The 66487-nt window shown below is 42.2% G+C and overlaps 2 protein-coding genes across 2 annotated transcripts; both read left to right on the top strand.

Moving 5' to 3' along the window:
• Nucleotides 1–17119: 17119 nt before the first annotated feature.
• On the top strand, nucleotides 17120–22345 carry sfrp2 (secreted frizzled-related protein 2; the record flags this gene model as incomplete). The annotated part of the gene is made up of 4 exons (XM_080722751.1): nucleotides 17120–17260; nucleotides 17892–18270; nucleotides 21400–21480; nucleotides 22038–22345. The coding sequence occupies 4 exons, from the start codon at nucleotides 17120–17122 to the stop codon at nucleotides 22343–22345; spliced, it is 909 nt and encodes a 302-aa protein (XP_080578877.1).
• Nucleotides 22346–30118: 7773 nt separating this feature from the next.
• Nucleotides 30119–42419, top strand: tnip2 (TNFAIP3 interacting protein 2; the record flags this gene model as incomplete). The annotated part of the gene is made up of 6 exons (XM_080722752.1): nucleotides 30119–30544; nucleotides 32553–32864; nucleotides 34702–34788; nucleotides 35538–35828; nucleotides 37274–37390; nucleotides 39848–42419. 6 exons carry the CDS (start codon nucleotides 30119–30121, stop codon nucleotides 40208–40210), a joined length of 1596 nt encoding a protein of 531 aa, XP_080578878.1. The 3' UTR covers nucleotides 40211–42419.
• Nucleotides 42420–66487: the final 24068 nt, after the last annotated feature.

Genomic DNA, 66487 nt, shown 5'->3' on the forward strand with positions numbered 1-66487 from the left:
CCGTGTGTCTCTTTACTCAAAAGGTAATCTCGCCTACCAGGCAGGGTGAAGTAGTCCGTTTCTCCGGAATGCCTGAACGCACAGGAACCAGGGACCCCTCTAAAGATAGCTCTCGGCGTTGTGGAGGCAGACGCGGGGGTGTGAAGGTACGAAAAACGGGCGAAAGACGCGAACGCGACCGCGGTTTGCTATAGGGCTACTGACCACTAGTTGAGCATCTTACACAGTATAGCTTTAAGACCTGCCTCGCGGAAACGCGAGAACTTCTAGGAGTGGCTGAAATCCTTGCCGGGGATAAAGTCAAACCTAGTAAAGTCATGAAGACAATCTTAAAACTTGTACTGAGAAAAGCCTGCATTTGCACAATGCACAGCTATTAATTTGTCACTACAGTGCTCAAAATAAACTGTGCTAAACAAAAAACCTGAAACTTACTTTGTACTGTGCTTAAAAAAGGGAAACTTTGTAAGTTTGCAAACGAGAAAAAGGTACTGACAAAGCTATTAATGTGTCACTACTGTGCTCAAAATAAAAACTCTTACTGATTATCAGTTAAATAGTTATAGTTTGGATATGGCTTTGGGCGTATTACGCTGCATGTATTATTGTAATGGATCGGTAGGTACAGTATTACTTTGCACTAAGAGCACTAACGTTCATATATGCACTTTCATACTTAAGATTATTGAGAGGGGCGTTTCCACGAGGTGGGTCTTAACTCAAGCCTGGTGGGTTTAGGAAACACGCCCTCAGAACAGTGATTCCTCAAACATTATTATTGTTTTTTTTTTTTGTTATCCCCAAATTAATATGGTTTCTGTTGGGCATAAACCTCTCATCACCATTATCTCTGCTGTCGGGCCGAAACCTCCAAAATGTTCATTGTCGGGGAAAATGAGCTCAAGTAGTGGAGTTTTGACCGAAAGGGCTTTTTTCTACTTTTCATTGGTTCAATATTATTTTAACCAACACACAGACGTAAAGGGTGTTCAATAATAGCACATATCTGTGAAAAAAGAGAGGGCCAATCGGGTGGAGTTAGCTGGTTTGGCATAAAGTGTGGAGTTAGGAGGTTTTGTCCCAAGCACTTTTTTACTACTTTCCATTGGTTCAATATTATTTTAACCAACACTCAGATGTAAAGGGTGTTCAATAGCCCTGATTTACTCCAAAAATTGAGTAAGAGGTTTTGGCCAGACAGTGACGATATTCTATTTTTTTATGTTTTTGCTTATATCGTTGCCATGCGGGCAGAAATCTCTTATCAACATCAAACATATAACATAACATATAAGAAAGTATCTCTATAGCCATAAAAAGAAATGGGTATTTCTTACATTGATGCTCCTACATATTATCATGCAAGCACCAGTTAAAGTTACTTTCCATCCCTCATATACTGTGTGCACATTGCACTCCCCATAACCCACACACTGCACATCATTTCGGAGCTCATATCTTTGAACGGGTAAGGGCTAGTATTCTAAGTTTTTGTCAAACATAGTGTGAGCTTGTACAGATTCGCTATGTTGGAACGGTTTCTCACTTTTCTATCATAGTAGGGACCCCCTGGAAACCCCCTCGGGGACCCCCGGGAACCTGAAAACCAGCGTCTTTATCCATTTATACGTTGGCTAACAGCAGATCTACGATTGGAACATTGGAACATTTTGAATCCTTTTGGGGGAGAAGAATCACTACAAAAATCTTAAATAAATAAATCTTCTCTTCTGGGGGTCCCTAGTGGCACAAAACCATTTTCAGATGGGGGTCCGCGGCCAAAATAATGTCAATTCGGTGGTCCCTGGCACAAAAACGCTACAGCTGTTGGGAAGTCATTCACAGCACGTATTTTACAATCTCAGGGTAAAAAAAAATAACGATTAACAATTTTATCATCACCCACCCAATGAGGTGTTATTACCTTCTGAAACGCCCTTAGATAAATTGTCGAGGCGGTTTTGACGTTAAACTGCAGCGTCACACGCAGCTGTCAATACCAGGTCTATAATTCCACCGTGATTAAATGCATGAGTCAGCGAGAGGAATGCCCAATCCGTCATGAAGAGAGAGCGTTTTTTTTTTTTTTTTTTTAAGGATAAACGGGGCATTCTCCCCCTCGCCAGTGAAACAATCTAGCACCTAATTTACGGGAGCAGTAAATTACCTATGAAACACTGTTTATTCATGCCAAGTCCTCCTCGCCGTTTATAAAAGTCCTGTCTTGTTTTACTGTGGAAAGAAACCAGTGGTGGAAAGCAACTAAGTTACATGTCGTCGTTGTCGGGTGGAAACCTTGTATGTCCAAAACCGTTCGTTTTGTATTTATCGGTTTGAAAAGGATCTAAACTAGTGAAAAAAGCAGATCTACAAGCACACAACGCCTCGCGGTGCGAGGCGTTGTGTGCTTGTAGATCTGCTATTTTCACTACTTTTGTGCGACGGCCTTGTATTGTATGATGAAGCAGGACTTTACTTTACGGAAAAACGTACAAATTTGAAACTTGGAGATACAAGGTTTCTGCCCAACGATATTTTACTTTATGTGACTGTATATCCATCTTTTTTGGTAATACTTTGTACTTCGTGCTCCACTATCGCAAATTGTACTTGTGACTCCACTACGACTAGGTTATTTGTAGATTTGGATTGTTAATACAAAACATGGATTAACCCCATTGAGCCTTATTTTATAAGCCTACTTCAGCTGTCCGAAAAGATCTACAACACGCATTGCATCACAAAGTTTGACACATTTTAGAAAACTTGAGTAGGTTTAGTTTGGCACTGTAGGTAGGCTATATATTTTGATGGCAATACTTTTGTACTTTTACTCAAATACATTTTGAATACAAGCCTTTTCATGGTATTGCTACTTTAACTTAAGTAAAAACTTGGGAGAAATTCTTCCACCACTGCATGGGGAAAGGAACAGGAATGAATCGAGGGGCCCGCTTGCCAACTTTATCCTCTTTATCCTTCACTGCGAACACTTTGAGGCCATAAACTTTAATGGCAGGTTTAATTGAGACACAATAAAGTACAACAGTGTTTTCAATTGAAACAGTTTCAGCACTAAACTAAACTATTCTGACTTGTATCAACTTCTCAGACGTGAGAAGGTTGCAAGGAGTCGCGGAGGCCTGTGATGTCTCGCTTGCAAAAGAAAATCGTTTGCATTTCCTGCACCTGATAACAGATTTTGGCGTTGAATTATAGTCCTCAAAGTGGGGTCCCGGGCCGGGCAGGGACCCCCTGGAACTACCTGAGCTGAGGAACGCTGGGGGGTCCCTGGAGTGGACCCCACAAGCAAAATGAGTTAAAACTGCAACAAAATGTGTTTAACAAACCCTATATAAACATCAGCTATTTGAGAATAGCCGATCTACATTGGGGTTGACACTATACTGTAGGTCTCAGAGGCACTTGCCCCGTCCGGCAATCTACACTTGTACAGGCTGTTGTTCTACTTGCCCAAAGGTCATGTCCACTTGCCTGGAAAAGCAAAGAATCCATTATAGAATGTAAGGTAAAATTACATACACCATTTAATACTTTAATACTTCTACTTGCTTTAAACTTGCATCAAAGACGTCACACATTCAGTTTCCACATTAGAATGAAGCACTTCTAGAGCAACATTAAATCCAATCGATGACTGCTTGGTGGACTTGGAAACAGAATGAGAGCAACTTATTTTTTTTTATTTTTTTGTAACCCATTTTCACCCAGTGCCAATTGCCTATGTAATCCTGGGCTCTGCTCTCCCTCTGCCGCGCCTGGGGAGAGCAACGGACTGACCTCATGCTTCCTTCTATGCATGAGTAGTCCAAGTTGCTTCTTTTCACCTGACAGGGGGGATTTCCCCGGTTTGGACGTAGCGCGTGGAAGGAACACGTTATTCCAACCAGTTCCTTTCCCCTCCATCAGGCGCCTCGGCTGGCCAGGGGGAGGCACTATAGAGACCAGGATTACTGCATGTTTTTGTGAGGGTACCTACCCTATAGGAGACACGGGGAGAACATGCAAACTCCACACAGAATGAGAGCAACTTCTACTTGTAAAAAGTTAAAGCATTGTTCCAATGAATATTTCCAATAATATTTCCCCACTCAAACGCACTTGCCCTTCGGTCAACCTGAAAGCAAACTCCACTTGCCCGAACGTTTCATTTACCGCTACTTGCCGCGGGCAATCGGGCAGCCGTTATAGTTTCGACCCCTGTACAATCTAACCACGTGTCACGATGAAATAAATGTGGAATATCAGGAAGGCTGTTTTGTTGAACAGTGACAGCGCAGCCAAGCAGAAGGCCCTGATGTCTCCCCCCACGGTGCAAACGATCCATGCCAAATAAAGAGAATAAATCTGCACACCAAACGGTATATAACTGCCATTTGCAGAATTTATCTATTTTGTGAGTAACGTTTTAGTGCCACAACACACTCTCCCTCAGACTTCTGGGAAGTGGAAATGTTATAACGCACAAACAAATAAATCCTGCTAACGGGAGTTTAACGTCTGCTGTGCGGATTTATCCTCTCTTTTATTTGACGTGCTCAAGTTGTTTTTGATCCAGCAGCCCTGCCTAATAGCTCTGGGATGTGTGCGTGACTTTTGCACTTTTTCTCCAATGTTCCGTGGCTCCGTATTGTTCATCAATTCAGAATTCAAGTCAAAAGGTCGCTGCCAAATTCACCATTCAGAGTTGCTTCATCCTGCACAGGGGCGTCACAAGGGGGGGGGGGGGGGGAAGTGGGACTGAGTTACTAGGGCCCAAGGTGGAGGGGCCTTAATTATTTTATACTTTAGCTATTGAAAAATAGCTATTGAAAAAAAGCTCACAGCGCGGCACCGAGTGCCGCGCTGCAAGCTTGTAGATCTGCTATTTTTGAAAAGTTGTGAAAATCTTATATGTATTTTTTAATTTTGCTTCTGGGGGGGTCCCTGGAACGAATTGTTGAGATGGGGGTCCGTGGCCAAATACATATCATTTTGGGGGTCCTTCACATGAAAAGGTTTGAGCATCACTGACATAGAAACATAGTTTTTTTATCACAGAGCTTGTATATCTGCTATTTTTCAATAGTTAAAGCACAAAATAACGTGTAATGATGCGTTCCCAGTCTAAATGGGTTAAAATCCCTCCCCCCTATGAAGAACATTCATGGGGGGCCCGCGGTGAGTCCTTGTACCCAGGGCCCAGAGTTTGGTGTGACGCCCCTGATCGTGAGGACAGTAAATGGAATGGTATGAAGTTGGTCAATAATCTGGAACATGGGGGTAATGCAGGCCAGCTTGGCTTTGTTGTGCTTATAAATGTCCTGCTCTATGAGAAGCAGGGGACGGAAAGTAACCAAGTCGCTGGCTGCTTTCGGGCAGAAACCTCTTATCTCCATATTTGGTGTGTTAGATCAGTGGTTCTCAACCTTTTCAGGCTGTGACCCCCAAATAATCATATTTCAACTGGGGACCCCCCACCCTGACGGACACTGAGAGTTGAGGCATTATTACAACATGGTTCTATTGTGAAAATAGCCAATCTACATGCTCACCATGCCTCGCGCTGCGAGGTGTTGTGAGCATGTAGATGTGCTATTTTCACAGTTTCTGCCTCTAATATTTGAAAATTTGGCCAATGTTTAATTTGTCATTTGGTATTAAAAAGTCCTTAAATTGTCACTTTAGAAATGTGCAGATACCGTCTATACACTTAAACTTTATGTTTGTTTGTTTACTGTTGAGTGCACTCTGAGCTAACGCGAACAGTTTGTGTAGGCAGATGGGCGGGCGCGGCGAATCTCTCCGCAAGTCTCTGGCCAATAGCATGTGTTCTCCTCCCCCCACCCCCCTCTGCTCCTCTGCTCAGCGCAGAGAACGCTGCTGCGTCATGACGTCAACACATTCTGCACTCTGATTGGTTAGGGAAATTCTACACTTCCTACAACAGTGATCATAACGCGATCGCCCAGGCTTCTTTTTCTTTTCCGATCACCAAAAGAATTAAGCCTGGGTTTCCGAGGCTAGTTGAGTGAGAAAACAATGTTGCACATCAAGTTAATCATCTGGGGACCCCCCAAACTTATTTGGGGACCCACCTGGGGGTCCTGACCCACAGGTTGAGAACCACTGTGTTAAATGAATGTCTTACTTGATCATACTCCAGCGTCACACGTAAGCATCAAAAGTACCAGATCTGCAAGCACGAAACGCTGCGCGAAGCCACCTGTTTTGAGCTTGTGGATCTGCTGCTTTTGCTGCTTCGCGATTTGAATCCTGAAAGGTTTACAGTGTTGGACATAATGGTGTGTTTCCACCTCCATTTGTCACTACTGTAAACCTTAGATTATAAGCATATCACAAAACAAACAAAACTCCCTAATCGGGAGATAAGCGACCGTCAGGTCGCATACACAAACTTTAGAAGGCAATCGTTGCCAATCAGGAGGGAATATGGGAAATGGGAGAGATCCATGTTGATGACATGACTTTAGCCTTTTGGCAGTGTCCAAAAATGTGTTTTGCTAAAATCGGCCTGATGGTGGCGCTAGAAGAGGGGCATGTGATTAGTGGAGGTTGTGGTTTGCCAGCCAACAAGGAGTGTGTGTGTGCAAAGTTTGGCATGGATAGGGGCAACGGTGCCGGAGATAAGAGTAGGGCAAAAGTGTGACATGACATGACGTGACGTGACGTGACTGACGGACAGCCAGTGGAGCTTTTCATAGTAACTGCGACCTGACAGTGACAATTAAAGAGGTGGTGCCATAGTTTTGTACTTTTTCTGTTTTGTATGTGTCTATGGAGTTAACATTACTCTAACAGACCCCAGGGTGTGGTTATAATGTGCACATTTGTCTTCCCTGTGTATTGTTGTTTACTTCCTGAAAGCTGAAAGCCTCTGAGTCAAAAAGGCCCAACTGAAAAACATCATGACATCATAAAATCAACCCCTCCCCCTTTACCATACACCCAACACTGTGGGTGTGGCTAACTTCAGCTGGGTCACCACTGGTGGGTGTGGCCACATAAAAACATAATTTTAACACTTTCTGTACACTTTTTTTGGAAAAAGAATCTTCCTCCTCCACGGACCACATCTCAATAATTCGTTCCAGGGACCGCCCAGAAGCAAAATTAAGAGTTACAAATGTTCGCTTAAAAATACATATATTCAAAGATTTTCACAGCTTTTCAAAAATAGCAGATCTACAAGCTCGCAGCGCGGCATTCGGTGCCGCGCTGTGAGCTTGTATATCGGCTATTTTTCAATAGCTAAAGTATAAAAACTTTTACCCAAGTAAAAACTCTGCAAACATCTTGTCCTGCTCTAGCTGTGCAGAAAAGCAAGTCAACATTATTGCATTATTGCTAAAGCTCCACGCAGCTCCAGTGTCATCATGACGAACCAAATCCAATGATTTCATGGCAGCGAAGTCACACGAGGACGCAGGGGAAAAGGATCGTTTGGAAAAACGGTCCCCGATAACGTGATTTCATCCTCCATTAAACGTCAGCCTTTGAGAATGTCAAGCTGATCTGTGCTGCAGACGACGGGCACTGCAGCGAAGGCAGCAGGAGCACCGTGTGGCAGCGGGGGTCTTCACGGGTTTACTAGAGCAACGTTTTCAGGCCAAGGACCCCTTAGTTGAGAGAGAGATGAAGCAGGGACCCCCACAGGGACATGCTGAACCCCTGATTCAGCCCGGGAAAAAGAGTCGTAGAGGCCCTCATTGCGCGCTATAGAGAGAGATCTCTCTATAACGCTGCTGCTACTCAAGGATTTGCCATTTCAGATCATGACAAGTGACAAGCCAGTGGGCCAATTGCATGAGTTATATTTCGTCATTGTCGGGTGGAAACCTTGTACGTCCAAAACCGTTTGTTTTGTATTTAAAGGACAACTTTGGTTTTTTACAACAAGGGTTCATATTTTAGATTGTAATTAGAGAAAAGAAAAAGTGAGTGTTAAAATGTTTTCATTTGCTTCGTTCTATTGTTTTATCACGTGTTACCGTGCTAAAATGTGGGGCATGCGTACGCATGGGGGCATGCGTACAAGTGGCTTAATATGTATTTTTAGACACAATAAGCCAGCAGTTTCTTAATTGCTATTTACAGTAACACTTCTAGCCCCCATAAGTCACATCCAACCATGAAAGGTTGCGTTGTATCTTGGGAATGGGCTTATTCTGTATAAAATGACATATTTAGCCACTTGTACGCATGCCCCCAACCACTGAAATAAGAATCTCTAAAACAATAGAAAGAAGTAAATGAAATCATTTTAACACTCATCTTTTATATTCTTTAATTACAATCTAAAATATGAACCCTTGTTGTAAAAAACTAAAGTTGTCCTTTAAACTAGTGAAAACGGCAGATCTACAAGCACACGCCTCGCACCGCGAGGCGTTGTGTGCTTGTAGATCGGCTGTTTTCACTACTGTTGTGCAACGGCCTTGTATGATGAAGCAGGGCTTTGCTTTGCGAAAAAGATTATACATTTGAAACTTGGAGATACAAGGTTCCTGCCCGACAGTGACGATTTACTTTGTTGGCCGCCCAGCCCCCAAAATGGAACGAAGGCCGACATTTTATTTTACATTTTTTCCCAATGGCCAGCACGTCCCTGAGGGTCTTCAACGTTTTCAGGCCAAGGACCCCCTAGTTAGAGAGATGAAGCAGGGACCCCCACAACTTTTTCATAGATTCCATATAGTTTCATTGTTTGACAGCACGATCATCAGTGTATTTTGGATTCATGTCAATTTGTGTTTCCAGATATTGAACCACTTGAACCGTCAATACCTAATAAACTTGACCTTTCACTCTGTACTTGGTCTGCTCTTTTCCCCCTCTACACCAAAGCTCTTTGCCGAAAATAGCCGATCTACAAGCTCACAACGCCTCACGCTGTGACGCGTTGTGAGCTTGTAGATCTGCTATTTTGGGTGAACCTTCCCCCAGAGATGCTGGGGTTCAAGTGGTTAAACATCAAGTATAAAGTTGTTTTCAGTCTGTTCTGATGGAAACTGATATTTCTCCGTGACATAACGTATCTCAGGTGATAAGATGTGCATTTTTATGCAGCGTAATATGATATAAGATTCTAAAAAAGACAAACAGTGTAATTCAAGAAGTGCTGTGGATGAAAAGGTTATTTAAAGGTGTATTCAGTATTAATGAAAGTGGCCGGTGGTCATCTTGTCCCTTACTGGCCTTACAGCATTGAAATGTTTCGTTTTTTGTAGATTTTATACACCATTATAACGTTTTGATTATTAGACCCAATCGCTGAATATCGGTAGGCCTACGTGTCTCCAGCTTCAGGATATGTATGATACTGATTTACTACGAGACTGTGGCATTTTATGAGTTCAGTAGTTTACAATTTAGCAGACGTTCTTGATTCAGAGCGACTGTGGTTCTCAAAACTTTTATTTTGACCATCATAACTAAACATCATAACATAACTACGGCCATACTCTACCCTGATTGGTTGAGGACTGGCTGGCCACCTCTGAAAAACAAATCTAGCTATGCTCGTAACACGGGCCATGGTGGAAGTCTTTATATGGTCAGCACACATTCTATTGAGGAGAATGAATGGAAAATGTACCAATTATATTTTTATTTGAATGAAATACAATCACTGAATATACCTTTAAGAAAACAAAGCAAAGAATCTACTTCCTTCGCCGTTTAAGATCATTTGGTGCTAGTAGACAGATTCTTCTTATGTTTTTCACTTCTGTCATTATGAGTGTTCTTCAGTACTGTAGTACCACCTGGTATGGATGCTTGTCTGCAGTCCTAAAGTCACAACTGCTGCAACAACTGAACATTTGTTCAAAGATAGTCGGACAACCACTTCAGAGGCTATATACGACTACGTATGATAACAGCATTCTAAGGTTGGCAAGAAATATTACCTCTAATAGTAGCCAATAGCCATGTGTTGCATAGAGAATATATAGGTTGCTGCCTTCAGGAAGGAGATACGGTGTTCCAGAATACAATAAGGTCAGACTAAAAAGGTCCTTTGTCCATCAGTCGACTTTAAGGCTTAATCAGGAGTTTGGCCATAGGTAGGCTTAGTGGTGGACATTGCTCTTGTCCATATTATCCTTATGTATGTAAACCTGTCTTGTTTTTGTTCCCTTGTGTCAAATGTTTGTATATATGTTTCGCATACATGGCTGCTGTGTCGCAAGACAAATTTCAGTGTGAACTGATAATAAAGTACTATATCATATCATATCATATCATATCATAAAGGGGTGCCCCGAGTCAAAAAGGTTTGCAAACCCCTGCTATAATAGTAGACCTGTCCACGGAGGTATTTCCCCACGGCTGAAAACGCCATGGCGCTTGGCTAAGAAGAAAAAAAATAAGCTTCCAACGCTTCCAATCGCCCCAGTTGAAAATATTTCAGCTTTCAGCAAGCAGATGAAAACTCCACGCGTTGTGAACCCGCAAAAATAAACCCTCATCGCCTCGTCAAGCTGCATGGGGTTTCCAAAATATGTGGTGCGATCGCATTGTAACCGATTCAAAACAGACGCTGCATGCGCTCAGGAAACGGACAGTTATTGTTCACTGTGGTGACCATAACCAAAAACAAGATACGTGGAAACACAAGTAAATCCTCCATACCTCCATACTGTCCAGGTGCCCTTTAGCAAGGCTGCTCCCAGGCTGCTCCCAGGCTGGTGGTGTTGTGCTGAGAGGTCAACATCTGACTCCATGCTGGAAAATTGGAAAGATTTTGACACATTTTGAAAACGTTCGGCATAATGAATACTTTTACTTTTGATAATTGTATACAAGACCTTTACTTGTAAGTTAACTCATTTAGTGCCCCTGAAATTAACGGATTATAAAGTCCACGATGCCACCTTCAGGCTGGCATCACCACCGTTATCTTATTTTGAAGGCCAGAAGTCCACAGCGCAATCACTTCCGGTCTGACGTCATCGGGTCCTGCGCCGGAACCGATCCTTGTCCACGTGGAGTTGTGTAATGGCGGACCGGGAGCTTTTATAACTGTGTAACATAAGCGAGCATCTGCCTCCATCCTAGCTTCTAAAGTGTAGTTTTGAGATAATGGACATTAAAGATGAGATCCCCCGTCCACCTCAATGTTATGGATGGGACTATTTTGTGCTCGTGGAGCCGTGATGATGCGAAATCAGCGACGGATTTCGTCTCCGGACCTCCGGTCATTGTTCTCGGTAATGTATCCGCCGTTACAGTAATATATATATTTTTTTTTAATATATATACTTTTCACGAGTATACTCGGGATTGGCACCATGTGATACTCGAGTATTTTTCACGAGTCTTCTCGGGATTGGCACTATATGAGTTAACAGAGCATTTCTATATTGTGGTATTGTTCATTTAACTTACCTGAGGCCGATGCTAAAAAGGACTTCTAAATCCAGACCTACTGTAAGTTTTCTGAACAGCTGTATGTTGCTATATACAAAGTATATAATAGTAGTACATAGCAACAACTACCCTTAAAGGTATAGTTAGTTACGTATAGGGGTTCCAAGAAAAAAAGAAAAAAAAAAAAAAAAAAGAAGAAGAAAATAAATCAGTGTACTTCTTCCACCACTGCATTTAACAGATGGTACTCTGCTAGTGTAATCACAGCTTAAATGCTGCACCAGCCTCTGTCTGTGTGGGAACTGAACTACCAGTCATGTGTGGCAGAACCCAGAAGCCCTAATATCTCCCCTGGCTAAGGGTGGAGCGGAGGGCTGGGGTTCCCTTTTGGGTGAGTGATATTTATATAGGGTTTGGATCCGGAACCGGAGGAACCAAAGGAACCTGGGGAACCAGAGCCCCTGGTTGTGGCAGGTACGATTCCAGGCCAGGCCGGCAATGTGTGGAAGTGTCCCTGAGGAAGACACCTTAAGCCCGTATCAGAGTGTACGGTGGAGAGCTATCCACCGCAAATTTGAGGTGGAAAGCTTTCCACCTCAAGTCAGAAAATAAGTGCAGGCCATCATAGTACGCCACGGTGGAGACCTATTCACCGTGACTGACTAGTCTAGATTGACCAATCAGTGAACGGGATGTAGAGCCTGTCTGTCTGATAGTAAAAACAGAGAGATGTGTTGGGACTCACGGTGTAAAGCTCTCCACCGCGAGGAATGATGTAATGTTGTAGTTTCATGACTCAAAAAGACTCGAAAAGACTACACCGCGGTGTAAAGCCTTCCACCGCCCAGGCGACTATGATGCCGGCTTTTAACCCCCTCCGCCCTCCCGCACTCAGTTGATGGGTTAAGCTGAAAACTGAAGTTCCCCCTTCAGGATAAGCTGTGTAAATCCAACAGTGAGGAACCAGGAAACGGATCCATCACATTTGGAACCGTTTCCGGAACCGCTTTTGTCTACACTGTTTGAGCGTTTATGTGGATTTCATGTCTGATATACAATTACAATACCAGTGGTTCTCAAACCTTTTAATTGTAGGGACCACCATAACTCTAAGAGGGTGCAAATGTACTCTCTCAGTGTTACAGTATGGAACAATTTGGAACCCCCACTGATAGGAATTGTTAAAGGGAACTGTTATGGAATCTGACCGTTTAGATGGAATAATTAAAATCCTAAAGGATACCTGGCATCCAGACAGTGTTGCTCCTGACTTGCCTATACGTAAGTGAAATAGGAGTCAAACAGGACCCTGGCCAGACTGAGTAGTGAGTGAGGGAAAAGGAATCGTACTGAAGCAGTCTGGATCCCAGGCTAAAGGCTATTTCTACCTGTCATATAGTTCGACTAATGGTTAGGGTTAGGTTTTAGGGTTAGGTTTAGGCATAGTTTTATCGAGGTTAGGGTTTGGGTTAGGTTTAGGCATAGTGGTTAACATTCACTAGGTTAGCATTCACCAGAGTCGACAGGTTAGCATTTCACCAGGTTAACATTAAGTGGTTATCCTGGGTTTGGAATTGAATCCAGGCACTTGCTTACAGCCACTCTCTGACTGAACGGCAAAGTATATAAATATGCGAATATGAGCTTAGAACTGATTTGGCCTAATTTTCCTTCATTGGGGAGGCCATTAGGGGTTCTGATTCTCTGTCTGGTTCCAACCTTCCTTAAATACATTCTTGAACAGCCCTGCGGGCTAACATTACACGCCAAGGAAAATTAATTACACAAACATTAAGCCACATCAACGTGAGATTGAAATATCCACTCATATTTTCTCTCTGAGGGAAGGGCATAACCTCAGCGCTGAGAGAAACCATTTGGCTGTCTGTCCACCAGACGTGTGTGTGTGTGTGTGTGTGTGTGTGTGTGTGTGTGTGTGTGTGTGTGTGTGTGTGTGTGTGTGTGTGTGTGTGTGTGTGTGTGTGCGCGCGCGTGCGCATGTGCGTGCGTGCGCATGTGCGTGCGTGTGGCGTGTGCGTGTGTGCTCTTGTATTACTATACTTGTGAGTGCCAGATGTCCCCAAACGTATTATAGAATTTGAGAAATGACGACTAGGATTAGACTTTTGGAGGTCAGTTTCAGGGGCTGGGTTCATGCCTGGTTTATACATAGTATAGCCTATAAACACACCATGTTGTGCACTGAACATTGATGATCTACAAGCACACGACGCGACGCAGCGGGATCGTGTTGTGAGCTTGTAGATCTGCAACTTTCGGTGCATGTATACGACGCTGGCACGCAACTATAACTCAGACTTTATGGTTTGGGTTAAAAACGTCCTGTTGATGTCCTCACAATGTGTATAGAAATATGACGACTATCGGGCGTATAAACCTTGTGTTTTCATACTAGCTCATACTTTTCAGGATTCAAATAAAAAAATATATTAAAAATAGCAGACGCACAAGCTAAAAATGCGGCGTGAATTCGACCTTGCAGATCTGCTACTTTTGATGCTTTATGATCAAGTAGGGCGTTAATTTACGACACGAAAAAGTTCTAACACAAAAAGTATATCGTCGTTGTCGGGTGGAAACCTTGTATGTCCAAAACCTTTTTTTTTTGTATTTATCATTTTTTAAGATATTTAGACTAGTGAAAACAGGCGATCTACAAGCTTGTAGATCAGCTGTTTTCACTACTTGTGTGCTGCTGTGGCCTTGTATGATGAAGCAGTGATTTGCGAAAAAAAAATCAAATTTGAAACTTGGAGATACAAGGTTTCTGCCCGTCAGTGACGATATAAAGAATATGGAAATAGGAGGTTTATGTCCGACAACAGCGAGCATCACACGCGTGTGTACGTGTGTGTGTGCATGCATGCATGCATGTATGCGTGCGTGAGCGTGCGTGGAGCTCGGAGATAGGATCCAGGGCTTGCAATGCTAGATTTAGTTTCAGCCCATGGGTCCTGTGAATGGAGGCCTGCTCCGCCCCCCCAGGGACCCGCCGTATTTCACCATGTGCTCCATGAACCTGCGAGAGCAACCCGGTGCTTTTCACTTCCCCTAATGATGATAAATTGATGCACGAATGAATTGAGTGAATGCCCTCTTTTCAGAGCGCTTTCAAAACTACTTAACCGGGCCGCCGGAGTCTCCAAAAGAATAACTTGTAGGTGGGGGTGGGGGGGTTCATTTTCATTGATATATGTCTGTTGTTTTGGGCGCGCGGCAGTCAAAACGAGCCCAGGAGATCAATTATATATCAGGAAGACGGCGAGCGAGAGAGACGAGAGACCGAAGAAAAATGCTAAGCCGTTTTGTTATGGTTTCCATAAGCACCGGTGCAGCGATGAGTGGTATAGACCAGAGAAAAATGGAGCATTGTTTCACTAATTTTTTTTTAGTTCCAAAAATATAACTTTAATAATATTTTTATTTTTTATGGGGGAAAGTTCAGAAGAATAAAAAGTGTTTTTCTTCCAATAAGTTTGACCTACAGGCTCTAGAAGAGGTCCGGACTCTATAAGAAATATAGTAAGGCTGGGCAATACATCGAAAGATTATCAATATCGAGGTATCAACATGCGAGGTATACATATCAACGAAGACGGCTTGAAATGAAGTATTGGTGTATGTGTCAAATTAATTAACAGACACACTGTGCATGCACGTAGCACATGCAAAAAAGAAGTCCATCTGTAACCAGGTGTGGTTATTTCAATAAAACCATGCATTGTTGTGAAATGGAAATAAGGCATCTGGTTTAGGCAGGCAGTGGACCTAAAGCAGAAAAACATTAAAAAACTAATATAATGCAATTGTTTTTACTAATATCATGAGTAATATCGATATTGAGGTATTCAACAACGTTATCGAATATCAAAGGTTTTACTAATATCGCCCAGCCTCACCGGGGGGTCAAACATGAATTGATCTCTTAAAGGACCTCATCATTAAAATGTGGTACCATTTTTGTCCACTCAGTCTGTGTCACATTGGTGAGCTGTCGACAGTTCAGAAACCAGCCTACCAATGACATCATCGGTAGGGATTTCAAGCCAATAGAAAGTACAGCCTTCCTCCTCCTGGAAAGCTGGCGTGCTGAAATAGAAGCCATCGTTGTTGCATTCGCTGGTTTACATTTATATTTGTGAAAAAGTAAAATATAACTATTTCTAAATATAAATCTTGTAAATCTTGTTTGAAATGGTCAAACCTGAAACCAATCACCATAGGCAGGTTTCTGAACTGTCCACAGAACTCTGAAACACCGACTGAGAAGACAAAAATCTGGTACTATATTTTTACGACCGTAGGTTGTATTTACTATGAAAACCTGCAGCTCATGGGCGTCAGTCAGTCAGTCAGTCAGTCAGTCAGTCAGTCAGTCACACCTCTTTTCATGCTCCATATATCACCATTAACTAAGAATTAATTTGCAAGTGTTACTCACGTCACTGCAACCACACTTGCAAATTAATTCTGTCCTTGTCCAGTAATATCCATAATGTTTGTATGGTGATACAGTAACAGTAGGCCTGTGTTATAAACGTAGACTTACCAAAGTCGTTCTTGCAGAGGTTGTCCACGATGTCCACGTCTCACACCCTGGGCACTGAAACACAATAAACCAGGTGTTAACCAACAAGTACAGACTTTTTTTGTTTGCCATACAAGATGTGGCATGCGTTCTGAGCTTGTAGATCTGCTGTTTTCGAATTGTATTAATTTATTCAACATTTATTGTCCTATAATGAACACGACCACTGCTAAGGATGCAAGATTCAACAACTCTATCGGGTGGAAACCTCACATGACCAAAACTATAACTTTCCAGGATTCAAAAGTAGCAAAAGGTAGCAGATCTACAAGCCCATATATGGAGATCCCTGATGTCATCAACATTAAGTCCATATCTGGGAATGGCCATATATGGACATATTGTGTCCATCTCTGTTGTTTCAGCACGGTTGCTTCTCGCCCTTAGGGCGTCTTACTGGTAATAATGATGAGAATTGGTGAGCCATTTACATTATGATGATAGCTTGCAAATAGTGAAGTGGTCCTTTAATGGAAAAATAAAATAGTGAGGGGGGGAGAGGCATCAGAATGTTAAACAATGTGACATGTTCAACAATGTGAAAATAGCAGATCTACAAGCTCACAACGCCTCGCAACATGAGGCGTTGTGAGCTTGTAGATCGGCTATTTTCACAATTTCAGCCTCTATTAGACCATTTGACTAATGTATAATTTGTAATTTTAGATGTATTAAAAAGTCCTCAAATTAGTGGGCAGATACCCTCTATACACTTAAACTTTATGTTGGTTTGTTCACTGTTGAGGGAGAAAACAAAACAATGTTTCACATTAAGTTGATCATCTGGGGACCCCCCCACATATTTGGGGACCCCCTAGGGGTCCCGACCCACAGGTTGAGAACCACAGTGTACTGAATGGGTTATTATTATGAAGAGGGTCTTCCTACAGACTCCTCCCTAACGTGTGTGGAAGCAAAATCAGTGGAACAGCCAGAGTTAGAGACACAGTCACTCTGGCTACCAGCCTCTCTGCAGCAACAGGCACTGACTGACTAACTGACTGACTGACTGACAACCCATAGGTGCCCTGCATCACATTCTCATCATAGGACCACTTTAATAGACCAATACAACCCCAAATACATCCTATAATCATCTCTCATCTCACCTTCAACATGCGGGGCGAGTTCCTCCTCACAGCGACCTGCTGGGTGCTGCACGTAACGACGCTTTTACCCTCCGTGACAGAAGCCATCCACGGACTGTACAACTTCGGCCAGCCGGAGCTGTTCTACAACAAGAAGAGCAACTGCAAGGTAGGGACGATGATTGATGGGAGCACGGGACGATCATCGATTCGTTATTATCGTTTTTATATCGTGGGAGAATTATCATTAAATTATCCTCCGTCATGCACTGGGATCAATTAATCTTTTTCAATTCAATGTACCACTTTTAAACCCTCTATAATTGGCCAAATGGATCTGGATATAACTAGGCTACTTATAGCCTACAGTTTTTTTTTTTTTTTTTTTTCTTTTCACTCTCTACCAAATCTCTTAGCCAAAAAAATAGCCGATCTACCAGCTCACAATGTGTCTCGGTTGCCGAGCTTGTAGATCTGCTATATGTTGGCAAATGTTCTGGATAATTTAATGTTGGGGGATAGTTTGATTATTGCAATAATATTGTTAATCGCACTTTCTTTGGTCACAATAATGTAAAATTGATTGTCATATCGTCCCATTCCCATATCCCTACTGTCTGCAAGCTCATCCCGGCCAACATATCTGCTATTTTTTGGCAGATGTTCTGCCCCATGCAGGAGCAGGATAATGGATGTTATTGGAGATATTTTGATTATTGCGATAACATCATAAATCGTAATTTCTTTGGTCACAATATAATCGTGACATTTTTCATATCCCCATCCCTGCTACAATCAAGCCCATCCCGGCCAACCTGCTGCTCTGCCATGACATCGAGTACACGGAGATGCGCCTCCCCAACCTGCTGGGCCACGAGACGATGAGCGAGGCGCTGCAGCAGGCCTCCTCCTGGATCCCCCTGGTGCAGAAGCAGTGCCACCCCGACACCCGCAAGTTCCTGTGCTCGCTGTTCGCCCCGGTGTGCCTGACGGACCTGGACGAGCCCATCCAGCCGTGCCGCTCGCTGTGCGAGGCCGTGCAGCGCGGCTGCGCGCCGGTCATGAACGCCTTCGGCTTCCCCTGGCCCGACATGCTGGACTGCGGCCGCTTCCCCCCGGACAACGACCTGTGCATCCCCCCCGCGGGGCAGGACAACCTGGTGCCCGTTACTCAGGAGGGTAAGGAGGGGGGGCAGGGCCAGGGGCGTCACACCAAATTCTGGGCCCTGGGTACAAGGATTCACTTTCACTGTGGGCCCCCCATGAATGTTAACTATTGAAAAATAGCAGATATACAAGCTCACAGCGCGGCACCGAGTGCCGCGCTGCAAGCTTGTAGATCTGCTATTTTTGAAAAAAATTGAAAATGTGTGCAAGTCAACCCATGTTTCCATGTCAGTGATGCTCAAACTTTTTCATGTGAAGGACCCCCAAAATGATATGAATTTGACCACGGACCCCCATCTCAAAATATTTAGTTCCAGGGACTACCCCGGAAGCAAAATTTGAGTTACAAATTTTCGCTTAAAAAATACATATTCAAAGATTTGCACACATTTTCACGACTTTTTCAAAAATAGCAGATCTACAAGCTGCGCTGTGAGCTTGTATATCTGCTATTTTTCAATAGCTAAAGTTACTAGGGCCCCTCCACCTTGGGCCCTGGTAACTCAGTCCCACTTTCCTTTACCCCTAGTGACGCCCCTGCATGGTGGAAGTAATAGCCCGATTTTATTTTATTTTATTTATCAGGCTGAGTATAATGATTACCAAGAATCCAACAATGCAGATATACTAACAGTAAACGTCCTGTATTTACAAATGGACTTAAATTAAAACTTAAAATGTGTAGCAACAAAAACAAATTAAAAGTAAAAAGAAAAAAAATCTACAACAAGAAAAGGCAGATCTATACGTTTTTCGAATTGATTGATTGATTGACTGACTGATTGATTGCTTGCTTGAAGACTTTATAGAAGTTTGCATAGGAAAAGGTACAGTTTCATGATGGTACAGTTCACTGGTACAAGGTCAACTAAAAGGAGATCCTAGTAAGCACTTGGCTTATTTTGCACAGGATATAACATTCGCATATAACATTGAATGACAGACGGATAGAACACTGTACTATGCAGTAGATAGGCAGAGAAAAAAACAGTGCCGAAAAATATGTACAGTAGATATTTACAATAGAAGGGTCAGGGGGAGGGTAAAGCTGGGCTAGGTTTGTTTTGACCAATTACAAGCGGCTGCCACCTGTAAGTGTTTTTTCAGGGCGAATAGACCATACGTTTTCAAGTAACCGTGGGTGGAGCCTATTTTGTTCTCTGAGATGTAGGCTACTGTACATAGATAGCCTACTGTATGGTGGAGTAGAGTGGTAGCCTGGTGAAAGCTGGAAAAATAAAATCACACCCGTGTGAAGTGGAGCTGTGTGTGTGTGTGTGTGTGTGTGTGTGTGTGTGTGTGTGTGTGTGTGTGTGTGTGTGTGTGTGTGTGTGTGTGTGTGGATCATGTGTACCGATTTTTGTGACATTTGAAGAAAATATGTAGGAAAAGGAGCAAAAAGTGTGTTTTGGAGAAAATTCAAGATGGCGGAAAATCTATCATGGCGCAAATGGGCGTGGCCTATATGGGGAGATGCGTCATGAGTCAAGGAATCCAGGGAAAAAATATTTTTGATTTTCCGACCTACGGTTCAAGAGTTACAGGCCAAAACGTAAAGTGGGGTGTTATGGCGCCACCATGCGGCCAAATGACACAATTATTTTTTATTTAATCCTTGAAATCATTATGAACCTCCTCTCCAAGTCTTGAAACTCTAGCCCCTATGGTTTGCGAGAGACAAATAATTGAATGTGAGTTTTTGCGATTCCCATTATAAGTCAATGGGGAAAATTAATTCACTAATAAATTAATATCAATTAAACTATTGAACCTTTCTCTTAGCAAGTTACTAGCCCACGATTCCCGAGTAAGCCGGTCAATTTGACATATGGCGCGAGTGTGTGGTGGCAAAACTGTGGGACTAGTAGCGTGCCGAAGTTTAGGAAGTTCAGGCTACATACAGACACACAGACAGACACACAGACAGACAGACAGACCCACACGGCCACGTATAGGGAGCCTGTGCTTCACACAGCTCCAAAAATGGGTAAAGTAGGCTAGGCTACTACCCAACCAGTGGTGTGTTCTAGACCTTTTTTGAGGGCATACTATAATCTATGATCTGCGGCTATTCGTGTGGCCAGGGCAGACGCCAGTGCATAATGCCTATCAAATACGCTACTTTAAAGGTTCACGAGGGCATACGCTATTCATATTTTTATTTCCGACAGCAGAAGCCGTATAAGTGCGCTACAGGTAGAACACAGCACTGTACCCAACACTATCTCAACATTTTACTCAAGCACAGTACTTGAGTGACCTTGTAGCCTTACTTTTTTTCCCTCACTGCTTTCCATCCAAAACCAGACTGGTACAATTTATAAAAAAAGAAAAAAAAAAGAAAAAAAAAAGAAAACATACCTTAGACTTGAATGAATCAACAAGCCACATTAGTGACCAAGCCTGTCGACTGATCTGCACTTCATTATGCAAAAATAAATTACAGATTAAACATTTACATCAATGCATACATCAGCTCACGACTCATTGCAATGAGAGCTGTGAAGTAAAAGTACCTCAAAATTGTACTTACGTAGGCCTAACAGTACTTGAGTAAAACCACTGACTGGGACGAGTCAATAGCACGTCTACACAGTTAGAGCAGTTAGTGTCGGTTACAATGCATTGGGCTTGACTTGTCAATTACGTACGTATTGAATACAGTCAAATATCGGGTTATGCAAAGTGCAATTAAGTAGAACAATACAATCATTATGTATAGGGCAGAAACCTCTTATCTCCATGTACTAACATTTTGTGTTTTTTCATAAATTAACAGCCTACTTGATTATACTACAGCTTCACTCAAAATGATCAAAAGTAGCAGATCTGAAAGCTCGAAACGTGGCACGAAACGACGCGTTTCGAGCTTGTAGATCTGCTACTTTTTGCTACTTTGGAATCCTGGAAAGTAACAGTTTTGGTCATATGAGGTTTCTACCCGACAGAGACGTTGTATAGCCTTGCATCCTTAGCAGTGGTCATGATCATTATAGGAAAATAAATGTCAAATAAATGAATACAATTCGAAACAGCAGATTTATGAGCTCAGAGCGCATGCAGAAGAAGCCACAGGATAGCTTGTATGGCAAAATAAAAAGTCTATAGTTGTTGGTTAACACCTGGTTTCTTGTGTTTCAGTGCCCAGGGTGTGCGACGCCTGTAAGGAGACGGATGAAAATGACAATGAAATCGTGGACAACCTCTGCAAGAACGACTTTGGTAAGTCTACATTTATATAACACACCACCATGCAAACGTTATGGATATCACTGGATAGAAATGGGCATCAACTGAAACTTCTCAGTCAGATCAGTGTTTTTGCTGCAAAAATCACGTCATTTTGAGACCAGACACAGCATATGGGAACCAATGACCACCAGAGCCAGTCTGATATACTGTGCGTTTGGCAGATATTAACGTACATTTTTTTATTTTTCAACTACATCAGTATTGGCAATTATGTGGCCACGTTCAGATTTGTAACCACTTTCAACCTGACTTCCTTATTGTGCATGTCACTGTAGATGAAAATGTACCAGAAAATTTTGCAGATCTACAGATGATCTACAGTAGCCTATATATGCTTTTGAACTTTATTTTTGTTCTTTTGGGCAAAATGTGGGTAAAAATAATTATCAGTAATCCGATATGCTCTAGGACTCTCCAAAATCAGCATTGAACCCAAAACTCGGACGCTGCTGTCCACAATTCATCCATGTAAAATCATCTTTGTTTACGTTCTCATCTCACCTCCCATCTCTGTCCATCCCGTCCAGCTCTGAAGATCAAGGTCAAGGAGATCTCCTACATCAACGGTGACACCAAGATCGTCCCAGAGACCAAGAGCAAGACCATCTACAAGCTGAACGGCGTGACGGAGCGCGACCTGCGCCGCACCGTGCTGTGGCTGAAGGACGGCCTGCAGTGCGTCTGCGAGGAGATGAACGACATCAACGCCGCCTACCTGGTCATGGGCCAGAAGATGGACGACGGACACCTGGTCATCACCTCGCTGAAACGCTGGCAACGCGGCCAGCGCGAGTTCAAGAGGATCTCCCGGAGCATCCGTAAGCTGCAGTGCTAAGAGACCGAGGGAGGGAGGGAGAGAGAGAGAGAGAGAGAGAGAGAGAGAGAGAGAGAGTTAGAGAGAGAGAGTTAGAGAGAGATAGAGCGCTTTGTCCATTCACCCTCCCCTTCCGTCCGTCCATTCATTGATCCCGTTCGTCGCTTTCATGGTCATGAAACTATCTATTGGCTGCGTACCGAAACATTACTCATATCTCATTGTGGTTGTGGAGGTATACTACACAGTAAAATCCTGGGTGTTTTCTAACAGTGAGAGGGTTCAAAATCGACCACAGGCTCATTAGATCATCTCTCAAGGGGTTTTGACTGTGTTGTTTAGAAAACAGCAACATCAGGGGCTAATTATGATTTTATGAATACGATTTTTGTTTCTAGTTCAGTAGGTTGTCTACTCACCAGAGCCTCCTTCCCAAGACTCACTGTGATCAATGTGCCTCCCATTGACTCAAGCTATTCTCCTTCTAACTTCCATTCTGCCGTTGGGAGATATAATCACACTAAGCAGCAGCTATACAGGCCAGGCCTGGTGTTTGCCGAAATTTGACTCCCTGACGGAATCCCACTCCCCCCTTCCTTCACGACCCCGTCACCCCTACCCACCTATGGTACTCTGTTAGCCCCCACATAGCACCCAGTAGCTCCCTATGGCGCTCCTCGGTAGCACTGCTAAAGTCCTCCACTAGCTCCACACTGCTAAAGTCCTCCACTAGCTCTCCACACTGCTAAAGTCCTCCACTAGCTCCACACTGCTAAAGTCCTCCACTAGCTCTCCACACTGACCTCCAGCCACCCAGCCACCTCTACCCACCTACCGTGCACCCTCGCCCCGCTACACTCCTCTCCACCACCAGGACGCTGGGGGACTGGAGACCCTCCAGTATATGAGTGGGCAAAGGGGGTAGTAGGATTCTGTCAGATTTGCCACTCTTCTACCCGCCTACGAGTGGGCAAAGGGGAGTCGAAATCACAACTCTTGGCACAAACTTTCAGACTGTCCATCAACAGAAAATGTTTCTGGTCTTTTCCACTACATTGGTATTTTATTAACAGTGTGGGAACAGTACAGAGGTACGATTTTACAACGATTGTTAAAAGGATAACTCAAAACCAGACGGGTACAATTTACACAAAAAAAAGCAAAAAAGCCCTTATAGGAACAGACGAAAAAAGAAACCCAAAGTTTTTATGTACAGATCCTGGTCAGTAAATAGGCAATATTTGTATCCAATACATAGCCAGTTCTACTATAGCTAGATATACATGGACAGATAGTTAGGTGTATGTCGATGTGTGAATTTGTGAGACCTGATGTGTGCCTGGTGACATCCAGAGACAAAACTATGTGATTTGTGTGTGCGTGTGCGTGTGTGTGTGTGTGCGCGCGCGCGCGTGGGTGTTCGTGTGAGTTTATTATTTTTGCCTTCCCCCTTTTCTCTAGCAAAACGAGAGATAGCTGGCTATATTCTCTGCCTGTTCAACATTATGTCTGAGATGTTGTTGGTCATTATTTTTTTATATACTTGAGCCTCAATACTGCACTGTATAACGTTACTTTTCTACCCCCACAGTGTAATAAATGGAATATTTTTCTAGTTCAGACTTTTTAATATTTCCCTTTTAACATTGCTTATATTATTTTGGGTCTGCAACTTTTTTACCATGTTGATGTCATAGCTGTCGGGCAGAAACCTTGACATATCAATATTTCTTGTATTTTTTTCCTTCCATAAATGAATGCTCTTAAGTCGTCATGCAAGAAGAGTGTTGAAAGTAGTGAAAATAGCTAGTCTACATCATTGTGAGCTTGTAGATCTTCTATTTTCACTATTTTTGAATGTATTTTTTAGGTGAAAGTGGTTAAGCGAGTCTTTGGTTTGTATAGATATCGAAGCAATGCAAAGTGTTAACTTGATTGATTGAATACTGTATTAACTGTTTGCAAAAACATGCACAGGTCTGCCAAAATGATTTTAAACCCAAGAAAGCACTATATGGCTTGTTTCCATTGTGGTCCTTTGTAGGCTACTCAATTCATCGAAAAATTTACACGTAACGAAAGCTTGTGACCACATCAGATGATATATTGGACATCAAAGGTTCCTCCCCGACACTGACGATTATATTTCCTGATTTCATTTTTCAACGTACCTTATTTCACCTGCTTTGAACTATAGTTTTAACGAAGAGCAACAGAATTGTATATTAGGGCTGATAAAAGATTTTTTTTGTCAAAGTGCAAAGACTTGGAAAAAATGCAGATATTCCCACTGGTGTGTATGTGTGTATTGTAAAGTATTAATTTGCAACAATACTCTGTAAATATATCAAATAAATGGGTGTTATTATGCTTTGTACATAGTAGTCTTCAGAGATAAATGTTCACGGTTTGTAGACATAATTCAATTTAGCTCTGTAAGCCAGTGGTTCTCAAAGTGGCGTCCGGGGACCCCCAGGGGTCCTTGAGGGGGGTTACAGGGGGTCCCCAGGGAAATGTGTTAATACAGCATCACAATCGTGTTAACCCACTTTGTATGTTGGCTATTCAAAAATAGCAGATATACAAGCACTGAAGCTTGGTGCGTATCACTTTGTGCCGTGCTGCGAGCTTGTACATCTGCTATTTAAAAACATTTTTGAAAAATGTTGAGTATTGAATAATTTAACACACATCTTCTGTTCTGGGGGTCCCTGGAACAAAGTATTTTCACATGGGGGTCCGTGAACAAAATACATATCATTTTGGGATGAAAAAGAATGAGAACCACTTCTGTACAACCTGAAACTTACAGGCAATAAACTCAGATTTATGTTCATGTTCGTTCACCAGGTAAAATAAATGACCTACACATTTACAACAATGTCTGTGAGCATAAACCTATACTTCACCAATAGCTGAGTTATCCATCATGTTCTTATAGTGATTATGCTATGGATTATTTTGGCTATTAATCAAATAATAGAAAACAGCAGATCTACAAGTTGTGGCGGTGTAGGCTATGTGACTGTGAGCTTGTAGGTTGGCTATTTTGACTACATTTGAAATATAATATATTTCAAATGTAGGCATATATATTTGTTTTTACTTTTCAAATGACGTGGCCAAAATATTGATAGATAAGCCTATTAATCAATTATTTTATTAAATTATAGATGATTATTCTCTATAATCTATTAGTTTGTTGAACTGTTGCACTTGCACTCCCAAATACCAAATTCAACTGGCCCCAAGTCATTGATGAAGTAACTTGGGACAGTTAATATTAGAAAGCGATAAATGATCAAATAGCGCCATCTAGTGGACTGTCTGGTCGTGATATGAAATGTTGGAGTTTTCTGAGGGCAGTGTTTGAAGCTGATTTCCACTTGTTTTCCAATACACGGAGATTCCACTGGTGGACATGCACGGGTTTCTCTGAAAACCAGACTATAAAGAATATACATCAGTATAGGCCCATATTGTGGGGGGCTTTCAAAAAACATCCCAGTGCATGGAATCATTCTACAATAATAATGTGGATTATAAAGACTTCTCTAATGGAAAATACATTCAGGCAGGCCTAGTAGCATAGACACACATTACATGATGCAACTGACCTGATAGGCTATTGATGTTTAACTAAATGTAACAACTATTTAACACATATCAACTAATTTAACTTGATATCTTCTGCATAGTAGGCCTACTGTGTTTTATTTGTCTGTCATTCAATGTTATATGAGTTCAAAAAGGACCCCAGTTGCAAACAAGCCCAAAAGCTTTTTGAGGTGTTTATCCTTTTAGTTGACCCTGTACCAGTGAACTGTTACTGTACTGTCATGGAACTGTACCTTTTCATTTGCAAACTTCTAGTAGCCTTCAATCAATCAATCAATCAATCAATCAATCAATCAATCAATCAATCAATCAATCAATCAATCAATCAATCACAGTAGCCTAACTGTGTCATGTAAATAACAGATCCAGACTCCACATGTGGAATGGGTGTTAAATTCGTCTTAACATCAAACTCCAACAGATGCAAGTGTCTTAAGAAATTAGAATCCATTATAATTAGAATTTTACACAATATGTATTATTTCCCGTGAACTCAACTGGCATAGATATAGGCCAGATTGAAAGTATGTGTTAGTTGTCCACCAGGTGGAGCTGTAATCCCTTCCTTTGGTGATGCTGCTAATGATCCAAAGATGAAATAAAGATTGAATCAAAGCAGAATGTCCCTCATACGTCCTATGGCTCATCACACTGGTGCACACTGGTTCTCAACGTCTGGTCCGGGTACCACCGGCGGTCCAAATCAACCGATACCAATACTTGAATTCAGACTTCTACTTGTAACAGAGTAGCCTATGTCTAAATTCCAGTAGTGATACTTTTAGTCAAGTGAAAACCCACTGAACATAGAATACCCCTCATTATTGTTCTATGGCAGCCTAATAGTAGAAAATCCCTCACAGTGCACTTATCTTGTGGGTAGTAGGCTACAATAGCCCTCATATTGTCCAATGGGACTGAGGACTGAGTTACTAGGGCCCAATGTGGAGGGGCCTTAATTATTATTGAAAAATAGCATATACAAGCTCACATCTTTTAGATCTATTTTGGAAAAGTTGTGAAAATGTGTACATAAATTAGGGTGACCATATTCTGAAAATCCAAAAAGAGGACACTCTACCCGGCATATATATATATATATATATATATATATATATATATATATATAAATAAATATATAAAAAAAATTGGGGGAAAAATTATATATATATATATATATATATATATATATATATATATTTTTTCCCCCCATTTTTTTTTCTATTACTAGTTTACCGCTCAATTATGCCCTATACCACTAATAGCCTATTATGTATTCAATTTTGAGGGGGTTCCAATTGGACCCTTTACAAATCTAGAGATCCACTGATAAAGTATGCCTTTTGGCTCCTGTATGAACGTTCAGCTTTGTAACTAAATAAAAGAGAGGTAGCCCATTATTCAAACCGCCGTATCTTCTGCTTTACAAGGTTGTAGAAAAGATTCTGTCAAAATAGTTAGCAGAAGAGCTCTCACCTCGCACAGACTGTCTTGTAAGCTACTTTGCAGTGTTATGGGCTTGAAGCAGAACTTTTATAATTGTAAATGCCTAAATGGACACAGAAGACTACCAGCTTTGCTGACAGAACGCTCTGCTTCTCAATGTTGGTCACTCGCACTTTTTGTGCATTTCAAAAGTGATTGAAAGCCGCGGTCGTCGCGAGCACCTTCGCCTCGCCGATACGCATCCGTAGAGCCGTCTCCCGTCATTTTTAGACCAGGATTGAGGGAATAGCAGGCAAGATTCCTTCACCAATGTAAACACAGTTGCTGAGGGAGTGAGCATTAATAGCGTTTGCAGTTCGTTTGGCTCTGCGCTGCGCGAACTGCTGCAGAGCTCTGCTCTGCTCTGCCTCTGATCTGAAAGCGATACAGGCTGAGGGAGGGAGGGATGATCGCAGGCAGAGAGTAGTATGAATAATACACGTTCCGGGGTTAGCGCCTCTCACAGTGTGTTTCCAAAAGAACCATTGAACGTGCATTGTAAATGTCCGTGCTTAAACTGTGATATGCGCGAAACCCCGGACATTTGAAGGAATTTATAAAACCCCCCCGGACCGGCCGGACAGCCCCCTAAAAGAGGACATGTCCGGGCAAAAGAGGACGTATGGTCACCCTACATAAATCTTTGAATATAACGGTATGTAGCCTATTTTTAAGCGAACATTTGTAAATCAAATTTTGCTTCTTGGGGGTCCCTGGAACTAAATCTTTTGAGATGGGAAAATAGAAGATCTACAAGCTCAGTGTCAGTATATCTGCTATTTTTCAATAGTCAAAGCACAAAATAATGCGTAATAATGCATTCCAAGTCTAAATGGGTTCAACCCCTTCCCCCTATGAAGAACATCCATGGGGGGCCCGCAGTGAATCCTTGTACCCAGGGCCCAGAATTTGATGCGACAGTGGACAATATGAGGGTGTAGCCTAGCTCTGGTCCATCGCTTTCACCTCCCGCATTGCTCCCGGTGAATGCGGGAGGTGAAAGCGGTGGACCAGAGCTAGGTGTAGCCCAGGGGTGCTGCGACACCCCTGGGCTACACCCTCATATTGTCCAATGGCTCATATGAACATCCCTCATGAATATTTATCTCATGGCTCATATAGGTTAGAATACCTCTCATTCTTGTCCCATGGGTCATATCATTGTAGAATATCCCTCATACTTATCTTGTGGGTCATATAATAGTAGGCTACACCCTCATATAATTGCCCAATGGCTCATATGAATATCCCTCTCATGAATATTTATCTCATGGCTCATAGTTAGAATATTCCTCATTTTTGTCCTATGGGTCATATAATGGGTGTGATTTCCTCCACAGTGACACACAGAGTAGCAGGCTATGTTATTTCCCACCTCGGACGATTGCGCAATTTACGCAAACAGGCCAGGGAGGAACATGATGCTACTTTACTTACAGGAAGGATATTTGGCTCATTAAGGAATTACAACATTTAGAAAAGAACACACAGCTAATGTAGCCTAGTTTTAAAACCATTTCACAATCTCCTTCTTGGAAGGACAAGAACGAAAACCCCAAAATTAAATCAGTCAGTAGTCTAGACTATAGGCCTATTAGAACAAGTTGTTGGAACATTGTTCCACTTCTTTAGTATCGCTACTATTATTGAACAACATTTGCATGATAATGATCACAGATATAATGGCTGAAAACGGGCAGAGTGTGGAATCATGAAAGACAAGGTTCAAATCTATTAAACTCCCCAGTTTGTTTAGATCCCATTGCCTGGAGGTCCAGCCGCGCTGTTATTGGCTAATCGGTTGTCAAGTGGCGACAAAGTCAGACTAAGGCGTTATTAATAATAACCCATTAAAGCATTGATAACACATTCATAACACGCTAATGTGTTGATGTTATTTAATTTTCTGATGTTTTAATCTTTACTTTATTTTACACACACACACACACACACACACACACACACACACACACACACACACACACACACACACACACACACACACCCTCTTTATAATGTGTTGATATGCAAGTAAAATAATTAAAATAAATAATAATTAATAATAATAAATACTTTTATCTATTTGTTTGGGGGGAAATCTATAAAATAATAAGTAGCCTAATAATAATAATGACGATAACAATAACAAAGTGGTTATTACGTTAACACTTTTTTTTTAGATTCAATTTACAAATCTAGTTCATGCATTCTCAATCTCATGTGACTGTAGTGCAATGGTTGCCGTGGCAACCCCCTCCCTCCCTCCTTCAACCAATGACAGCGCCGCCGTCCCCCCGGGCAGTGGGACGGTTGCCGGTGTCAGTTGTTACCATAGAGTATATATAAAAGGGTTGTTACACAGTAGAAAAAATTCCGCGTAACTTTGGGGAAGTCCCCGCGCTGTGAGGAAACCCCCGGACTTGTGTGAAAAACTACATGATTTATGCGACCCTGCCTCCACTGCTGATCAGCACTTCCACTCAGCAGGGAGCCTGTACAGACACACAGAGCATATTTAAACCATTTATTAGTACTATTTTAATACAAAACCTCTCTCTCAATGCTGGAATTAACTCTAAACTAAACCCTTGCTTGTGTCAAATCGACTATACTTTACTATCGGGTGGAGTATCGGAGGGGGAATCGATAATAATCGATATATCGCGCACACACACCGTTCCGTCCGGGGTTATGGATCACCATCACAGCGTCAGCAGTGTGAGCGCCCAGGACCACCAGATCATGACCAAAGACAACAACAAGCTGCGGAGCTTCAGCACCCTGAACACCCTCTACCACGAGAGCCGGCAGGAGGGCGAGGCTCTGAGCCGCGAGGTCCGCCAGAGGGACGCGGCCATCGCGGACCTGAGGGCGCGCCTGGCCCGCTACGAGAGGACCTGCATCACCACCAGTAGTAGTACCGTGGATCATCTGGATCTGCTGCAGGAGGACAAGGAGAACCAGCTGGGAGATGGTTGTTCGTCCCCGGCCTCCTCCGTGCTGCTGGGGCCCTCCAGGTCGCTGCTGGAGAGCCTCTGCAAGGAGATCTGCAAGCTGAAGCAGAGGAGGAACGAGGCCGAGGTCAGGGCCACCCGCCTGGCGGAGAGCAGCCAGCAAGTGAGTTCATATTATTGACACTGAAAGACCATCTTTAATCTAACATGGAACCATTTGTACACTCCAAGGAGTGTACAAGCACTATGGCTTGTGAACTGTACCGTCATGAAACTGTACCTTTTCCTATGCAAACTTCTAATAAAGTCTTCAATCAATCAATCAATCAATCCAGGCCAGGGAGTTAATTTACATTTACACTGTAAACTGATGAACAGTGACATTTGCCTACTCACTATTTCTTTTTTAAACTGAAGTGAAAGTAACATAATGTAGAAATACAGTTGCCTAAGCAAAATGTTACTTGAGTCAAAAAGAACAAAAGTGTCATAAAATATACTTAAAGTAGGCTATACCAGAAGTGAAAGTAGGTCAGATTAGGCGGAATAGAATGTCACATTTGTTTTGACAAAGGTTAAACTTTGTTTCTTCTTTTGCTTGTAGATTGGCAATTACAAAAAAAAAAGTATTTTGAAAGTATAATATATGGGGCTAAAGTGATTAAAAACAAGAAAATGCATCTTCTATGCCAGATTGTGATATCACAATATCCCAAATCACATATCTATCTATCAATCAACATATCTATCTATCAATCAATCAATCAACATATCCAGTCTCATGTGATTGGTTTAAGTGCATAGGTACAGACAGACAACCATGGCTACTTGCCAAACTACCTTTGGCTAATCAACAAATTATTTGAGTAATTTCCCGCATTCACTCTCCTGTCAACATGCAAACAACCTAGATCAGGTTTCATAATATCTAGAAACCCATGAGGTTTCATTAATGTTTTAATAACCTTTAACAACATGTTTACATTGTTATTATATTATATTATATTATATTATATTATATTATTATAATAACACATAATAATGTTAACACATAATTGATTGATTGATTGATTGATTGATTGATTGATTGATTGAATACTTTATTAGACGTTTGCATGGGAAAAGCACAGGACATTATACAGTTCATATCCAAGGTCTACTAATAGGATTTAAACCACCAGCAAGCACAATGGCTTGTTTGCATTGGGGTCCTTTGTACTCAATTCATATATAGCCTACATCTTTTAAGGACTTTTAAGGGCATTATTAACTATTAATGAATGCTTCATTACAACAAGCATTAAGTTGTTACCCAGATAAAGATTTGAACCGGAACACATATATGACACCTTCATATTATGTGTTTCCGGTTCAAATGTGCTGCCAAGCCAATCAAATGAACACAAACAAGAAAAGTTTTATGTTGCCTTCTGGAAAAGGGAGCTACAGTGATGCACAGAGCCTACTTCCACTACTAAAGAAAAAAAAACATAGTTCATTAATCGAGGCAACGGTTTGACAATGACTGTGATAATGATTTGAAGTAATGGCACCAGTCCTATTATGGACCTTCCATCTTTTCTAACCCGTTGGTTCTCAAAGTGGGGTCCGTGGGGGATCCCCTATAGGGCAGTGTTTCTCAAAGTGGATTCCAGGAAGTCTTTGGGTTCCTTTTGGGGGTTCTTCTAAATTGATCCCATAAAAGTCTGTAGCTCTGACAGTGTACAAATGGAACCAAATGGCCCCTGATGGGTCCATTTGGTTCCATTTGTTCACTGTCAGAGTTAAGGGGAGACCTTGAAATGTAAACGTTTGAGAAACACTGCCCTATAGGGGTCCTTTAGGGGACCTCCTTGCCAACTACCTTTGGCTAGTCAACAACTTCTTTTTGTAATCTTCCAGTATAGAGCCTAGAACCAAGCCATCCAGGATTGCAATGAACGGGAGATTCTTTAGTGGGACCAGTAAACCACGCCCGCTGCGATGCTCTATTCAATGTATGAAAAATATCTAATATATTTCACAGCCAAGTACATCAATGACGTCAATTTGGGGGTGGTCCTTTTAGAGGTGAAAAAAGTTTGAGAACCTGTTGTTCTTATGCTGAGAACAGATCTTCAAGCCTAAGATGTTCTTCTAAGATGTCCTTCTCCTTCTAAAAACCTCCCCAGGAGATCCAGAGGCTGCGCGCTCAGCTGGCCGACAGGGAGCGCGAGCTGGAGGCGGTGCGCTGCCAGCCGGACCACCACAAGGACCAGGAGATCCAGCGTCTGGGGCGTCTCCTGGAGGAGAGGGAGCGCGTGGGGGCCACGCGGGCCGTGCTGTGCTCCTCCCTGGCCGAGGAGGCCCACAGCCTGAGGAGGCAGCTGGACCAGACCGTCAGGGTGTGTCAGGAGCTGCTGGGGAGGCTGCAGGGGCACAAGGACCATAGGACCACCACCACGCAGGAGGAGGAGATGCCCGGACAGCAGGACTCTAAGGAGGTGTGTGTGTGTGTGTGTGTGTGTGTGTGTGTGTGTGTGTGTGTGTGTGCGTGTGCGTGCGTGTGTGTGCGTGTGTGTGCGAGACAGTGGTCATTTTGACTGCAAATTTTGATTGTTTTTTGTAGAGATGCTGCAATCTAGATTTTTAACTTTCGTTACGATTACCGATAAGGCAGAATCAATACGGATTTGATACCGATATAGCACATATTTGATATATTTATATATGAAATGTGATATATAAATAATTTTTTGGCTGTTATCGGGCCGATATCCGATCTGAATATCCGATCGGTGGCATAACTAGTCTTTATTAGTCCATTAGTTTACTAAATATCATGGGATTTTAGTTGACTAAATCTTCAGTTGATTTTGTCGACCAAAAAATGTGTTTTGGCGTTGCAATGGCTGATTTTCCACAACTACTTTGACGCGTTGTGAGCTTGTAAATCGGCAGTTTTCAGAGCGCAACGCCTGAGTGCAACCAAACATAAAATGACTTGCCCTTTAGTTCTACTGGATCTCTTACTAGTCCCTCCCTAACATTCTAGTGTTGTTTTTATTTGTTGACGTTTATTTGTTTTAGCCGTCTTTTAGTCACTTGGTTCTTATTCAGTTTTTCCTTATAACAAGGAAAATGGTTGTTTTATGGTTGAGAAACAGATTCAGCGTTAGGATTTAGCGTTAGGATTAAACAGATTCAGGGGTTGGGGTTAGCGTTAGGATTAGACGTTCAGAGCTTAGATTTAGGGATTAGAGATGTAGTTATGGCTCATTTAAACTTAAGTTGCGCGCTGGTGTCATGCAACGCGGCGCGTTGTGAGCTTATAGATCTGCTATTTTTCGGGTTTAGGTCACCGTTAAAAATGACAAAGATATGTAAAAATGCCGTTCACAAAATGTGTGCGTGTGTGTGTTGCGTTGCAGTGATTATGTCGATTTAAAGTTTCGATGCTCTGGGGCAAATATCTGACTAATAACTCCACCACAGTTATTTGAACACTTTAGTCACAAGTCAAGCCTTATTTTATCCTTTGTCTCTTCGAAAATAGCTGATCTCGATTTTGACACATTTTGAGAACTTTTGGAAAAACCCACAGCAAAATGTAGTCAGCAAAATGTAGAATATAGGTAATTTAGCCTACTTGTGAGTGAGTAGTATTTATTATAGTATTGCTACTTTTACTCAAGTAAAACTGAATAAAAGGAGTACTTCTCCCGCCACTAGTGGTGTTGTAATGACTGTATGTGCAGTGACTTGGCAATAATTGCTATGTTTACGGCGCTTGATATTTGCTTTGGTAATAGCGGGGACGATTTGTGGTTTTCTACTTAATGCTTCTGCTTTGGATGGTTGGTGTGTGTGTGTGTGTGTGTGTGTGTGTGTGTGTGTGTGTGTGTGTGTGTGCACGCGCGCTGAGGGGAACTCTCCACTGCTGGAATGTCCCGCTCTGTCTCGTCATTAAAAACAAGAGTTATATTGTTGTCATTTTGGTTTTGGAAAGGTTTCTGAGGTGCCTGTTGTCTCATCCTACATCATGCATTGTGTTTATATATAAAGGTTTCTGAGGTGCCTGTTGTCTCATCCTACATCATGCATTGTGTTTATATATAAAGGTTTCTGAGGTGCCTGTTGTTTCATCCTACATCATGCATTGTGTTTATATATAAAGGTTTCTGAGGTGCCTGTTGTCTCATCCTACATCATGCATTGTGTTTATATATAAAGGTTTTCGAGGTGCCTGTTGTTTCATCCTACATCATGCATTGTGTTTATATAATAAAGGTTTCTGAGTTGCATGTTGTTTCATCCTACATCATGCATTGTGTTTTCCAGATGACAGAGTCTCCTGACGCGCTCGCCAACGCACAGATCCTCCAGCTGCAGCAGGAGAACCATCAGCTCAAGCAAAGAGTGGTTTATGTAAGGGGAAAATGTTTACTTCTTATGTTTTTTTTTACTTTCAATTTGACTTGTTTATCCTGTAACCTGGATTAAGAGCTCGTAGACCAAGCTTGTTGTATTGCCCAGAGTCCAAATGTTCCATTGAGTGCATACATTATAATATGTATTAACCTATACTTGGCATACAATAAATAAGTGAATAGATGAACAGTCAACGCTATACAGACCACAGCTCTCCTGAACACTCTCAAAAACTGTATGCCTCTGCCACTGGCAACACAGCCTGTTACAGTAAATACCTAGGCAACCTGGCCTTGACAATTAAATCAATTAAATAAAAGCATGGCTCAAATAGCTCTTAGTTCTGCTATTTTAGAGAACTAGAGGTTCAGGCCGCTACGCAGCCCTCACACCTACGTCGCCCTGCCAATCCGACCGATACATCTGAGTCATAGTGTCAGGGCCTTTGTCAGAGTATCTGGTGTACCTATCTGTCTGTGTCCCTTTTACGGACATATTTTTAGTTGTCTGTGTCTATATGGAGATCCTTGATGTATTCTAGACAACTGGATATCCATATGCCTATATATGGACATATCGGTCGGATCGGCAGGTTCTGGACAACCCGATATCAGGCTTGTTTATGGTTATGTCTGAGTCAGAGTCACGTTGTCGACTTGTCGCGGTCCACCCGCCTGCCAATTTTATTAATATATAAGATGAGATAATCAATGCTAAAACGATCTTCCCCCCTTTTCTCTCTCCAGGTAGAAGGGCTGAACTCTAAGTGGCAGAAGTACGACTCCAGCAGGGAGGAGTACGTCAGGGGTCTGTGCCAGAGGCTGAAGGAGTCCGGGGGCCTGTCCCCCTCGCCCTCGGGGGGCCCCCAGGGGCCCGTGGTCAGGCCCGTGCTGGGGGGCCCCGCCCTGCTGCACCAGGAGATTGCCAGGCTCAACGGCCTGCTGGAGGACAAGATGAGGGAGGCCACGAGGATGGGCCGAGACGCCGAGGACCTGAGGAGACGAGACCAGGAGCGCATCCAGACGCTGGAACAGCAGGTAGGCTGAGCGCTGTGTGTGTGTGTGTGTGTGTGTGTGTGTGTGTGTGTGTGTGTGTGTTGTGTGTGTGCGTGCGTGCGTGCGTGCGTGCGTGCGTGTGTGCGTGTGTGTACAGATCCTTCTAAAAAAAAAAGAATAATATGGTGTTAAAGTAAATCTTCTTGAAACCTTCATATATTTCTCGAAACCTTCATATATTCTAGATACATTGAACAATCAATATTCCATGGAATATGCCAAACCTTTTTTTGTTAACATTTTGAATTTTTATGGCATACAGCTCATGAAAAGTCCATATTTCAAAATATTACACGTAACCACTCAAGACAAGGATTTATAATAGACAAATGTCAACCGTCTGAAGTCAGAGTTGCTTGAAGTCCAGTGGGAAGTTTCTGAAGTCAGTTGTGATTTGGGGTGCTAAGGCATCTGCAATGCTTTTTTACACAATATTCTATTTTTTAGATGGATCTGTACACTTATGTGTCAAAAATCACAGTCACCATTATGACATTTTACCTGATGATGAAATGTAGCTCAAAGGCCAGCTATGACAAATAACTTAACAAATAACTTTCATACTTCTTATGAACAGTGGAAATAGCAGATCTACAGGTTCAAAACGCATCACACTGGGAACCTGTAGATTTCTGATTTCCGCTATTTTTTGAAAATGTTGGAAAATATTTTTCAAAATGGAAATTGTCATGACGATTATGGCGATTGTGCAAAAAAGAATGGTTATTATCTCAAATAATTGTGATTAGGTGATTATGTAATGCATGTATGCATGCGTTTGCATGTGCAGTCTTTATGCAAAGTGTGTAAATATTGAGGCAGAGGTGTTATGTGCTTAGATATGTGCTATGTGCGTAAATACGGTATGTGCTGTGTGTAGCTAGATATGTGCTATGTGTGTGGAGAAGTGGTTTCCAGTACTTCCCTTTACTTAAAGGACGACTTCACACATTTTCAACCAAAAGTTGAAATACCAAGCAACACACCGAGCAACATTCCCAGCTCACAACACGCCATGGCGTGCACTTGTAGACCAGCTATTTTTGTTGTGCAACAACTAAGTATAAAGTTTTATAAACCAAGTAAAACCACAGCCATAAACCCAAAATCTAACCTCTAAATGACTAATCCTAATCCTAAACCCAACATGTCTATTGTCCTAATTGTAACTGTAAGCCTAACTCTAAACACTTTAAAACACTGTGAACACTCTCAGAGTTATGGGGGTTCTTGCAAATAAAACATTAGTAGCCTACTATTGGACTCATAATGTGAAAGTCTAAAACTTTCCATGGACAAGACCAAGTATTTTGCCACGGACACATGTGTCCGCGTTAAAGGCACATTGATGTCCCCTGCACACAGTTTGTGTATTTCTGTATCAGCCCGTGGCTAAACAGCATGTGTGTGTTCTCTCGTCTCCTCAGGTACTCATCTACACGGAGGACTTCAAGTCGGAGCGTGCGGACAGAGAGAGAGCTCAGGGCAGGGTCAACGACCTCAAGGAGGAGATCTCCAGGCTGCAGCAGCAGCTGCACAAACAGGTCCGACTGGTCCCTCACAATCACAACAACAACACTGTTCATATCCTTCTGACAGCTTCTCACAGACAGCACATTTTAGATAGATAGATAGATAGATAGATAGATAGATAGATAGATAGATAGATAGATACCTTTATTATCCCACAGGGGAAATTCAGTTGCCCAGAGGCAGCACAGCAGTTAAGGTTACAAGTTACAGAGAAGTAAGAAAAAGAAAAAGAGTACTGTAGTATACAGTCCAAAGAGCAAGCACAAAAAAGATAAATAAAACATAAGGTGTCGAAAGCTATTGCAAAAAGAGAAGAAGAATATATACATAAAGTGACCACAAAACATTCAACGCTCATAAGTGACACGTCACACACACAAAAAAGCTATACTCAAGCATAACTTAGCAAACAGTGCCAAACAAAAGAGTGCACATAACAGTCACTGCTAGTCAATGCAGTCATGCAACACAAGTATCACACAGTACAACCAACACAACCCAATAGTGCAGGGCCTGAAAAAAAGTGACCAAAGTCAGTGCAAATAAGTCAAGGATATATATATATATATATATATATATATATTGTTTCCTTTTAAAGCAATAATGACGCCACAGCAACCCTCTAGGGAAAGGTACGTTAGAGTCAGTACAACTTTTGTTCCAGTAGTGCATTTTGATTCAGTTTTAGTCATAGTCTTTTGGATCGAATTCCGTTTAGTCTTGGAGGCTGGGGCGCGGGTCGGTCGCCGGCTATTTTGGCTGCATGGAAGAGGTTTAGGGGTGCTCCTTGGTGCATGTGCACGTGGGCGGTGAGAGATGGATTGTATTCATCGTTGTGAAATACCGCGCAGTGTTTGCGTCTCAAGGGCCCTTGAGTCACATTTTAGTCTAAATCTGCAACGTTTTAGTCTGGTTTCAGTTCAACATCGAAATCTGTAGTTGATTTAGTTGACAAAAAAATATTTTTGGCAGGCCGTGATGGTGTCGTAATGCCTGATTTATACTTAGCTGTGTGTTGAAAACAGTCGATCTACAAGCGCTGTGAGCTTGTAGATCGGTTATTTTCGGGGCACGTGCGCTATAATACAATTCTGTTTTCCACCCCGACAGAGACGATATACTCGGTCATACGATGAATAGAGAAAATAACCTGTGAAATTATTGTGGTGTTTTATCTGCTTATTGTAAGTCGCTTTGGATTAAAAGCGTCTACTAAATGCCTAAACTGTAAACTGTAAACAGCTCAGTGTAGATCGTCTATCTTCGCTGTATTTGAATGGATGTTCTTTCTCACCTATAATGAATGACATGCCAAAAAATAGGGACGCCAGATTCAAAGTGGGCTGGTCGGAACAACGTGAAATCCGATTACCTTGAACTGATAATAACACGGGACAAAGATATTTAAGTTCCTTTCCTTTGTACACAGTGGAAAATAAATATAAGGCTGTGAACTGAAAGAATGTCCAAGGTAGCTCTGTTCAGTTCAAGTAGAAAGTCCTTCATTAATTAGTCATTAGTCCATAGCAAGGAAAGAATTAACCCATTTAGGCCTAGAATTTGTTTTTTGGATCTCTTTAAGCCATCGGCTACTCTTCCAAGAGTCCAGCAAAAACACAATTACATTACAGCATACATCATACAATAATAATAAAAATATGAGTTACATCATAAAGATCAAATACAATTCTATTCACTCTTTCTCACACACACACACACACACACACACACACACACACACACACACACACACACACACACACACACACACACACACACACACACACACACACACACACACACACACACACACACACACACACACACACACACTACTAGGCCTATGGCACCCCTAGGATGCCCATGGTGGACTCTGCATGGCAGGGGCGTCCTCCTCCCTGAGCCAGGCCTAGACCTGGCCGCATACCAAAACCAAAAAGCATAACATAATGGTTAAAGAGGCAATGCCATAGTAGTTTTGGTTTTCATATGTCTAGGAGGTTGACAGTAGTTCATTAGACCCCCTGGTGTGGTTGTTATGAGCAATTATGTATTGCCTTTCTATTTGGGTTTTAGCTGTAGGCTGCCACCTTGTGGGGTCAAACGTGCCGGTCCAAAAACACAGATACTTATTACATCACAGAATCAACCCCTCCCCTAATTACCATTCACCCAACATACGTGGGTGTGGCTAACTTCAGCTGGGTCACCACCCACCCTGACAACCACGCATACCAATGAACTGGTGGGTGTGGCCACATAAAAACATCATTTTAACTCTTTCTGTACACTTTTTTGGAAAAAATCTTCCTCCTAGTATAATCATAATACCTGATAATCATGTTTTAGAGGGGGAAAAAATCATGGCACCCGCTCTTTAAAGCAAATTCAAATCTAAAGTGACACAGATTTTGCGTTCAGGCCCACAACTGTGATAATAACATTGTATTTCATGTTTATTCGTCCAGGGAGCGGGGGGAGTACGAGACAGCAGAGACACGGCCCCGGTGTGTCGTGTCCACATCGGACACAGGATCTCGTCGCGGCGGCACAACAAGGAGTCCACCGAGCAGTTCCAGAGGAGCGCGGCCGAGCCGCCGCTGCGGCGGCAGGGCGGTGCCAGCAGCAGCAGCAGTGCCGCGCAGCGCCCGTTGGCAGCGCTAACGGCGGCCACGGCGGCGGCGGTGCCCCCCGCACCCAGTCCCAACTGGACAGAATGCCGGGGAGGAGGGGCCCTGTCGGACCTGCAGTGCCCGCGCTGCCTCACCACGTTTGACGAGAACGACGCGGCCGAGTACCTGAACCACTGCGAGGAGTGTGCCAAGCTGTGAGCGCTGGAAACAAGCGGTGGACACTCGAAACAAGCTGTGGACACTCAAAACAAGCTATGGGACTGTGAGCACTCAAAACAAGCTATGAGCACTCGAAAGGCACCTTTGAGGGTAACCCCAGGCGCACCAGCCCCCCACCCCCCTCTCTGACAATTCCTGAGCACCGAAGAACAGCACTACATGTCCACGTCCAGACGGAATAAGTTGTCCTCGATGGCGGTCGGACGGGGAGATAGAGACGGCGAAAACTGCAGTCGGCGCGTCCGAGAGTTTTTGGGTTCTGTCACAACGGGAGTACTGGGTATGGTGATGGTCGGTTATATATGTAACCAGTCGTTTTTTTTTTACATTTGAGGTTTCCACCTGACAGTAGCGATGGGTCGTCCATGACCGATTCGTTCCAAAAGATCTAGTTCATTGAACGTGAATGTGAACAGAATCGTTCGCTTCCCGGAACCGTTACGTTCGCGCTTTCGTTCATGCCCATATGACGCGTTACTGGACGGCGAACGTGAACGAATCATTTGAACGGATCATTGCTGTGAACATGATCGCAATCGTTTGTTCACTGAAATGTTTTTTTTTTTTTTTTTCACCATTACCCACCAGAGACAACATGTTATTTCAAATGGATTAGAACCGATTTGTGCACTTTCTTATTGATAAGTTATGGGTCAAAACGTCAGCTAAAACTGGTGGTCTCGGACCCTGCAAAATCGGGATGGCCGTCGCAGACAGCTGCCATCGGGGGGCGGGCTCTAGCATGTGTCACATGGCCGGGTGTTGTGCTTTCACGATTGGACACAGTGGATGTCAATCAATGCAATATTATCGTTGCCATATACCTCAATTTATCAAATTCTATGTACAGTAAACCTTGTTGCACTTTCTTGACGTATTGGCCAAACAAACCTAAAGGGTGGGAGTAAGTGATATTTCTTATAGTTGTTGTTAAAATAAGTGTTAAATACCTCTGTATTATGATAGTAATCATTGCTATGATGTGTTTGTTCTGTAACAGGGGTCTTAGCCCATGTCTGAACACAGAAAAAATACATTTTCAGATTGGGAATCCCAATCGTTGGGATACCTGATCTTATCCAATCAGAAGAGAGGACTCAATACGATACAGGATAAACAAGTGACAGTAACTCTAAGCCTAATGGACAGATTGGAAACGGAACACTAACATTTTAAACTGATAAACTGGGTTCTCTCCTCTGATGGGATGAAATCAGTGACCCACCTGAATATGTTTAGCTGTGTTTCTCAAACATTCAAATTTCAAGTTCTCCCCTTAACTGTCAGAGTTACAGACTTGTATGGGCCAAATTATACCCCCCGAAAGCAGTGGTTCCCAAACCTTTTAGCCTGTGACACAAAAGAGAAATTAGACATTTGCCCGGGTCCCAAACTAGTGAAAATAGCAGATCTACAGGCTCAAAGCGCCTCACTTCACGCCACGCTGTGAGCTTGTAGATCGGCTATTTTCACTACTTCTTAGACGTGTTTTCTAATTTATGTTTAATATTTATTTTATTTATTTTTTATGTTTTTAAATAATAATTAAAAACTAAATATAGGTAACCAAAAATTAAGGGACCCATAAAAATGCTTCTGCGACCCACAAATGGGTCCCGACCCAGTGTTTGGGAACCCACAGAGTCCCTGGAATCCAATTTGAGAACCACTGTTTTAGCCACTATGACTGAACGAACGAGTCTATAGCAATGATTATCACCATAATATAGAGCTTTGACTTTTTAACTTTTTTGTGTGCTTGTTTTAACCAACAACAACATCACTTTCACCCCCTTTAAACAAGAGGTTAGGAGTTTTAGAGATTTGTAACACATAAGCTTCCGGTTCTAAAATAGTTTGATATAATGGTGCTATTGTTTACTTGTGATCGATCTCTGTTTTTTGGAGGTCCAAATATGGTATATCCTGAGAAACATATTAATTAAAATATATATATCACAGTATTATTATCTTAATATTTATTCTCTTCATGAACGTACATTTTAGGAAATAAAAAGATAATTATTAGTGCAATGTGTTGCCTTTTTCTGTCGCCCGAAAATAGGTTGTTCCTTTTCTAACTGCTAAGGCAAGCGTTTGGGGACACAAAAGGGAAGTGAGTCTAGATTTCTTTTTTTCGAAGGCATATTTGAGAGGCCGCGTCTGACTTTTGGCTTCGATCTAACCTTTCTCCCCCATTAAACTGTCTTGAGCTGGCAAAGAATTATTTTTTTATAATAAAAGACTGTTGTTTACTACATTTCTGCATCGTATGGTCGGTGATTTACGGTATGTAAACTGTACTAAAAAAAACAAAAACAACGAAATGTAACTGAGATTTGTAATTAGTTTGTCAAGGCTGTCGTCAACACGGACCTGAAATTCTGAAACGCCAAACCCCAAGACAAACCACGAAAATGTTGACCATAGGCCCAGTCAGAGTGTGTACTATGTATGCGACTGTGTGTGTCTGTCTGTGTGTGTGTGTGTGTGCGTGCGTTGCGTGCGTGCGTGCGTGTGTGTGTGCGTGCGTGTGCGTGTGTGTGTGCGTGCGTGTGTGTGTGTGTGCGTGATGTGCGTGTGTGCGTGCGTGTGTGTGTGCGTGTGTGCGTGTGTGTGTGTGTGTACACAGTGGAAACCCCCTTTCTGCAGTCAGCCTGAATGGGCACGCTGTTAGTGTGACTGCCAGATTCCCAGCTGTTGTGAGTCTGAAGTGAAGTGAACGTTGGATACGATAGACAGAGAGAGAGAGAGAGAGGACTGAAGCTCTGCTTACTGTTAGACTAGTCTAGCTAACTAGTACAACCAGGCTTTTAAGGAATTAGACTAGCCTAACTAACTAGTACAACCAGGCTTTTAAGGAATTAGACTAGCCTAACTAACTAGTACAACCAGGCTTTTAAGGAATTAGACTAGCCTAACTAACTAGTACAACCAGGCTTTTAAGGAATTAGACTAGCCTAACTAACTAGTACAACCAGGCTTTTAAGGAATTAGACTAGCCTAACTAACTAGTACAACCAGGCTTTAAAGGAGTTAGACTAGCCTAACTAACTAGTACAACCAGGCTTTAAAGAAGTAGTCCATCCAGCCCGCAAACCCCAAAATAGTGATAGTTTAACCCCCCCACCCCCGCGATGAGCACTAAGAGTTGAGGCATTACATTTTGTATAACACAGTTCAATTGTGAAAATAGCCGGTCTACATGCTCACAACGCCTTGCAACACGAGGCGTTGTGAGCATGTATTTCTGTCTCTAATATTTGACAATTTGGCCAATGTTTAATTTGTCATTTTAGAGGTATTAAATTAAAAAGTCCTTAAATTGACACTTTAGAAATGTGCAGATACCCTATATATACTTAAACGTTATGCTGGTGTGTTTACTGTTGATTGATAAAACAATGTTGCACATTAAGCTAAACATTAAGCTAATCATCTTGGGACCCCCCAAAATAATTTGGGGACCCCCTGGGGGTCACACAAAAGCATTAAAAGTAGCAGATCTACAAGCCCGATGTCGATCTGCTACTTTTGCCTCCTTTTTGTTTTGTTTTTTTATTCTGAAATGTAGTTTTGGAAATATGAGGTTTCTGCCAACAACAACAGCTAATTGACCTGTAAAAAATATCAATTCTTGCACAAAAATGATCTATTTCGGGGGGGAAATGTTTAGATATCACATTCATAGTTTTTTTCCAAAACAGTGGAAAGAGACATTCTACGAATTTACAACGCGTCATGTTGTGAGCTTGTAGATTTGTATGCTGTATGTAATGTGAGTGTTTGTGTATCAAATTTAGATTTTCTTTTGATTAATGGAAAAAAAACTAAAAAGTCAATGGCCCCAGAGAGCTGTGTGAGAGTGTGAAATTGTTGTGGGTTTGGTGTGGAACAGAGGTGTATGTACTATGTACTGTGTGCGTGAGCGCGCGCGCACGTGTGCGTGCATGTGTGTGGACATCCCCTCCTGAACAGGAAGTAGGGTGTACTGAGCGCGTGCAGATCAAACAGGTCTTTTGTTGTTGTTGTGCGTGCGGGTCGCACACACATGACCGCCTTCACCCCGCCATTGTTGGTTCACCTTCACACATGGAAACTACACTTCATCATGTGATTGGTGCTTTTTTTAACACGTAAATTACACAACAAGTCCATTAACACATCAGCTCAGTTCAAATGTAATAATAGCTCTTAAACCAACCACAGTGGTGGAAGTAACCAAGCTTCTGCTATGTACAAATATTGCAGCGTTCATTCCGCTAGTAACGCCAGTAAAACTAACTAAAAGGGAAAAATGGGGTAAAAATAATTGGGCTCTATTTTTCGCCCATCCATTATCCCTAAACCTTTTAGCAATTCCTTTTAATATTTTGAATATTTCAGATAGCTGATCTACAAGCTCACAACGTGAGGATGTAGATCGGATATTTGAAGTATTTTAAAACGTAGTTCAAAATAGTAAAAGGCAAAAAAGTTTAGGGATAAGAGGTATAAGACATGGACAAAAATATAGCTGAATTGTCTACTCAAAATAATTAAAAAACAATATATTTCATCAGGAACAGATGACAGCTTCGGTTCTGGGCTACAAATGATATTTGTCTGGCGCTACGTGAGACCATACTGAACCCCTAACTGCTGCATGGGATGAGCAGGATGTCACATAGCATGGGTTCCTCTGCCATGTGCGTCAGTGCGTGTGAATGAATGGGAGAATGACATGCACATGATTGTAACTGGCTTTGGATGAAGGTGTGAGGATATAAACGCACCGTTAACTGAATACTTACTGGTTGAATGCTTTATCCAGTGAAAAATAGCAGATATACAAGCTCAAAGCGCTGCACCGAGTGCCGCGCTGCGAGCTTGTAGATCTGCTATTTTTGAAAAAGTCGTGAAAATGTGTGCAAATCTTTGGATATATACTGTATGTATATTCAAAGCGAACGTTTGTAACTCAAATGTTGCTTCTGGGTGGTCCCTGGAACTAAATATTTTGAGATGGGGGGGGGGGGGGGGGTCCGTGGCCAAATACATATCATTTTGGGGGTCCTTCACATGAAAAGGTTTGAGAACCACTGACATAGTAGTCTCTCAAGAACAGACTAACTGAGCTCCAGTTAGGTGAAAAGTACCTTTTCTTTGACGATGGCTGAGCCAGATTGCTGACATAGAAACATAGGTTTTTCAAAAGAAATCTTAGAAAGATAGGGCCTGATCTGCTACTTTCAGAATCGGGTCAAAATTCTAATTTTCACGATTTTTCAAAAATAGCAGATCTACAAGCTCGCAGCGCGGCACTCGGTGCTGTATATCTGCTATTTTTCAATAGTTAAAGCATAAAATAATGAGTGAATGTGTACCCGTTCTAAATGGGTTAACCACATGAAACTGTAGCGTCTCTATTCCGGAGGTGAACATTCTGCCATGAGTGGCTATTTCTGGCAAAGAGGCCTTACAGTTTGTTCTGTATCTGTTATACTATTCTATTGCTGAATCTTATCTATACACCTGCTGCTGTTTCTAACCTTGTACTATAATATGGTTTTTGTATTGATCATTTTTACAATGATTTAAAATAGTCGATCTTACGATCTACAAGGCTAAGCACACAATGCCTCGCAGCATTGTGATAGGGCCTGATCTGCTATTTTTTCACTAGTCTTGTGCGACAGCCTTGTATGATGAAGCAGGGCTTTACTTTACGAAAAAAAAACATACACATTTGTAACTTCCTCCCTTCCCGAAATCTACAAATGATGGAACCAAAAACAATAATATTGCCACCCACTTATTGCCACCTTTAAACATGTGATGTGAAAAATACCATTCAGCTGATTCAGTTACCGAAAGAAAGAGTTTCGGTGTTGGAGGGGAGGGGGGAAAAGATGAGGAGGCCTAGTTCAGAGCCCTGGGGGACCCCGGTCCACTAAGTACAGTATATACAGGGGTTTAAGTGGTTCAGTGGTTTCAGTAGTGAGCCAATTGAAAAGCTTCTGGCGCGTATGACACAGTGAAGCACATGACCAGATTTACTCATCAGGGGGGGGGGGGGGGGGGGAAGATATTTGTGGCTGAATTCATTCCCATCTCTCACTCTCATTTACATATTGTCGTTGTCGGGTGGAAACCTTGTATGTCCAAGACCGTTCGTTTTGTATTTATCATTTTAAAGTGAACTAAACTAGTGGAAATAGCAGATCTACAAGCACACAACGCCTCGCACCAGATCGGCTGTTTTCACTACTTTTGTGCGACGGCCTTGTAGGATGAAAATACAAACTTGAAACTTGGAGATACGAGGTTTCTGCCCGACAGTGACGATATATCACAGCAGCTTGAATCACCATGCTCACTCAGAATGGGGCATTCTAAATTATGAGTACTTTAACTTTTTGTGCCAATACTTCCGTACTTTTACTCAAGTGACATTTTGAATACAGGCCTTTTACTTATACGTACTTTATACATTTTGGTATTAGTAGTTTTACTCGAGTTAAAAACAGAATCGGATTACTCCCACACCATTGTCAGAAGGCAACCTTTGAGGTGACACATGGCTTGACAATGGCAACATACGCACACACACACACTCACACGCACGCACGCACACGCACGAGCACACTCACTCACACGCGAGCGCGCGTGCACACACACACAAAGTAATGAGTTACATTTACTCAATTGCATTTACTCCTTTACATCAAGGCCAAATGTATTTCTTTTTTTTTATGAGAAAATTATTTGTTACTTTATTATTTTCTCTCAGAAAGACTAGCTAGTTCTGTTTATATCTATTGGACATAATCTCTTATAGCATTATTTTAGATTATTTAAAACATACATCAGATCATTTGAATGAAATAACCCTGCGCTTCTGTAATCTTCCAACTAGATACTTTACTAATAACTCTTACTCTTACTCAAGTCTTTATTTGGATCAGACTACTTTTACCTCTACTCGAGTCATTATTCTTTAAAGCAACAATACTTTTACTTGAGTACATCTTTTTTGGGTTCTATACTCACATGATGGACTTACAAAAAGCTATTAGTGGGCTGGTGAGGGATTCTCCCCACTCCCACACACACCTACACATATACAACACACGCACACACACACACACACACACACACACACACACACACACACACACACACACACACACACACACACACAAACAGTAATGAGTTACATTTACTCAATTATATTTACTCCTTTACATCAAGGCCAAATGTATTTTTTTTTTTTTATATATTTGTTACTTTATTATTTTCTCTCAGAAAGACTTAAGCTAGTTCTGTTTATATCTATTGGACATAATCTCTTATAGCATTATTTTTGATTATTTAAAACATACATCAGATCATTTGAATGAAATAACCCTGCGCTTCTGTAATCTTCCAACTAGATACTTTACTAATAACTCTTACTCAAGTCTTTATTTGGATCAAACTACTTTAACCTCTACTCGAGTCATTATTTTAAAGCAACAATACTTTTACTTGAGTACATCTTTTTTGGCTTCTACTCACATGATGGACTTACAAAAAGCTATTAGTGGGCTGGTGAGGGATTCTCCCCACTCCCACACACACCTACACATATACAACACACGCACACGCACACGCGTGCGTGCACACACACACACGCACACACACACACACACACACACACACACACACACACACACCAAAATAGCACCAACGCTAACCCTGTAGAGTGGAAATAATCACGTCGTTCACAACATTCCCTCGCTATGCGGTTAAAAAAGGAACCTTTTGTCTGTAACAAAAGACCCTGATCTTAATGAGAGGAGGGTGTAAATGAAGTCAGGTGATGATGATGATGACAGTGGCCGGTCCCTTTCTGAATGGGGAGGGGACACTCTAATGCACTGGTTCCCAAACACTGGGTCGGGACCCATTTATGGGTCACGGATACAATTTTTTATGGGTCCCTTGATTTTTGGTTTCCTACATTTTATCAAAACATTTTCAAAAAACATTGCCCCAAAAGCTAAGATTTTCATGAATTAAAAAATATATAATGATTTTTCTAAGTAATCTAGTTAATAAATAAATGAAAAATTTAGGACATTTCATAAATTAGAAAACAAATGTTTAAGTAGCTCACAAGTTGTGAGCTGCTTAAACATCTAGTTCTTGTAGAGCTGCTATTTTCACAAGTTTGGTCACAGGCAAATGTCTAATCTCTCTTTTGGGTAAAACTCAGAAGTGGAAGAAGTATTTTTATCTTTTTACGTAAAGTAAGTAAAAGTAGCAACGACAATGTATGAAAATACTTTATTCTTTTCATTATATTTCATGTCAAGAACCCCCAAACTGACATGTATTTGGCTGTGGACCCCCTTCCTTGAAATGCTTTGTGCCAAGGACCCCCAGAGGAGAACATTTATGTTTAACATACATGATCTTGTATATCTGCTTTTTTTTCTTTTAAAGATTTGTTTTTGGGCTTTTTATGCCTTTATTTGATAGGATTGTAGACTGACAGGAAATGGGGGGAGAGATGGGGAATGACTTGTGGCAAAGGTCGTCCGGATCGGGAATCGAACCGGCGATGCCAGCAGGCATCATAGCCTAGTATGTGGTATGCGCCTTGACCACTAGGCCAGCGGGCGCCCCATATCTGCTTTTTTTTATAGCCATCGTATACATGGACAAAGTGGTTAGAATGATTGCGACGTGCTACGTTAGCTCCCTTAGCTATAGGGAGGGACCCCATGGAAACCTCCCCAAAGGCCCCCGTGGGTGTCCCCAGACCCCACTTTGAGAACCACTGCTGTTAGATACTGTTCTGCCTCTATAATGTTTTCAGGCCAAGGACCCCTTAGCTGAGAGAGAGATGAAGCAGGGACCCCCACAACCTTTCCAGAGACTCCATATCATTTCATTGTTTGACAGCACCATCGTCAGTGTATTTTGGATTCATGTCAATTTGTGTTTTCAGATATTTAACCACTTGAACCGTCGATACTTAATAAATTTGACCTTTTACTCTGTACTTAGTCTGCTGCTCTTTTTCCCCCTCTACACCAAAGCTCTTTGCCGAAAATAGCCGATCTACAAGCTCACAACGCCTCGCAGCGCGGACCCCCTGTTGAAGACCCCTGCTCTAAGAAACCTCAGAAACCCACATGGGGAAAAGCATAGCCATGTGTGACAAGCAGCCGTCCAGACAGACAGACACACACAGAATGGATGGATAGATCAGATCAGATCAGGGGCCTTTAATCTGTGTGCGTATCTGAAAAGAATGGGAATTTCCCCGTCAGCACAAGGGAATTCCCAACAAAACAACGCAGACAGACGCTCTCTACTCCACTTGAAAGTACAGTGCGCACACACACACACACACACACACACACACACACACACACACACACACACACACACACACACACACACACAGGAGTGATGTGAGGTGATTATTTTAACTTGTACATACGCACATGCGGGGGTGGGGGGCTCGCGGATGAGGGGGTGGGTTCTATTCTAAGCTGACAACTTATCGTCGTGGTCGGGTGAAAACCTTGTATGTCCAAAAAGGTTCGTTTTTCATGTATCATTTTTAAAAATGATTTAAACTAGTGAAAACAGCCGATCTACAAGCACACAACGCCTCACCGCAAGCCGTTGTGAGCTTGTAGATCTGCTGTTTTCACTACCTTTGTGCGACGGCCTTGTATGATGAAGCAGGGCTTTACTTTGCGAAAAAACATACAAATTTGAAACTTGGAAATACGAGGTTTCCACCCGACAACGACGTTATGTTAGTGTACACACACACACACACACACACACACACACACACACACACACACACACACACACACACACACACACACACACACACACACACACACACACACACACACACTAAAACACACTCGGTTTTCGAACAGGTTTTCAAGATTTTTGTTAAAATCTCTCACAAATGAGAGCTACAAGCTCACAGCGTGTTGCATCGTGAGCTTGTAAATCTGCTGTTTTAGACAATAGACAATAGTATAATATAGGGGGCTTAATTGTACATATTTTCTAATAATAGTAAAATACCAAGTAGCCTAATTCGTAACAAAAGTTTTCAAGTAACTATTAGTGGTGTAAAGAATAGTGCAATATTTGCCTCCGAGATGTAGTGGAGTAGAAGCGTAAAGTATTGGGAAAAATTGACATAAATATTACCAAGCAAATAAAACTACCTCAAATGCACAGTAGCCTACTTGTCGTCGGCGTCGGGTGGAAACCACAACTGTTAATTTTCGAGATTCAAATTCAAAAACAGCTAAAGTAGCAGTCAGATCTACATGCTCGAAACATGTTGCTTCGTGGCACGTTTCGAGCTTGTAGATCTGCTACTTTTGAGGCATTTTGTGTGCCGCCGTAGTATGATCACGTAGGATGTTAATTTACAAAAAAACACAATAAGTTAGAGTACGGAGATAGGCCTACTGTAAGAGGTTTCTGCCGACAGCACCGTTGTGTATTTTGTACAGTACTTGTATCTCCAAGTTTCAAATTTGTATGTCTTTTTTTTCCCGTAAAGTAAATCCTAGTGAAAATAGCAGATATGCAAGCACAGAACGCCTTGCACCCGCTAGGTGTTGTGTGCTTGTAGATCAGATACTTTCACTAGTTTGAATCATTTTCAAAACGATAAATACAAAACAAAAGTTTTTTGGACATATACAAGGTTTGCCCCCGACAACAACGAAACGACTTGTATAGAAGTCCTTACTTGGCCCACTGGCAGGCAGTCACGAAACACCACACATAGTACCTCGATGTTTGAGGACGGGGGGAGGGAGGTGCGTGTGGGGCTGTGTGTGTGTTGGGGGGTGGGGGGGTTTCCCTGTGTGTGTGTGTGTGTGTGTGTGTGTGTGTGTGCGCGCGTGTGCGTGTGTGCATGCGTGCGTGAGCAGTGCGTGCATGTGATCCTGAAGCGCTGGAGGCGAGGCTGACAATGAAAAGATCCCCTTACTGATTACAAGCCAGAGGCGGCTCTGATCCTCTCCTTAATGGGTCCTATTGGTGCTCAGCGCCCAGGGGACACCCTGTCATTGTACATCAGGGACCTGCCCCGCGCGGAGCGGGACGGGACAGGATGGCACCCAGACCCACACATCATCATCAGCAGCAGCAGGGCTGGGGTTTGTCCCGACTGCTGGGGGAGATGGAAGAAAGCACCTCTCACGTGTTTTACTTAAAGTAAAAGTATCAATAGTGCAATGTAGAAAGAGTACAAGTCAGGAATTCAAGATTTACCTGCAGTAAAAGTACACCAAATGTACCTAAAGTACCAAAAGTTAAAAGTGCTCATTATGTAGATTATGTCCCATGCATTTCACACGTTTTCAAATGTATACAAATATTTTGAAAATTGCAGATCTATACAAGCCAACAATGCCTATCTATGTTATTGTTTTTTTCTAGATTGAAATTCCTATGCATTTGTTATATTGTTGTTAATGTACTGACATATTCTCTTGCTTATTATAGTGATGTATTACCTACTTATTGTAAGTCGGCCGCCTTGGATTAAAAGCGTCTGCTAAATGCCTAAACTGTAAACTGTAATGCATTGCATTACGACGTTCTGCAATTCTCAAAAAGTTTAAATGAAGTGGTTAATGTATGTTTTGTTATAATAATCTAAACCTATACAAAGTAACTAGTATAGTTAAGTTTTCTAATAATTAGTGGAGTAAAAAAAAGCACAATATTTTCCTCAGAGATATCTTGGAATAGAAGGAAAAGTACTCAAATACTGAAATAAATTTAAAAAAAATCCACTCTGAAGTGTACTTGAGTACTTTACACCCCTGGCAGCGAGCGACGTACATCATCATCATCATCCTCAGAGTGCTGGGTTTGTCCCTACCGTCTGCTGTGCCCACAAGGCATGGCTGAGCTTCACTGAAACCATCCTGAACCTGGCACAACGGGTTTGTTCCCCGTCTCCAGGCCTCGAAAGCCCCTGTGGAGCCCTCATGTTTTTCTCTCTACTGAACCCAACTATTGTCCAAATGACATTTGGAGATTTTCTTAAACCCTATACGGCTGACCGGAGTAACCTCAGGCCTCTGTGCTATAGTGTCTCTTTTCTGTTTTCTGTTATTGTGGGGGGAAACTTTTCGCGGGGGAAAATAACCCATCGTCAAGCTGACAGAGTGACACGTTGTGAGCCTGTCAGTCGGCTATTTACCTGCGAAAGCTTTTCCCCACGATATGGATGATGGGGTTTAAAGGACAACACCGCACTAAATAACATCTACAGTAGTTTCATAAATCATGTTTTGGGGCGAGCATTCGGCACAACTGAATCACAGCGCCTCTTATCCAGACTTGGCAAAACACATAACAGCCTAACATCTGTTTAGCAGTGTGGACTCTTGTGTGGGACAACAATGGCATGGATGCGTAACGTGTGTAATGACAACTAATAACAGAATATATAGGGCTTAACGGAGTAGTTCACCCCCAAAATGACTTTTGTTCTATGGATTACTCGCTCCATGGAGACTTGAGTTCAATAATATGTTTTGGCTTTTTGGTGCATTACTAAGACACTACAATAAATGTACCCCCATTGATTCTGGATGGGGAAAAATGCATTTGGGTCCCCATCCGGAATCAATGGGGGTAAATTAACTAGAATACATTTTTTATCTTATAGGAATGCGACACATACAAAAAATAAATATTATTGAACTCAAGTCTCCATGGCGTGACTAACCAATAGGGGGGAAAAAGTCATTTTGGGGGTGAACTACTCCTTTACTTAAACCCAATGTCGTTGCTGTCAGGCATTTGTGGATTTTTGTTGTTGTAAATTGATTCCCTACTTGATCACACTGCTACAGCATCACACAAAATCATCAAATGTAGCAGATCTACACGCTCGAAATGCGTTACCTTTGCTGTTTTTGTATTTTTTGTATTTAAATTACTTACTGAAAAGTACGTTTTGGATATGTTCCACCCAACAGAAACAATATCAAATAGAAAATACGTCATTGACCATAATCTCCCAGAGGTCTACAAACTATCCTTATTTTATGCTCTTTTTTTGGCCTCATCACCAAATCTCTGTGACAAAAACAGTCAATGTAGGCTACTTACTGTGCAAGCCCATGTGCAGATTGGCTGTTTTTGTGTTCGCCTCCAGAATAAGGTTTACAAGATTTACGTTTTTTTGACCACACATTGTACAGTTTGGGTTAACCGAAGGCTCTGCCCAAAACACTTTCTTGGATTCTTGGATTTGTTTTACTGAGGACAAGGTTAGAAATAGGTCTAGGGTTAGGCATAGTATTACTGAGGTTACGTTTAGGAATAAGGCTAGGTTTTGGCACCGTTTTACTGATATTACATTTAGGAATACCCAGGGGTCAACGACGCCATGCTGGCTTGTGGGAGGATTCCATTTTTGCCAGACAAACTTCAGACATACAGAATGATATTACCAGAAACACAGCCCATGACAGGTCTGTAACTCTGAGATATTACAAATGGAACCGAATGGACTCTTTACAATTCCTTTTGGTCCCGTTTGTACACTCTCAGAGTTATGGCGGTGTCCTTGCAAATAAAACATTTGAGAACCACTAGTACTAGTGGACTTCCCTTAGAAACAAAAACAAAATCTAACATTTGCCACGGACACATTTTGTCGATGTGCACTGGGTTAGGAATACCAGGTGAATACCGCCGGATTTGCCACGGGGCGACTGTGTTTTTGCGGGTGACTGTTTTGGTATTCACAACATTGTTTTCTCACTCAACTGTAAACAAACCAACATAAAGTTTAAGTATATAGAGGGTATCTTCACATTTCTAAAGTGCCAATTTAAGGACTTTTTAATACTTCTAAAATGACAAATTAAACATTGTCTAAATTGTGAAATCTACAGATCAGAGCAGAGCTACATGCTCACACATGTAGATCTGCTATTTTCACAATAGAACCGTGTCATACCAAATGTAACGCCTTAATTCTTAGTGCTTGTCAGGGTTGGGGTCCCCAGTTAACATATGATTATTCTGGGGATCGCGGCCTGAAAAGGTTGAGAACCACTGTAATATTAAATAAAATACAAAGGATTCTTTTTTTTTTTTTTACTTCGACTTTCTCTGATGGGAGTCGACTTGTGTAATGAAGTCGACTGAGTCGACTTGTCAACTTTTTCGTTAAAGGAGTAGTTCACCTTTTTTCTATTGATTAGTCAAGCCATGGAGAGTAGAGTTCAATAATATTTTTTTAGTTTTTTGTCACATTCCTAAGACAAATTTGATTCGAGTAAATTTACCCCCATTGATTCCGGATGGGGACCCGTTTCGAAACGGGTCCCCATCCAGAACGAATGGGGGTAAATTTATTGTTATCACATTTTTGTCTTAGGAATGTGACAAAAAACAAAAAATATTATTGAACTCTAGTCTCCATGGCTTGACTAATCAATAGAAAAAAAGTAATTTTGGGGGTGAACTACTCCTTTAATGCCCTAATTCACAGTACGTATGTACAGTAGGCCTACATTCAGCGGCACACAGTCAGCAAGGCCCTGCTCTGCTGCCCCAGACAGGGAAGCTCCAAGCTCCAGGCGACAGCCAGCAAACACACTCTGTCTGTCACACAATCACTCATACCTGAAATAAAGCATGAGTCATTGTGCCTCTGCCCTCAGCATGGACCTTTGTCTCCCTCAGACATATACAGTGTCCCAGTTCCCCCAGCGCACTCGTGTTTGTAAGAATGGTATTTCTTTTATTTCGCCCCCCCACCCCCCACCCCGGCCCCGCAGTTGTGAAATTAATAAGAGGAAGGAGTTTAATCTTTCTGGACATTGTTGCCTTTTTATCTCACTTCCCCTTGGACTTAACCTGTTCTGATGATGACCTACTTATTATAGCTGCCATCAAAAGACAAAGCAATCATTAACCAATTTAGGCCTAAGAATTATTGAATGCTTTAACTGCTGAAAAATAGCAGATCTACAAGCTCACAGCGCGGCACCGAGTGCCTTGTAGAGCTTGTAGATCTACAATTTTTTTTCTTCAAGTCTTTGATTATATCTATTTAAAAGCGAACATTTGTAACTCAAATATTTGCTTCTGGGGGGTCCCTGGAACAACATATTTTGAGATGGGAGTCTGCGTCCAAATACCTGTAATTTTGGGGGTCCTTGACAAGAAAATGTTTGAGATGTCTGATTTAGAGGAAGGATTTAGAAGTCGGGTCAAAGATATTCAAAGACTTGCACACATTTTCACGATTTTTCAAAAATAGCAGATCTACAAGCTTGTGAGCTTGTATATCTGCTATTTTTCAATAGTTAAGGCATAAAATAATGGTTGAAGTGGTTAAAATCTAACGCGACTCGGGCGCGTTCCAGGTATTTGAGTGTTAACTACCTACAGTACATACTGTACTCTGTCATACTGTAACCTCAAGTCACCATCTGTCCACATATGGTGGAAAAGAAATCCTGGTTTTCATTCTGAACTGACCAGTTACTAATATCTGTATGCGGTCGTGTGACACAATCCTTCCCCCCACATGAACGCTCAAACGTGTAGCCCAGTCTCGCCAGTCCCCACGAGTTTGGAATAAAACTACATGTTCTGTATTCATAAGATTTTTTACAGGTTTATGTAGCCTGATTATGAGACTGAGGAGCAAGAGAGGCATGTCCACTCAGTGAGTGGTCTTGATCCAGGCTAAGGTTTATGGGTAGTGTAGTCCCTACCAACATTACACCCCTGGTCTCAAAGGGAATTATTGTAGTTGGGAGCACACATACCATATCTGACCATCTCTAGACCGCATCAGAATACTGCATAACCAGTTGATCCCAGTCTACTATGACCAAAATATAAGATCTAAACTCCTAAAAAAAAAAGTTTGGAAACTTAACTTTGATTGATTATGGCCCGCGCCGCTGGCATATAGCGGTCCGGGCACCTAGGCTTAACCCATTTAGGCCTAGAATTATTGACTGCTTTAACCAGTGAAAAATAGCAGATATAAAAGCTCACAGCGCGGCACCGAGTGCCGCGCTGCGAGCTTGTAGATCTGCTATTTTTGGAAAAAGCTGTGAAAATGTGTGCAAATCTTTGAATATATGTATTTTCAAAGCGAACGTTTGCAACTCAAATTTTGCTTCTGGGTGGTCCCTGGAACTAGCTATTTTGAAATGGGGGTCCGTGGCCAAATAAATAACATTTTGGGGGTCCTTCACATGAAAAGGTTTGAGCACAACTGACATAGTAGTCTCTCAAGAACAGACTAACTGAGCTCCAGCTAAGTGAAAAGGACCTTTTCTTTGACGATGGCTGGCCAGATTGCTGACATAGAAAAATATTTTTTTTCCAAAAATCTTAGAAGGATTCAAAAGACACTTATAGAATCGGGTCAAAATTCTAATTTTCACGATTTTTCAAAAATAGCAGATCTACAAGCTCGCAGCGCGGCACTCGGTGCCGCACTGTGAGCTTGTATATCTGCTATTTTTTTATATTTAAAGCATAAAATATTGTGTCATAATGTGTTCAGGCCTAAATGGCTTAATGTATCCTGACAGCACGTCGCGGGTTCGAGTCCTGATCCCGACCTCCTTTGCAGCATGTCACTCCCCATCGTCAGCATACTGTCCTATCAATAAAGGCACAAGAGCCCCAAAATAAAATCTTAAAAAAGGTTGATTATTTCTCCCTCGTTTTATTTCATTGTTGGTTGATCAATCACGTTTACAACAAGGTATAATCGTGGAATGAGAAACGCAGCCAAACGTGTAGGTAGCACCCCCATTCCCCCCAAACAATTTGACAAAATCCCCCATATTCTTCAGTTGGTAATCACTCTCTGGTTTTGAGCGACCTGTCAGCGCACATGTGTGGTTTAGCCGTGTTGTTCATTCCACGATGGCGCGATCCTAGCAAGTTATACCTGGCAAAGGTGATTAATCATCGATAACAAGGATATAAATATACCAATTGGTATTATAGAAGTAATAATCTTTTTTTCCACAAAGTGTTGCTGTGTGAAGCGTGCTGAGCTTGTCTAAAGTTTGGCTAATTTGAAATCTTTTTAAAATCTGTGAACATAATGTTTAACCCAACTGTTAACGGTGTTATGTTATTATCATATTCATAACACCAACAAGGAAAATTCAATATTTCACATATTTCATAACACCAACAAGGAAAATTCTATATTTCACAACGCCGATGTGTGAAATGGAGATTGTGTGGAGCACTGGCTCTCAACGTGTGGTCCGGGGCCCACCAGAGGTCCAAATCATCCCTTATGGACTCAAATAGATCCAAATATAGACCCATTTGGTTCCATTTTGTATGATTCAGTGATAGATAAACACTGATTTCCCAGTGTAAACTGGGAGTCCCAGACTTAAATGATGATGATAAATATCCGTCTCTGTATCACACTGAGGGTTTTTAAAATAATTATAAAAATGTTAATAATCAACAGTGTGCAGACTATGATATCTTCAGGTGCAGCGTGTGTGTGTGTGTGTGTGTGTGTGTGTGTGTGTGTGTGTGTGTGTGTGTGTGTGTTGTATACCAGTCATAGTGAGAGCGTACATGCATACATAGATGATGTGAAAGGCTTCATACAGGAAGTGTGGCAGCTCTACAATCAGCAGAGATCATCTAACCTCATTCACATGGAAAATGTTCTGCGTGCGGAAACCACAGCAACATGATGGTAGAAACGCACTGGCGGGAAGTAACCAAGTACATTTACCAAAGTTCTGTACTTGAAGTTAAATTCTTAGGTACTTTTTTATGTATAAAAAGTAGGAATTGAATTCCAAAAAGGTAGCACATCCCCAATTTCTAAATCAGGAGGACAAAGTACTCCCATTTCCACTTATTTATTGGCACACAACAATGCACACTTTTTGGAATTCAATTCCTACCTTTTATGTAAATTTGACTTGTCTAGCACTCCACTGAGAAAACCATTGCTGATGCGCACCTTCTTTTTCTTATGTACTTTTATGTATGTTACAAGTCACTTCTGAAGATTTATATTATTACAAAACCTACAGTACCCTACTTTATACTACTTTTTCCAGGTCATGTGTGCCATATCACAATGCTTGTAGATCTGCCATGTTCAAACTTTGAATATTTTTTGATTGAACGACGATTGTGAAACGAGCACATTCTGCAATAATAAGTACTACTTTTTTGTAATTTTGCTCCGGTTAAATGTTTGAATACAGGACTTATAGTTGTTGTAACAGAGTATGTCTACGTTGTGTGGTATATGTCTACTTTCACTTATGTAAAAGGAGTAGGCCTACGGTAGTTCTCCCACCCACTGTGGTTAAGTCAGACTTTGCCCGAGTTGAAAGTGTGGCATGTAAAAAAACGAAAAGGGGGAAAGGTTCAGATATGACAGTCAGGTGATTTTTACAACACAGGGGAGAGTGGTGTAAAGTAACTAAGTAAATTTACTTAAGTACAATTTTGAGGTATTTGTATTTTATTTGAGTATGTCCAATTTCCAATACTTTTACTTCTACTACTCCACTACATTTTGGATCCAAATATTGTACTTTTACTCCACTAGATTTATCTGAGAATTTTTGTTACTACTATGCAGATCCAAATTATAAAATTCGAAAACATACATTAGCCACTTTAACCCTTTTTTCTATTTTACCTTGGCTATTTGAACATAGCCGATCTACAAGCTCACAACGCGTCGCGTTGTGAGCTTGTAGATCTGCTATTTTCAAACGTTTTGAACTTTTACTTTTGGTACTTTAGGTACATTTTGACGCCCATACTTTCGTACTTTTACTCAAGCACATTTTGAATTCCAGACTTTTACTTGTAACAGAGTACTTCTTCAATGCAGAATTGATACTTTTGCTTAAATAAAATACGTGAGTACTTTTTCACTGACAGGGGAGCATGAAAGTGTGGCATATAAAAAAGGGGGAAGGTTTCAGAGATGACAGTCAGGTGATTTTTACAACACAGCTAGGGGAGCATCGTGTCAGGTGATGCTGGGGGTTGTTATCATGTAGGCCAGTGTTTCTCAAATGGGGGTACGTGTACCCCTAGGGGTACGCAGAAGGCACTGTTTGAAACTCTTTCACCCCATTTCTTATTTGTTATTTTATAATCTTGAAATGGGGGGTTATCATAGCATCATATACCACTATTTATTTATATTGCAGTTTTAATTGCAGTTTTATTAGCAAAATGTTGTTGTGGGGGTACTTGGATTCAGAAATCATGGAAAGGGGTTACTCAAGCCAAAAAAGATTGAGAAACACTGATGTAGGCCATGGGGGTTGTTATCATGTAGGCCATGGGGTTTACAACACAGCTATAGGGAGCATCATGTCAGGTCAGGTGATGCTGCATGGGGGTTGTTATCATGTAGGCAATGGGGGTTGTTATCATGTAGGCCATGGGGGTTGTTATCATGTAGGCCATGGGGTTTACAACACAGCTATAGGGAGCATCATGTCAGGTCAGAAGATGCTGCATGGGGGTTGTTATCATGAAGGCCATGGGGGTTGTTATCATGTAGGCCATGGTGGTTGTTATCATGTAGGCCATGGGGGTTATCATGTAGGCCATGGGGGTTGTTATCATGTAGGCCATGGGGGTTGTTATCATGTAGGCCATGGGGGTTGTTATCATGTAGACCATGGGGTTTGTTATCATGTAGGCCATGGGGGTTGTTATCATGTAGGCCATGGGGGTTGTTATCATGTAGGCCATGGGGGTTGTTATCATGTAGGCCATGGGGTTTACAACACAGCTATAGGGAGCATCATGTCAGGTCAGGTGATGCTGCATGGGGGTTGTTATCATGTAGGCCATGGGGTTTACAACACAGCTATAGGGAGCATCATGTCAGGTCAGGTGATGCTGCATGGGGGTTGTTATCATGTAGGCCATGGGGGTTGTTATCATGTAGGCCATGGGGGTTGTTATCATGTAGGCCATGGGGGTTGTTATCATGTAGGCCATGGGGGTTGTTATCATGTAGGCCATGGGGGTTGTTATCATGTAGGCCATGGGGGTTGTTATCATGTAGGCCATGGGGGTTGTTATCATGTAGGCCATGGGGGTTGTTATCATGTAGGCCATGGGGGTTGTTATCATGTAGGCCATGGGGGTTGTTATCATGTAGGCCATGGGGGTTGTTATCATGTAGGCCATGGGGGTTGTTATCATGTAGGCCATGGGGGTTGTTATCATGTAGGCCATGGGGGTTGTTATCATGTAGGCCATGGGGGTTGTTATCATGTAGGCCATGGGGGTTGTTATCATGTAGGCCATGGGGTTTACAACACAGCTATAGGGAGCATCATGTCAGGTCAGGTGATGCTGCATGGGGGTTGTTATCATGTAGGCCATGGGGGTTGTTATCATGTAGGCCATGGGGGTTGTTATCATGTAGGCCATGGGGTTTTGACAGCAAACCCCCAATGTTTCTGAGAAGCCTCAGTCAGTCGGTGTCACATTTGAATTTTTTTATATATTCTAATTGCCTGAACTATCGCATGTCTTGTTTTCACTACGTTTGTACCGGTTTCGCTCTGAGTGCACTTCCTTTTATTGGTGCCATTAAAGAACTTTTATAACTTTCATTTTAATATGTTTGATGTTAAATAGAGCAGAGGTCTTCAACAGAGTTACTACAGGGGGGGGGGGGCACCAAATCTTTGTGTGATAGGTGTGTTTTTTTTACATTAATCACTGGAACACTAGCATCCCTCTTCTAGTGGAACATTAGCACAAAAAAATTGCAGATCTACAAGCTCACAACACCTCGCGCTGCGAGGCGTTGTGAGCAGGTGAACTCACGCATTTTGTGATTTAACTATTGAAAAATCTTTGAATATTTGAAACCCTTCAAAGGTTTTTTGAAAAACCATAATGTTTCTATGTCAGTGTTGCTCAAACCTTTTCATGTTGAAGGACCCCAAAATGATGTGTATTTGGCAACGGATCCCCATCTCAAAATATTTAGTTCCATGCAGGGACCTCCCAGAAGCAAAATTTGAGTTACGAATGTTCGCTTAAAACAATACATGTATTAATAGATTTGCACAAATTTCCAAAAAAATAGCAAATCTACAAGCTTGCAGCCGCGCTGTGAGCTTGTTTATCTGCTATTTTTCAATAGCTAAAATATGAAATAATAAAGGCCACTCCACCTTGGGCCCTAGTAACTCAGTCCCACTCCCCCCCCCCCCCCCTCCCTCCCCCTGGTGCTGAGGTCACAGTGTGATCTCATGTCATCACATCACCCACTGAGAGGCAGAGCTGCTGCTGCACGGGGAAAGCACTGGATTTCATAACAGCCTCACAGCACCCTGATCTACGGTTTCACACTTCTACATGTACGCTCGCGCACACACACGCGCACGCGCACACGCACACACACACACACACACACACACACACACACACACACACACACACAATACTGTACCTGCAAGAGCCCCTAGTGGGCTGATGATGGCATAGTTGGGGCTCGCAGACATGCAATGTATTCTCTCTCTGTGTCTCTCTCACACACACGCGACAGAACAAAAGTTTTTCTATATGAAACCAGTTAGACTCAGGGACGGACTGGGACTAAAATTCAGCCCTGGCATCTTGGCCAGACCAGCCCCCACAACCAGCGCCGCGCGCAGTTACTCTACCGACTCGTTGGGTCGAGGGCGGCACATATAAATACACAAGCTTTTAATACCACAACTTTTACTGACAACATAAATGATAACAACTACACAATTCATAAATTGTATAAGTTAGCGTACAGTTCTCACCACCAACAAGCGGAGTATGAACATGATTAGTGCCAAAATGTGTCAGAACTTTGGCTAGTTAGCTAATAAAGAAAAAAAAAACTAAAAAGAAAGTATATGATATTGAGCTGAGAATTGGACAAACAAGTTGTATTTGATTGCTCAATATGCAGTCGGCTATTGGCTACTGTATGTTATATACTAGACTCTTTTTTTTTTTGGCCACCAGCCTAGCCTACCGGCCCACCGGGCAAATGCCCTGTATGCCAGAAGGCCAGCCCCCCCCCCCCCCCCCCCCTGGTTAGACTCCCTAATCTGGAGATAAAGCGACCATCACTTCGCATACGCAAACCTTAGAAGGCAATCGTATCAGGAGGGAATATGGGAAATGGGACATGACTTTAGAGATAAGTGTGTACCGCTTTGTGTGATTTTAGGGCAAAAATCTGTAGGAGCAGTGTCCAAAAATGTGTTTAAAAAAATCGGCCTGATGGTGGCGCTAAATGGGACAAATCCATGTTGATGACTTGACTCTAGACATACTGTGTACCGCTTTGCATGATTTTAGGCCAAAGTCTGTAGGAGCAGTGTCCAAAAATGTGTTTTGCAAAGATCTGCCTCATGGTGGCGCTAGAAGAGGGCCATGTGAGAAATTAGGGCTGGAGGTTGTGGTTTGTCAGCCAAGGAGTGTGTGTGCAAAGTTTGGCATGGGTAGGGGCAACGGTGGCAGAGATAAGAGTAGGGCCAAAAGTGTGACGTGGCGTGACGGACAGACAGGCGGACGGACGGACGGACGGACAGCCGTTGGAGCTTTTCATAGTAACTTGCGACCTGACGGTCGCGAAAATGTCAGTTTCAGAAAATGACAAGAGATATATTTTAGGCGTAAGGGATTAAATTCATGAAGTCACAATGCTATGTATGAGCTAATTGTAAGATCGGCTATTTTCCACTATTACCGAAATAAGGCTTAAAGGGATAGTTCACCCCAAAATACTTTATTTTTTCCTATCGATTACCCCCTGCCTACCCCATGGAGACTTGAATTCATGGAAATTGTTTTTTTGTTGCATTCCTAAGCCAATCATTTGAGAAGTCTCCATAGGGAACGAAGGCGGCTCTTTGTGTCTCCATAGGGAACGAAGGCGGCTCATTGTGTCTCCATAGGGAACGAAGGCGGCTCATTGTGTCTCCATAGGGAACGAAGGCGGCTCTTTGTGTCTCCATAGGGAACGAAGGCGGCTCATTGTGTCTCCATAGGGAACGAAGGCGGCTCATTGTGTCTCCATAGGGAACGAAGGCGGCTCTTTGTGTCTCCTCTCCATAGGGAACGAAGGCGGCTCTTTGTGTCTCCATAGGGAACGAAGGCGGCTCTTTGTGTCTCCATAGGGAACGAAGGCGGCTTTTTTTTAATCACTTATGAACCGTCAATACTTAATAAACTTGACCTTTCACTCTGTACTTAGTCTGCTCTTTTTCCCCTCTACACCAAACCTCTTAGCCGAAAATAGACGATCTACAAACGAGGTTGTAGATCTGCTATTTTTGGCTAAAGTTCTCAGAATATGGATGGACACTATTAGGGTTCAAGTGATTAATATAAAAAAGGAGGAAAAAAAAACTTTTTTTATCACTCAAAGATGTGGAGTAACTCTGAGGACCCCCTAGGGGTCCCGGACGCCCCTGTTGAAGAATCATGCGTTAAGTGATTCATTAATGCATCATCGTATGTTTTGAGGGGGTGGGGAGGGGAGGGGACGCCACCTTTCTGTTTTAGGTCTGGAGCTGAAGACATCTGGGAAACCCTGCCTTTAGAGTACTGTACAGTGTATTCCCATCATCAGAGTAACATTAACCTCCAACCCTGGGCTCCAGCCCGACTCACTCACGGCAACCTTGGACCGAAGGTAGCGAGACTTGAGACCGTGGAGGGTTTGATTTCCCGGAAGGCACTCACTCATTCACTCACACAGCCTGGATGTGACTCACTCTAGCCAGCCTTGCGCGCCCGGCGCCCTATGAGCAAGGCACACACAGAGAGAGAGAGAGAGCAGTGATGTCAATGTCATGGTATACCGTGTGTATCAGCACCCAGGGGCGTCACAAGGGGTAGGAAAGTGGGACTGAGTTACTAGGGCCCAAGGTGGTGGAGGGGCCTTAATTATCTTATACTTTAACTATTGAAAAATAGCAGATAAACAAGCTCACAGCTTGTAGATCTGCTATTTTTGAAAAGTCGTGGAAAATGTGTGCAAATCTTTGAATATATGTATTTTGTAACTCAAATTCTGCTTCTGGGGGGGTCCCTGGAACTCAATATTTGGAGATGGGGGTCCGTGGCCAAATACATACCATTTTGGGGGAATGGGGGTCCTTCACATGAAAAGGTTTGAGCTCGAAACATAGTTTTTTCAACAAAAAAAAAACTTAGAAGGATTTGAACTATTCATGATTTTTCTAAAATAGCAGATCTACAAGCTTGCAGCGCGGCACTCGGTGCCGCACTGTGAGCTTGTATATCTGCTGTTTTTCAATAGCCAAAGCACAGGGGCCCCACAGTGAATCCTTGAACCCAGGGCCCAGAATGTGGTGCGACACCCCTGACGGTGTGTATCAGCACCACCACCAGTAAATGATATTCACCACTGGCTGCCTTAGGGCCACAACCCCCCTCCGCCCTGCCCTGTTCCACATGAGCAGACCTGGAAGAGGTGATGAAGCAGCTCTCATGTGACTTTCTGTATTTAGATACGGTACACAGCCTACTACACATACAGTGCAGTTCAGTGGGTGGGCAAGGCACTCAACCTCACTACTTACTGTAGTTCTTGAGGGGGCAGCAGTGGCTTAGGAGTAGAATTGCTGTCTCAGAAGACAGAGGGTTCCCGGTTCGATCCCGGGCTCCCCACGTCCCCCAGAGTTAGTGTGAAGAGTCCTTGAGCAAGTCTCCCTGTGATCGGAGTATGAAGGTGTGTGTGTGTGTGTGTGTGTGTGTGTGTGTGTGTGTGAATGGGTGAATGTAAAGCACAATCTATGTAAAGCGCTTTGGATAAAGGAGCTATATAAATGCGCCATTTACTAGTCTGAGTCCTCGCTTTTAAGTACAAATTAAAAGTAAATAAACAAAGTTTCTGACATTAAATATAACCATCGATAGGGAAATGCGGTTAATTCATAATGCTTGTTTGTAAGTTTGGGTAACTTCCTAGACATAGTGGCGTTAAAACTACAACATTAGGCTTGTATAGAGATAGTGTTGAAAAGGTAGCCTACTGTACACAAGTACATGTACTTTGCTTACAGTCCACCACAGGATATACTGTACAGTATGTCATCATGTCATCTGCATCCCTAAAGTCACAACTGCTGCAACAACTGAACATTTGTTCAAAGATAGTTGGACAACCACTTCAGAGTATGATAACAGCATTCTAAGGTTGGCAAGAAATATTATCTCAAACAGTAGCCATGTGTTGCATAGAGAATATAGGTTGCTGCCTTCAGGAAGGAGATACAGTGTTCCACTGTTCCAGCATTCAATAAGGTCAGACTAAACCGGTCCTTTTATTTGTCCATCAGTCGACTTTAAGGCTTAATCAGGAGTTTGGCCAGAGGTAGGCTAGGTGGTGGACATTGCTTGTCTGTATTCCTTATGCATGTAATCCTGTAATCCTTCCTTTGTGTCAATTGTTTGTATATATGTTGTCGCATACATGGCTGCTGTGTCGCAAGACAAATTTCAGTGTGAACTGACAATAAAGTACTATATCATATCATGATGTGTGTGAACTGTAATTTGTGTTGGATTATGTTTGTTTTATCCACTTAAAGCTGCAATCCAGAACTTTGTTCTAAGTGATAAAAACCTGTACCACTCTGTATGGTATATGTATGTATAATGTTGTATGTTGTAATACAACAGAACTAACAACTACAACTGTGGTGGTTGTAGTTAGATCTGAGCGGGAGGGGAGTAGGATAATAATAATAGTGGTTGATAAAGCCCGTATCAGAGTGTACGGTGGAGACCTATCCACCGCAAATTTTAGGTGGAAAGCTTTCCACCTCAAGTCAGAAAATAAGTGCAGGCCATCATAGTCACGGCCCACGGTGAAGTCCTTCACCCTGTCTAGACCGGTTCAGGTCGACCAATCAGTGAACGGGGTGTAGAGCCTGTCTGTCTGATAGTACAGAGAGATGTGTTGGGACTCACGGTGGAAAGCTCTCCACCGTGAGGAATTATGTAACGTTGTAGTTTCATGACTCAAAAAGACTCGAAAAGACTACACCGCGGTGTAAAGCCTTCCACTGCGGACCCGACTATGATACAGGCTTTAGAGCCACAGCATGAAGGTCAAAGTGCAATTCATCCTCTCGCCTTCTCTACTCACCTGATATAGGCTCTATGCACAGT

This window comes from Nannobrachium achirus (genome assembly GCF_963921795.1).
Source record: "Nannobrachium achirus genome assembly, chromosome: 3".
NCBI classification, from domain to species: domain Eukaryota; kingdom Metazoa; phylum Chordata; class Actinopteri; order Myctophiformes; family Myctophidae; genus Nannobrachium; species Nannobrachium achirus.